The sequence below is a fragment of the Pollicipes pollicipes genome, unplaced genomic scaffold, assembly GCF_011947565.3.
Source record: "Pollicipes pollicipes isolate AB1234 unplaced genomic scaffold, Ppol_2.1 Scaffold_6138;HRSCAF=7277_pilon_pilon_pilon, whole genome shotgun sequence".
In the NCBI taxonomy this organism is placed as follows: domain Eukaryota; kingdom Metazoa; phylum Arthropoda; class Thecostraca; order Pollicipedomorpha; family Pollicipedidae; genus Pollicipes; species Pollicipes pollicipes.
Window position 1 is genome coordinate 24,896,991 of NW_023596818.1, and position 68,295 is coordinate 24,965,285.

General features: G+C 57.0%; 6 protein-coding genes across 7 annotated transcripts in view; 3 read left to right on the forward strand and 3 right to left on the reverse strand.

The window, feature by feature from the left end:
* The first annotated feature begins 13,603 nt into the window (after positions 1-13,603).
* Positions 13,604-18,831, forward strand: LOC119105498 (kinesin heavy chain). The gene is made up of 9 exons (XM_037228964.1): positions 13,604-13,675; positions 14,929-15,071; positions 15,288-15,453; positions 15,982-16,151; positions 16,507-16,741; positions 17,370-17,558; positions 17,885-18,020; positions 18,321-18,482; positions 18,824-18,831. Exons 1-9 carry the CDS (start codon positions 13,604-13,606, stop codon positions 18,829-18,831), a joined length of 1,281 nt encoding a protein of 426 aa, XP_037084859.1.
* A 2,064-nt stretch (positions 18,832-20,895) lies between these two features.
* On the forward strand, positions 20,896-24,578 carry LOC119105859 (ubiquitin-conjugating enzyme E2 G2-like). Its single transcript, XM_037229415.1, has 5 exons — positions 20,896-21,084; positions 22,385-22,466; positions 22,648-22,766; positions 23,548-23,688; positions 24,185-24,578. The coding sequence occupies exons 1-5, from the start codon at positions 21,042-21,044 to the stop codon at positions 24,307-24,309; spliced, it is 510 nt and encodes a 169-aa protein (XP_037085310.1). The 5' UTR covers positions 20,896-21,041; the 3' UTR covers positions 24,310-24,578.
* A 55-nt stretch (positions 24,579-24,633) lies between these two features.
* LOC119105858 (poly [ADP-ribose] polymerase 2) lies at positions 24,634-43,670 on the reverse strand. The gene is made up of 13 exons (XM_037229414.1): positions 43,519-43,670; positions 40,272-40,381; positions 36,515-36,643; positions 35,904-36,257; positions 32,916-33,240; positions 32,361-32,508; positions 30,975-31,092; positions 29,300-29,438; positions 27,578-27,782; positions 27,050-27,274; positions 26,221-26,334; positions 25,682-25,791; positions 24,634-25,254 (listed from the first exon to the last, which is right to left on the reverse strand). Exons 2-13 carry the CDS (start codon positions 40,357-40,359, stop codon positions 25,116-25,118), a joined length of 2,094 nt encoding a protein of 697 aa, XP_037085309.1. The 5' UTR covers positions 40,360-40,381; positions 43,519-43,670; the 3' UTR covers positions 24,634-25,115.
* Positions 43,671-49,783: 6,113 nt separating this feature from the next.
* Positions 49,784-55,765, forward strand: LOC119106253 (uncharacterized). The gene is made up of 9 exons (XM_037229860.1): positions 49,784-50,056; positions 50,220-50,558; positions 50,906-51,003; positions 52,181-52,341; positions 52,798-52,939; positions 53,319-53,478; positions 53,874-54,030; positions 54,368-54,521; positions 55,067-55,765. The coding sequence occupies exons 1-9, from the start codon at positions 49,916-49,918 to the stop codon at positions 55,365-55,367; spliced, it is 1,653 nt and encodes a 550-aa protein (XP_037085755.1). The 5' UTR covers positions 49,784-49,915; the 3' UTR covers positions 55,368-55,765.
* A 3,102-nt stretch (positions 55,766-58,867) lies between these two features.
* LOC119105499 (ceramide transfer protein) lies at positions 58,868-60,520 on the reverse strand. Its single transcript, XM_037228965.1, has 4 exons — positions 60,484-60,520; positions 60,245-60,417; positions 59,924-60,154; positions 58,868-59,632 (listed from the first exon to the last, which is right to left on the reverse strand). The coding sequence occupies exons 1-4, from the start codon at positions 60,518-60,520 to the stop codon at positions 58,871-58,873; spliced, it is 1,203 nt and encodes a 400-aa protein (XP_037084860.1). The 3' UTR covers positions 58,868-58,870.
* An 808-nt stretch (positions 60,521-61,328) lies between these two features.
* The window catches only part of E(z) (histone-lysine N-methyltransferase E(z)), a 15,676-nt gene continuing 8,709 nt past the window's right edge, over positions 61,329-68,295 (reverse strand). For both annotated transcript variants that reach the window (XM_037229837.1, XM_037229838.1), the window contains exons 8-14: positions 67,579-67,750; positions 66,797-67,011; positions 64,742-65,003; positions 64,239-64,363; positions 63,021-63,249; positions 62,294-62,459; positions 61,329-61,829 (exon numbers count right to left, since the gene is read on the reverse strand). In XM_037229837.1, the coding sequence (XP_037085732.1) occupies positions 61,769-61,829; positions 62,294-62,459; positions 63,021-63,249; positions 64,239-64,363; positions 64,742-65,003; positions 66,797-67,011; positions 67,579-67,750 (1,230 nt within the window). In that variant the 3' untranslated portion in view covers positions 61,329-61,768. The remainder of the gene's footprint in view (positions 61,830-62,293; positions 62,460-63,020; positions 63,250-64,238; positions 64,364-64,741; positions 65,004-66,796; positions 67,012-67,578; positions 67,751-68,295) is intronic.

Below are 68,295 nucleotides of genomic sequence, written 5' to 3' on the forward strand. Positions count from 1 at the left end.
ACAGCACGTGACTTGTAAGAGTAATCAGTGAACTCGTCACGCTTGCAAATGTGCTACTGTCGTCACTTGTGGTACTGCCATCACTTGTGCTCCGCCCCGTACCGCAGCTGGCGGCTGCTCCTGTCCTGCCTGTTCAGCACTGTTCCTGGACACCCAGGACAGCGCCAGAGTCCAGTGCAGTGGCGTCGGCTGCGGACGCAGTGTGCGGCGCGCCTGTGCCCCACGTGCGGCGGCGGCCGCGGCCGGCCGTCGGCGCCACCTCTGACCCCTGACCCGTCTGTCGCCAGTGTCCAAGGTCAACCTGGCGGTGCACGAGGACAAGAACCGCGTGCCCTTCGTCAAGGGCGCCACCGAGCGGTTCGTCTCCAGCCCCGAGGAGGTTTTCGAGGTGATCGAGGAGGGCAAGTCCAACCGGCACATAGCCGTGACAAGTGAGTGGGCGGCGCCGCCGGGGGCGATCACCGGATGGGGGCGATGGGTAAAGCCGCAGCCGGGTTTGGGACGTGTGGTCGGCCCGGCGCATTGGTCCCGCGTGATACCCTGTACGACACAGCGGCGACATCTCCCCGATGCCAACACCTCGCCATCCTCCCTGAGCAGGCGAAGAGATACGGCGATGTTCATCGCTGGAGGTGTAAAATGGTGTCGTGGAGGGATACCCTGGCAAGCGAGTGACCGGTGGCGGCCGAGTTGTCTTCCGTCCCTGCAGCGCCCGTGGTGGCTGGTGTCTGACGTCCCCACCGGTCCACCTTCGGCGGGGCCTCTGCCGCCCGGCTGCTCCCGCCCTCTCCTGCTGTCTCTGTCATGCCTGCTGTCGCGGTCGTCCGTGACGGTCCCGTGACCTCGCGCCCGGCGGCGCCATGAACAGCTCGATACGCGGCGGGCCGGCCCCTGCCGCCGACGGCGACCCGGCTCGAGGGCGGCGCCGGGGCGGCCTGGACAGCTGAGCGGTGGAGCCGGAGACGCCCCTGCCGCCGCTCGACGGGGCGCCGGGGGCGGCGGGGGCGGCGCGGGCAGCGCGGGCGGCGGCCTGGTCAGTCAAGGCGAGGAGGGGCTACAGAGGCGGGCACACGGCCGCCGCCGCCGCGTCAGGGGCGGCGAGCTTGTCAGCCGTTTGCGCATGGCATCGTCACCACTGACAGCGCCCAGCGGTGGACGGCGTATGGCGGGGGCACCCGGCCAGCTCGTGTTTCTCTCCTGAGAAGTGGGGGCTTAAGGAGAGTGTTCCATATTCATGCGGGGTTTAGAACCGAAATAGCCATCTTGAAGACCTTTTGGTGCTGGTCACAATTCTGCCCTTCTTAAGACCTGAACCCCTCGAGTTTCCGATCGACACGCGTGCTAAAATGGGCGAAGGTATATCGGGAAGAGTATTTCAAAGCCATCTTGGCGTTAATGACGTCATTATAACGTCATTCAAATCATGCCATCCCACAAGCCATGCGGTGATCAAGGCGAAGAAAGATATGACTGTCGAGGCGTTCATATCTGGTGTGCCCTCCACCGTGCCCTGGACACGGTGGAGGGCACGGGTCCGGGCTGGTGTCCATCGTGAGGTGGAGTTGCCTTCAATGCCCGCCGTCTTGGCTGGCCGCCGCGTGCCGCTGACGCTGGTGGGACTGACCCGAGCCCGTGACCAGGCTGGGGAGAGCTGATGGCTGATCAGCCCCCTGCATTAGGGGGGCCGCCCTCCGCGGTGAAGTAGCGTGTTTTCGCCCACCTCGTCCGCGCCCCGGGGCCGGGAGGCTGAAGTGGGTGGCGCCGTGCCATATTGTGCGACCTTTCCACGATGGCGTCGTTTTCTGCCTCGTTGGAGCCGATGAAAATGTTCCCATCCACTTCGGCTGTGTTTTATGGGGGCGTATTGGTGCCCGTGTTCCCTCGAGAGGTAGCCGGATAGGAAAATTTTTTGGCGCTATCTTTTAGAATTATGCGACGCATCCAGTGCCCCACCACCCCTTACGCGGCTGGTGGGTTGCTCCGTGTGTGGTGTTATGTATTGTTTGCCAGCTGGTTGTGGAAGGATTTATGCAAATTGTGTTGTGGGAGAAAACAGCGTGCTGTATCTGGGCTGGTAACTACAGCGATGCTGCGTGATGTGGTTTATGAGGAAGCCAGGCATTGATTTCCTCCTCTGATGAAGGGATTCCGCCAGGCACATATGGGGCAGCCCTGACCGGCGGCATCCATTGTTGCAGACATGAACGAGCACAGTTCTCGCAGCCACAGTGTCTTCCTCATCAACGTCAAGCAGGAGAACCTGGAGAATGACAAGAAGCTGTCGGGCAAGCTTTACCTCGTCGATCTGGCGGGCAGTGAGAAGGTGGGCACTGCAGCGACGCTGTGTTTCTCGTTTCTTGCTGCGTCTTGAATGTGACAAACATTCCGAACTGAAGAGCCGTATCTGCCGGGCCGTCGATATCAGTGAGTCGCGGGCTTTGTGACGATGCTCCATATCAGCAGCGGCTGTGACGGTCTGCACATTAGCAGAGCATGTGGCCTTTTTACTGCTCTGTTAAATACAGGCTAAAATTGCAAGATTGCAGTTGTCCATTGGATGCAGGCTTTCTGGTTTTGTTATGGACTGGATTGCTCAACAGTGTGATTAAGTCTGACTTAGGATAGTCCCCAGTCGGTGCTGTTCACGGCAGATAGTCTGACATAGGGTAGTCTCCAGTCGGAACTGTTCACGACAGGTTTTCTCACTTAGGATAGTCCCCAGTCGGAACTGTTCACGACAGGTTGTCTCACTTAGGATAGTCCCCAGTCTGAGCCGTTTACGGCAGATGGTCTGACGTGGGATAGTCCCCAGAACTGTTCACGGCAGATAATCTCACTTAGGATAGTCCCCAGTCGGAGCCGTTTACAACAGATAGTCTGACATAGGAAAGTCCCCAGTCGGAGCTATTTACGGTAGATGGTCTGACATAAGATAGTCCCCAGTCGGAGCTGTTTACGGCAGATGGTCTGACATAGGATAGTCCCCAGAACTGTTCACGGTAGATAGTCTGACATGGGATAGTCCCCAGTCGGAACTGTTCATGGCAGATAGTCTGACCGTTTGTTGTAGAGATATTTAGGGGTGACCATTATTTGGCCCCAAGTTCTTTAAAACCTAAGGCCAGTTCACGTGGTGGTTGGTTATATTGGTGTGCCAGGTTAAGTGCGCTTCAGAAGATTGGGCTGCTTGAAATGGGTAAAGTAAGTCTCCACCTCTCGAGAGGTGTAACGGCAGTGGTGGTTGCGTGGTTTTGGATCACATCCACCGGCCGTGAAGCCACCAGCTCCACTCCTGTATGTGCCGCCGCCGACGCAGGGGCTGCTGGACCGCATGCTTCTGCTGCTGCTTTGTGCAGCACGCGTCCCGGCCGTGCTGATCTGCAGCTGTGCCCCGCCACCAGCCGTCATCGGTGTCTGCGGAGGGGACAGTCTCCACTCCCCAGTAGGCGGCGTGTCTGTCGTCCGTTGGCACGCGTGTCGGCGTGCCGGTACCTCCTGACCTTGCCGTGCCGGGGTCGTTACGGCTGGCCCACTCAGGCCGGTCGCCGTACCAAGCCCCGGCGTGTACCGCCCCCCCCCCCCCCCCCTCTCTCCATGCCTGCGGCGCCGGCCCCACCCTCGCCCCCGCCCCCGCCGACCGCTCCGGCCGGGGCCGTCTCGCTCTGCTTGGCGGTTGGACGTGGCATGTCGGAGCGGCGGCTGCGGGCACCGTCGGCTCGATACCGCCCCGGTCCCCGGGCCCTGGCGCGACGCGGGAGCCGATACCGCTGCCGGCGCCGCTGCCGGCGGCGCGCCCGGCCAATGACGGATGGCGCCCGTGCCGCAGCTGAACCGCTCACGCGCGCGGATTGGCTGTGGCGCGCGGCGTGTCAGGCGGCGGCTGCCGGTCACATCCGTGGGTCTGCCGGCCGTGGCGCCATCGCCCGTCGACCCCCCCCCCCCCCCCCCTTCCCCCCGCCGCCTCTCTGCGGGCGGACCTTCTTGTCAGCTCCAGGTTCACTGGGCGGTCCCTAATGAATGGCACGGGTCCTTGCTCATCAATCACGGATATTCTGTGGGGCGAACGACGGCGCGCTCCGCCGCCGTCTCGCCACGTGGCCGCTGGCGGGAGGCGGGCAGGACCCCGCGACACCCAGACACGACTAGGGTACTCTGCGGCATGGACAACGACGCGCTCCGCCGCCGCGTCGTCGCGGGGCCGCTGGCGGGAGGTGGGCAGGACCCCGCGACACCCAGACACGACTAGGGTACTCTGCGGCATGGACAACGACGCGCTCCGCCGCCGTCTCGTCACGTGGCCGCTGGCGGGAGGTGGGCAGGACCCCGCGACACCCAGACACGACTAGGACACTCTGTGGGGCGGACGACGGCGCGTTCCGCCGCCGTCTCGTCACGTGGCCGCTGGCGGGAGGCGGGCAAGGCCCCGCGAGACCCAGACACGGCTAGGGCTGGCTGGCCGGCCGTGCGCACCCGATGCTGGACTGACGGCGTCGTGGCCCGACTTTGGCTCGGGAGACAGACTGGACACTTTTCCCGGCCGGCGGCGGTGTGCAGTGGGCAATCACATCGATTTCTGCGGCCCTCTGTTGATCTGGAACTGGAAGGCGTCGGACGTGGCTGGCCGGCCAGCTGACGCAGACATACCGCCGCTGGCGCGGCCCGAACCCGCGCAGTCGGCGGGCGAGCCCCCGTTTGTCTGGCTGCCTCAGGGTCGGTGTCCAGACCGAACTGACTGGTCTGCGTACATCCGTCCGTCAGTCGTGCCCCGCCCGCTCGGATGGGTACTGTGCCGCAGCTGGAGATGGCGCGATATCGGGAGGTATCTGGGGGTCACAAGCTTTTGTGCCGAAAATAAACGACTTTCGATGTGCTGTGAGATGCGGGTTAAACGAAGATATCAAGCGACGGTTGGAGTATATTGTAGGATACAAGGATGCTTTTCTTCTCAAGACCGTGTGTTCGGCGCCTCAGTCCCCGGGCCGTGGCCCGGGTACGGTCGTGATGTTTCAAGGCACTGTCTTGAAACGTCGAAGCGTCTTGAAAATGATTGCTTGGCGCGTTCGTGCAACCAACACGTCCTGGTGTATTAGGGTCAGTAATTTTCGGCATAAGCACCGATGCATCCGAAAAACGAGGGGCTTTGCCATTCTTGCCTGTATCTGTAATGGGGATCGTGAATTTCATTGCGTCCCGTCAGCTGGGGATGTGTGGGACAGCTGCTCCACTGGTGCGCCGTCTTGTCTCGCCCGCCCGACCAACTCTTACCACGTGTGTCCCTCCCCCAGGTCAGCAAGACGGGCGCCGAGGGTACCGTGCTGGACGAGGCCAAGAACATCAACAAGTCGCTGTCGGCGCTGGGCAACGTTATATCGGCGCTGGCCGACGGCCACGTGAGGTGTCGGGCGCGGCACCGGCCCCTCAGGGAGGCAGATACATGGGATTAGCGCGGCTCCTGGCAGCTGGAGAGGCCGTCCGGCCAGATCAGCGATATTGTGGAGGGAGGGCCAGCGCCAGACGCCTGTCGGCGAGAGCCGAGGGGGGCGACTGTCATTGGTGGAGAGATGGCGGAGCGGCGGGAGAAAGAAGAGCAGACAAGATGCTGTGGGATCTCTCCATCTGTTGCGTCTTCTTCGTCGGGTGAATGTATGCTTTCTTGTACCAGGTGTGGAGGGGGAGGGGATTCCGTTCCGAGACTGTCGACCACGAAATAAACTAAAATGTCCGAAAGAAACTGCCTTATCGTTGTGTCCAAGTCGCGTGAGGACATGCGTTTTGGTGATCTGTGTGACAAAACTGGGGCGAGGTGGTCGTGTCCTAGGAGATTAACTCTGCCCCCGAAACTTAGTTAGCGACATAAAAAACTGCCATGCTTGACTGATCCGTGGGGCGCCTTTTTGTCAAGAGTTGTGTCCCCGCCTTGTTTATGACAAGTTTTGACACCAGGGTGGGCGAGACGGCTGGCGGCCATGCGGAAAGGACACTTCCGCTGTGTCACTGTTTGGTAGTTTGGTGCGAGATGATGCGGCCGGAGACAACTAGTGAACACTTCAATATTTGGGTTGTTTGGGATTTGTTGGGGTGAAAAAGCTATCTTTATCGTCAGAAGCGGGCGCCCGTCGCAGGAAAATTTCGTTAGGACTGTCCGGCAGGTTTAGTCCTAAGAGCTGCTTTGCGAGTTATAGTGGAAAAGACTGTTCTAGACAGCACAATGTCTCTGTCTAGTAAATACTTTCTTCCAATATGTCATTGTTTGATCGCGCCGTCTCACCTGCGCAATATTGATTGAGAGCCAATTGACGGCCGTTATATCTGGAAAACGTGCTTACAAAACGCCAGATATGAAAGACTCGGTAATGACGGTTTCTTGGCCTTGATCGCCGCTTGGCTGATTGACAGGATTTGAATGACGTTATTATGGCATCGTCGATGCCTGGGCGGCATTGAAAAAGTCTCCCCAAAAATAGTTTTGCACATATTTGTGGGCGCATATTTGTGGGTATAGCTCGGAAACTAGATGGGCATAGGTCTTAAAAATGACGAGACTGTGAATTGCGTCCAATGATCTTTAAGATAGCTTTCTCAGTTCAGACCCCTGTATAAATGTGGAACACTTCCTTTAAGCTATTTGTGAGTGTCTCATTTTACATAGTATGGTCAATGCGTAGACACACACGTGGTGGTGTAGCTTCACGTGTACACAATGTCAACGTACTGCTTTTGTTCGTCTGTGGTTGCTGTATAGGTCGGTTGTTTTTGTCGTCGATCCGATCGTCCGTTGAGTATTCAAGTTGGTGTGAGAGGGCGGGGTGGGCTGTTTATTGGAACATCTTTGCGACGGATGCTGTGAGTATTCAGAAGGCAAATAAATGGCTTCTTGTGAGCAGGGAACCCGTTACTTTTTAACATTTTAACTCAGAGTGATAAGGGCTGTTAGCAAAGCGTGGCTTATCTGGCAGAAAACCATTGTCCTTCGCGAGAAGCGTTTGGCTCGCCGTGTGAGTCTGTGCCTGCTGTGGGGGTTGATGTGATTCCGCCGTGTGGGGCTGTCCCTGCTGTGAGGGGCGATGTGACTCCGCCGTGTGAGGCTGTCCCTGCTGTGAGGGGCGATGTGACTCCGTCGTGTGACGCTGTCCCTGCTGTGAAAGGCGATGTGACTCCGCCGTGTGAGGCTGTCCCTGCTGTGGGGGTTGATGTGATTCCGCCGTGTGAGCCTGTCCCTGCTGTGAGGGGCGATGTGACTCCGCCGTGTGAGGCTGTGCCTGCTGTGAGGGGCGATGTGACTCCGCCGTGTGAGGCTGTCCCTGCTGTGAGGGGCGATGTGACTCCGCCGTGTGAGGCTGTCCCTGCTGTGAGGGGCGATGTGACTCCGCCGTGTGAGGCTGTCCCTGCTGTGAGGGGCGATGTGACTCCGCCGTGTGAGGCTGTCCCTGCTGTGAGGGGCGGTGTGATTCCGCCGTGTGAGGCTGTCCCTCTGTGACGGGCGGTATGACTCCGCCGTGTGAGGCTGTCCCCGCTGTGAGGTGCAGTGGGTCTCCGTCGTGTGAGGCTGTCCCTGCTGTGGGGGGCGATGTGACTCCGCCGTGTGAGGCTGTCCCTGCTGTGAGGGGCGGTATGATTCCGCCGTGTGAGGCTGTCCCTCTGTGACGGGCGGTATGACTCCGCCGTGTGAGGCTGTCCCCGCTGTGAGGGGCAGTGGGTCTCCGTCGTGTAAGGCTGTCCCTGCTGTGAGGGGCGGTGGGGCTCCGCCGTTGGAGATTGTCTCTGCCGTGAGGGGCGGCGGGCTGTCCCTGCTGTGAGGGGCGGTGTGACTCCGTCGTGTGAGGCTGTCCCTGCTGCGAGGGGCGGTGTGACTCCGCCGTGTGAGGCTGTCCCTGCTGTGAGGGACGGCGTGGCTCCGCCGTGTGAGGCTGTCCCTGCTGTGAGGGGCGGTGTGGCTCCGTCGTGTGACGCTGTCCCTGCCGTGAGGGGCGGTGGGGCTCCGCAGTGTGAGGCTGCCCCTGCTGTGAGGGGCGGTGGGGCTCCGTCGTGTGACGCTGTCCCTGCCGTGAGGGGCGGTGTGACTCCGCCGTGTGAGGCTGTCCCTGCTGTGAGGGGCGGTGGGGCTCCGCCGTGTGAGGCTGTCCCTGCTGTGAAGGGCGGTGGGGCTCCGCCGTGTGAGGCTCTCCCTGCCGTGAGGGGCGGTGTGACTCCGCAGTGTGAGGCTGTCCCTGCTGTGAGGGGCGGTGGGGGGGCTCCGTCGTGTGAGGCTGTCTCTGCTGTGAGGGGGCTGAGCGGCTTGCGGCGTCACTGGTATCGATCTGGTCTGGCCCAGAAGGCCGCAGAAACGGGCCCGGCGGTCGGCTGCATCGGCCCCACTCAAGACGGCCGTCGCGCTGTTTAACTGCTCCGGGTACATCGATCGGAATCAGAGGCTCGTTTCGACGAAAACAGATGTGGATGACTGGCGTGTTAGTGGTAGCCCTGATGGTTTTGGTAATGGTGTTGTTGCTTGCACATTGTGTTTTGCATGGTAAGCTGCAGCCTTGGAACAATGGCTACATGACAATTCGTCCCTATTAATGCTGCATGTACTGCCCCCTGGTTTCGCACAAGTTGGTCTGTGAGGCATTCCGCCATTTTTTAATCAGAACACTTGCACACAGGCGGCAGATCTTGAGACAGTGGCGTCGGTTGAGAATGAGCCAAGGATACGTCTGCCATGAGCACTTTGTAGCGCTGCTTCTAGTCGTTCTCTAGCAAACCAGGATTGGGCGGGCGAGGCCTGGAAATTGTACCAATAGTCTGCAAATGTGCGAGCTGACCTTTTCGCCCATGGCTGCCGTTGCAGAAATCCACATCCCGTACCGCGACTCGAAGCTGACGAGGATCCTGCAGGAGTCGCTGGGAGGGCAACGCCCGAACCACCATTATCATCTGCTGCTCGCCAGCCTCCTACAACGAGTCGGAGACCAAGTCGACTCTTCGACTTCGGCCGCAGGTACTTCCGTCGTCATGCCTTGCGCCGCTGATCGCTCTAGCATCATCAAGCGGCGGTGCAGCTGTCACGCAGCGCCAGCCCACTGGCGGTGCTGAGAGGCACGCATCTGAACCGAATTGGTACCGGGGGCCGATCATAGTACGATGTACGGTGTCCGGTGTTCGATGACGCGATGTCGGTGTTCTGTAGCCGTCCCCTCCCCGACCTGGTCATTGACTTGCCCTGTTCAGTGTCTGGGTCCTGTTCACGGACCGGATGGTGCAGTGGTGGTCGGGTCTTGGTTGGCGAACCAGCGGCGTGCCGTCTCGAATTCTCGGCTATTCCGCGCTCAGCCGTCGGCACGTGCCTCGCTCGGGGCACCTCCAGCGCTGAGAGCAGTCAAAGCTGTGGAGAACTGGGCTGAGTGCTGGAACGGGGTCGAGATGAGCGCTTGTCCCTGCCGACGGGCGGGCAGCCGCCGTCGAGGAGAGGCGACGTCACGCCCCGGGTTCCCGGTCCCCCGCCCTCGGTCCTGTCGTTTGAGGCGCGTTTCGGCCGACTGGCGGGCAGCCGGCGCCGAGGAGAGGCGACGTCACGCCCCGGGGTCCCGGTCCCGCCCTCGGTCCTGTCGTTTGAGGCGTGCTCCGGCCGACGGGCGGGTAGCCGGCGCCGAGGAGAGGCGACGTCACGCCCCGGGGTCCCGGTCCCACGCCCCCGGTCCTGTCGTTGAGGCATGCTCCGGCCGACGGGCGGTGATCGGCAGGCCCCGACTCCGGCTAACACCGACTGTGCCCGTGATACCGTCGCCGCTGCCGGTGTCCTGGGCGTCCTCGTCTGTCGGGGAACCCGCTGTGTCGCCAGCCGCCGGCCGTAGCTGCTGTCCACCTCGGGTGCTGATGACACCGCCGTCTCAGGACGTGGCTGCTGCCTGTCCTCGGATGATGTGACACCGCTGTCCACTCGCGTTGGGTGCTGTCCGTCTCGGGCGCTGATGACCCCGCCCGTCTCGGGGACGTTGCTGCTGCCTGCCTCGGATGATGTGACACCGCTGTCCACGCGCGTTGGCTGCTGTCCGTCTCGGGCGTCGGGGACCCCCGCCGTCTCAGGACGTGGCTGCTGCCTGCCTCGGATGATGTGACACCGCTGTCCACGTCGCGTTGGCTGCTGTCCGTCTCGGGCGCTGGTGACCCCGCTGTGATGCTGTCCACCTCGGGTGTTGGTGACTCTGCTGTCCACTCGCTGTGGCTGGCCGTCCACTTCGGGTGCTGGTGACCCAGTTGTCTGCCGACCGGCGCTGCTGTCCGTTGGACGCCGGCCGGCAGCGACCCGCAGGTGACCGGGTCCAGTGGATGTCGTAGTCGCCGGCCGCCATTACCTGAACACGCTGCGGCCCGACAGCTAATTACCTGGCCCGGCCGGCACGTTATTGACGAGCGGTGTGTCGTCCTGCCTCGCGGGCGCCTCTGACTGCTAGCCCCCCCCCCCCCGGGGGCGCCGGGCTGACGTGGAGCCCCCCTCCTTGCCGGCGGTGGAGGACTCGCAACGCTGTCCCGGTGCGGCTCGCTGCCGACCACGTCAGGCGGGAGCTGCCACTGGCACATGCGCTTACACTTGTCTTGGGCTGCGAGGTCGGAGTCACTGCCGGCCGCGGCTGGGTAGCGGTCTCTCTGGATTGGGGACTGATATCCCCAGGCCCAGATCCAGACCCCTGATATTGCCCCGAACCCAGTGCGAGGACCCCAGCGAGAGCCGGCAGGCTCTGGGGCTGTCGGTTCCACAGCCGGCTTACCAGCTGGTCAGGAGCTCGCGGCCGCCTGTGGTGCTCCTGGGTGCCTCTGGGTGCTCTGGCTGGGCGCGCGGCCTATCGCCGTCCGGGTCCTATGCCTCGGTCGGATCTCCTTCGCTGTCGGGGGCGGGTGCGGCATCGCCGGCGTCCGCCTCGTCGCCGGCGGCTGGCCGCTCTCGTAAACCATTACAGATTTAAACTAACGGCCGGCCGAGGCTTACTGCTGGTCCGGGTCGGGCCATCTCCATGGGCAAAGTACGCCCGAGCGCTGTGGGTGGCGTGGAAGACAAAGTTGGCCCGGCGCGTGCGGGGTTCTCAGGCTCGTAGCTGATGTATGCCACACCGAAAGTTTCCCCTGGTCGGAAAGTTTCTCATATCGGAACAAATGGCCAGGCTAGAACTCGCCGCGATTGCAAACATATCTCAGCCAGCGCCCAATCACAGGTCGGGGACGCTCCACCTGAACCTGGAATGGGGAGAGCAGCGTCGGAAATATAGATTGGCTCTGGCGCTTCGCTTTGGGGGGGGGGGCATTGTCAAGGCTGCAGGAAAAGCATTGAAAATTTTTAGACGTGCTGGCCGGTGGATGTGAGGGAAAGTTCCCTCCACTCTCACTTTGTCGATAAATGATACGCACATTTCCGTGTATGGTTGAACTTTGAATTACCTGTATTGATATCGCGTATGGTACATTTTGCATTAAATACATATATGTGTATGCTTATATATGTATATATATATATATATATATATATATATATATATATATATATATATATATATATATATATATATATGCCGTGCGTACTTGCGCGCGAAGCTCTTGTACGATCCTTTTTTTAATGTATTTTAAGTTGGCCACGGCCATGTACGTGTGGTTACCGCCGTCCGTCCCTCCGCACTGGCTTGTTGAGCTGAGCGCCCAGTTCTGCGTGCTGACACCAGCCCTGACCTGGATGTTCTGACCCGGACCATGGCGTCCGTCCACCGACCTGAGCCTGCTCGCGCTGACCGGGGCGGCTGCCGACAGGGCCAAGACGGTGAAGAACGTGGTGACGGTGAACGAGGAGCTGACGGCCGAGGAATGGAAGCGGCGGTACGAGCGGGAGCGCGACAAGAACGGCCGGCTGCGCGGTCAGGTGGAGCGGCTGGAGGAGGAGCTGCGCCGGTGGCGCGCCGGCGACACGGTCGGCAAGGACGAACAGGTCAACCTGGCCGACGTCATGGACGTCTCCGCCACCGCCGGTACGTGACGCGACGGCGGCGGGTAGGGTTTGGTTCGGACCCGGGCCCGGACCGAGCCGGACGTCTGGGCCAGGCGCCGCGGGAGGCGTGTGTTGTTGTGTTCATCGCGGTGACTTTGTGTGACTGAGATGCTCATCGCGGTGCGGTTTGAATCTCGTCCCCGTGTTTCAAACAGAGCCAAGTCCTAGCTGTGTGCCGTCGCTAGGCGGCGTGCGTAGCAGGATAGCGATGGAAGCTGAGATGCGTGTTGCAGGTCATCCTCCCATTTCTGAAAAGGTGGAAGCCATGTGTGTTCTCCAGGAAGGAGATCTGGCTGTGGGCCAGCAAGCCCTTCACGTAGTCCACTCCACATTATTCAGTGGTCGCGCACCATACGCGCTCCGTGACATGCCTTGTGTGTTGGCTGCCGGTCGGCCGGAGGTGGCGAGCCAACCTGCGGCTCCGTCGCCCGCTGAGCGCGCGCCTGTGACCGCCGCCTGTCCTGACAGCGCCGGCCAGCACGCTGCCGGCGGCGCTGCCGGCCGCACGCTGCCGCTTCGTCTCATCCCCGGCCAGCCTGTCGGGCGACGAGCGGCTCAGTGGGAGAACGAGGTGGCCAAACTGTACGGCCAGCTGGACGAGAAGGACGACGAGATTAACCAGCAGAGCCAGCTGGTGGAGAAGCTCAAGGAGCAGATGCTGGAGCAGGAGGAGCTGGTCAGTGCAGTGGGCCGCTCCGGAGTGCCGACTGTCGGTGCCGTGCCGGCGCGCGTGGTTAACATCAGTCCGCTTGCTCCGTGAAGCGCTGTCACATGAGTGAACGCGTCAGCTGTTTGCTGACCGTTGTTACCCTTCCGACTTCGTTTCGTCGCTGGTCGCCTGCAGGGTACTGAACGGGGCCACCTGAACGGGGCCACCTGAACGGGGCCACCTGGACGCGTGTTTGCCGCACAACAGCCGACCGCTGTGGGTGTCTGACGACCCCTCGCGGCTCGCCTCCTCATGCGGGCCCATCGGCGGCGGCCGGCGGCGTGCGACCGACGCCAGCCCGGTCGAGGCCGGCGCGCCCCAGCGCCAGCGTGTCCCGTGACCGGTGTGCTGGACGCGGCGCGGTTTTCAGATCGCCTCGACGCGACGCGGACTACGAGCAGGTGCAGGCGGAGATGAGCCGCATCCAGCAGGAGAACGAGTCGGCCAAGGACGAGGTCAAGGAGGTGCTGCAGGCGCTGGAAGAGCTGGCCGTCAACTACGACCAGAAAGAGCCAGGACGTAGAGGCGCGCAGCAAGGAGAACGACAACCTCACGCAGGAGCTATCGCAGAAGCAGGTGCGGACAGCGGCGCCGGTCCGCTCCGATGGTGTTCTGCCGTCTGGCCGAAGCCCGATCAGCTGCCAGGTCCAGCCATAGCCAGCTCATGTAGTCAAAGTCATATGCGGTGGTTCGCAGGACCGTTTCTTTCGTCGAGCGGTTGGACAGTGTGCTGCGTTCCCGTCGTTTTGCCGTTTGATGTGATACACGCTGTTGGTCGCGGTGGCCTGACGCCGGCCCTGCCTCACCAGTCGCTGCTGAACACCACGGAGTCGACCTGCAGCAGCTGAGGGACACGCCACAACCACCTGAAGAAGCGCGCCAGCGAGATGTTGACCAACCTGCTGAAGGACCTGGGCGAGGTCGGCGTGGCTGTGGGCGGCTCGGCCGCAGACATGAAGGTGGGTGTCGCTCGGGCCGGCAGGCGGCTGGCCGCTGCAGTGGTGTGGGCCGACCGCCGGCGGTTGGCGCTGCAGTGGTGCTGGGCCAACCGCCGGCGGCTGGCGCTTGCAGTGGTGCTGGGCCAACCGCCGGCGGCTGGCGCTGCAGTGGTGCAGGGCTGACCGACGGCGGGCTGGCGCTGCAGTGGTGCTGGGCCAACCGCCGGCGGCTGGCGCTGCAGTGTTGCAGGGCTGACCGCCGTGCGCTGGCGCTGCAGTGGTGCTGGCTCGACCGCTGGCGGCTGGCGCTGCAGTGAGTGGCTGGACCAACCGCCGGCGGCTGGCGCTGCAGTGGTGCTGGCTCGACCGCTGGCGGCTGGCGCTGCAGTGGTGCTGGACCAACCGCCGGCGGCTGGCGCTGCAGTGGTTGCAGGGCTGACCGCCGGCGGCTGGCGCTGCAGTGGTGCTGGCTCGACCGCTGGCGGCTGGCGCTGCAGTGGTACTGGGGCCAATCACCGGCGGCCGGCGCTGCAGTGGCGCCGGCTCGACCGCTGGCGCCAGTGGTCCGGAGCACTCGCTCACCTGCCTGTGCTGCTCGGGTCGAGCGTGCCACGGAGCGGGGTTTAGATGGGGAATCCCCTGTGATTACGATCCTGAGTTTTCGACGATGAGCTCTGGTGCCTCCCCCTCCCCTGACTTACCACTGACTTTAATTGTCCCGCTATAATTAACGCGAGGTTGGAAGGCACTACCCCGCGTCGCTCTCCATGACGCACGGCCTGACCTCGTTTGTCATCGATAAAACGAATTATTCATTCACCCAGATGTGTGGAGGCAAAGGACAATGTTCAAAAACTGCCGTGCGTCTTTGTCAAAGCAGGACCCTGACGCACGGGATAGTCTCACCAGAGACTTGTTTGTGACCATTAGATTGACATCAGACGCACAGGACATGCTGGACATCTTGAGAAATCCGAGTTCCGGTCGCTGCGAACTGGCTGGACCGGTGATAGTACGGCCATAGCATCAGCCAAATATCCGCTCGGCATTAATCAACCTGTTATCCCAATAGAAAGTGACTTTCTGTGTTTCACCGACCGGTGGCTCAATCACGTCGTCGCTTTTCCTCCATGTCCACGGCACGGTTGATTGGCAGCGTGTTGACGGCGGGGCACGCGCGTGCGGGCGCGCACGACGAGCTGGCTGGTTTGCGTCCGGCGTGTCCGATGTGTCCGTGCGTCCGGCGGACTGACCGTGCTGTCGACGGCCGGCAGCTGGCGGCTGACGGCAGTGGCAAGATGGAGGAGGAGTTCACCGTGGCGCGGGACTCTACCATCTCCAAGATGAAGTCCGAGATCAAGAACTTGGTCACGCGCTGCTCCTCGTTCGAGACATTCCGAACGACTCCAACAAAAAGGTGGGGCTGCGCTGGTTTCGCAAAGGCGTGGATGCTTGGGACGCGGATGCGTGGTGCTGTTTATCGTATTTGCTCATCACGATATGTAGCTCGCAGCCCTGGCTTATGTAATTATCGCGTCATGCTATCGCCTCCGAACGCTTATACCGTGCGGGTGACGTGTCGGTCTGTGTGCGGCCGTGGACGCAAGTTGAGCTACCCCCGTCCTGCCGACAGATGGGACGATGCTGAGCGTGAGCTGAGCGAAGGCCGCCTGCTGATCCAGCAGCAGAGGCCAAGATCAAGTCGCTACAGGAGTCAGTGCGCGACTCGGAGGCCAAAGCGCCAGCTGGAGGAGTCGCTGGACGCCATTAACGAGGAGTGGCGCGGCTGCGCACGGCTGGTACGCCCCCCCCCCCCCCCCCCAGCCCATGGAGCCTGACTCAACCACGGCCGGAGACCTGACCGGACCGCTGCTTTTTGGTGCACGCTGCCGTCTGCTGTGCCGACCGCCAGAATCACCGACTGTGTGTTAATGTCAAACAGAATGTTCAGCGTGGAGCTGGCAGGTCTGGTTTCGTCATCGCCGGATGTGGTCTGGCACGAGTCCACATTCACTTTGAGCGTACCTGGGCATACCAAGGCAAGGTGGCATGACACAGGACGACCGGCCACTGCGCCGTCACACCCATCTATAGAGCGACTGGACAGCCAACGCCGGAGCGCGGCTCTCAGCCGCGTGTCCCGGGTGTCCTGGTGTCGCGATGGGTCTGCGTCGGCGCGCTGTCGTCCCCGGTGTCCTGATCTGGCGGTAGGTCTGCGTCGGCGCGCTGTCGTCCCGTGTGTTCTGGCCTGGCGGTAGGTCTGCGTCGGCGCGCTGTCGGCGCCGCAGCGCCGGCGACGGCCCGGCTGACTCGTCCGTCTCCCGCAGAGCAAATGGCGTCGCTGTCGTCGGCGGCGCAGAAGGACGCCGAGGACGCGCCAGATGCGCACGCAGCTGGAGGCGCAGATCGAGCAGCATCGCGAGGCTCACCAGAAGCAGGTGTCCGATCTGCGGGACGAGATCGCCGCCAAGCAGACGTTCATCGATCAGCTGAAGGAGTGAGTGCCGCGGCGTTGGCGAGTTCTGGCCGGTGCTGGAGGCTGACTGGCCCCTGCAGAGTCAGCGGCGCCCATTGGACTGCTGAGAGGCGATAGGGTGCTGCTGGGGACCCGAGCCAGCTCACGCGAGGCAATGCGTGGTTCCCGCGCGGGCATTCGTGCTACACCCTAGGTTGTTGTCATCGACATAGTTTCGCCCAAGCGCAGTCACGTAGCAGTCTGCCTATACTGATCACTTTGTGCGCCACCCGTGCTGCCGGGATGTCCGGCGGTGTGTTTTGAGGGTGTCATTGCGGTGTTACGGTGTTGCGGAGTAGGGTACCTGCTGACGCGACCTTCTCGCCCGCCCGCGTAGCCTGAACCAGAAGCTGGCGCTGCAGCAGGACCAGCTGCGCGCCGACCACGACAAGCTGCGCACCGAGAACGATGACAAATCTCAACGGCTGCACCAGCTGCTGCAGCAGGCCGACCGGCGCGAGCAGGCGCGCGAGGACCTCAAGGGCCTGGAGGAGACTGTGGCCAAGGAGCTGCAGACACTGCACAACCTGCGCAAACTGTTCGTGCAGGACCTTCAGAACAGGTTCAAAAAGGTGATGTATGAGCCAGCCTGTGCTATCGTAACAGTCACCGCAGCAATTCATAGCACGAACGTGATGTGACTCACTCTATGTCAAACGAGACAGCGCGAGAGATATCACCCAGAGTGTGCGAAGCCAGGTTTAACTAAATGCGTTTCGATGTTCATGGTCGCATGCGAATGCTGTGTGGTCTCCACTGTTGCACTGCAGAAGTCATAACGCTGGTTGTTGGCGTCGAAAGAGATGCCCCGGAAGTGCTAGCCTGTCCAGCCGCCCGTACCGTCCTCTCCAGCCATAGCAATAGTTTGTTCGCCTGTGCGCTCGGTATCTCCTCACTATCATAACAGCGTGCAGGCCACATGTCTGACTGATTTCCAGCAGATGCTGCACTTGTCAGCTTGCGTCGGATGCAGTATTTGGGATATTCTTCCCGTCATGTTCTTCTCTGTCTGGTCTCCGCGGTATCACACCCTCAGCGTTTACCTCCAGGAGTCGTGTCGTGTTGATTAAGTGTCCCTTGGAATCGCACACTGCCCTGTTCCTGGTCACGTGACGGTGGACGACCGGAGCGGGGTGGCAGAGGTCGCAACGTCGCCTTCGGTGCGCGCCGACTGACGGCTGCCTGTGTGCCGCTGCGCAGTCGGCCATCGGCGAGGAGTCAGACGACGTGGGCGGCTCGCTGGCCCAGAAGCAGAAGATCTCCTTCCTGGAGAACAACCTGGACCAGCTGACCAAGGTGCACAAGCAGCTGGTGCGCGACAACGCCGACCTGCGCTGCGAGCTGCCCAAGCTTGAGAAGCGGCTGCGTGCCACCATGGAGCGGGTCAAGGTCGGTGGGGCCCACCGCGGGCTGCGGCGGCGGCAGGCAGGCTGGGCGAAGGGGCAGTGGGATGCCGCGCAACGGATACGAGTGGTATTGTGTCGGTCAGTACCGGCATCCTTTCCGGTGGTTGTTTCGCCTTTATTTTGTTGGCTTCACGAGATCGACACACTGATTTGTTAATTCTGAAAACTCGAGCGGCGTCATCTGGGCTGGTGACGCGGGCTGTATGTCGTCGCGCCGGAGCCGAAGCTGCCGTGTCAGCGCGGTGTGGTGCAGTGGCGCACGTCGCCGCCCGCGTGAACTGCTTTCCGAGCCGTACTGCGTGTCCGCAGGCCCTGGAGACGGCGCTGAAGGAGGCGAAGGAGGGCGCCATGCGCGACAGGAAGCGCTACCAGTACGAGGTGGACCGCATCAAGGAGGCGGTGCGGCAGAAGAACCTGGCCCGGCGCGGTCACGCCGCTCAGATCGGTGAGCTCGGGGCCGAGCAGGGGTCGGCGGGCGGTCCCGCTCAGCCCGCCTCTTACTGTGACGCCCATCTCTGGACCACGTGTTGTGGTGGCGCGGTGGTTGCTGATCCACGCATTCGCCGGTTGGCGTTGTATATGGATGTCAATGTCAGGCAAAGACTGCAAACGCCCGTGTGAGTATATTACGCTGTGAAAGCCTGTCCTCCACTGGCGTCTGCTGAGCTGCGTTGCGTGGCGTGTGTGGCGGCGGCGGCGACGGTCGCGCTACGGCGGCGCGTGACGGTCGTGTGACGGCCCGCAGCCAAGCCGATCCGGGCGGGCCAGCCGCATCCACCACCCGGCATCCGTCCCGGTCAGCAGCCGTACCCGTCCGGCTTCAGCGGCCGGCCCGTGGCGGCCGGCGACGCCGACATCGCTGCCATGAAGGCGCGCCAGAAGAAGGCCGCCGCCGGCAACAACCGCGGTGAGTGAGCCGGGCGCTGGGCGTACGCACAGCCGCTGGGGGCGCGGGCGGCATCGCGGGCACCGCAGGGGCTGTGGGGGGGTGAGCGACGTGGTGGTGTTTGAATTTTCTCTACTGCAGTCGTTGCGAGAGTTCGCCACGTTAGTAGCTGTAAGCACTGCGTGCTCTGCATACAGATTTGAAGTATACTATGAGTGTTCTAATCGCTGTGAAGCGTTTTCTTCGAGGCTGAGTGGTTCGTCAGCTCTGTTTGACGCTCGCAGCTGTTCGCCAGATGACTCTCCGCGGGTGCCGTGGTCACCTCCGTTGACCGTCCGTTGACCGTTGCCGTCTGGTTGCAGACGACTAAGCTGCTCTGTCTGTCTCTCTGCTGGAGTTGCCGCCCCTCGCCTCCACGCCGGGCTTCAGTGTGCACGTGCCGCGCCGCCGCCGCCTGTGGCCGGCGCCTGGCCACTCCTCGCTTTCGCTTGGCGCGCCGCCCGGGGGGACCGCGAGAGGCGCACGCCGCAGCCATCGCTCGGCCGCCGGTCGGTGCCGCCGGGCCGGACGGCAGCTGCGCTCCCCGGCGGCGGGTGCCGGGGACGGGGCGGGCCGTGTGGAGGCGTCGTGCCACGCGGCCGCGGCCGCCACTCGTCGGGTCGGGGCCGGGCTGCGACGCCGGGTGGTTGCCGCGTGGCGACGGCGGTCTGTGCTGCTCCTTGTTTGTGTGCCGCCGTCTGCGGTCGGGCCGGTCGGCGGCGGCACCGCCCCGCCCCGGTCGCGCCGGCGCACGCGCCGGCGTCAGACAGCAGTATACTCCTGTTGCATCGTATGTATGAGCATTTTAAGTAAGTAGTCAATTAATTGGTGCATGTTTAATTTATGGTTGTGCCTGTGTTGGGTTGACGCTGGGCGTGGGTTTTACGGGCCACGGTGAGTCACCAACGAAATAGTCCTGGCCGTGCAGGGGCCCGGACGGCGGTGATGAAGCTCGCGCGTACGATGTCTGGCGGCAGTTGACCCTCTTGCGTTCGCCGGGTCACTGGATCGGCGCGCAGAGGTCGCCTGGGTGGCAGCAGACCGGACGGTGGTGCTCCTATTTATTTCCCGTTTCCCCGTCCGTCTCCGGCGGCGCTGCCGGACGTTTGCCTGAGTTTTGCGGCCGGACCGCCCGTGCCGGCGCGTGCGTTCTGGGTTGGGCGGGCAGTGTCCAGGGAGGGGCGTGTGTGCGTGTTTGTTCCGGGCCGCTGCCGGCCGGGGCCGGACCTGTTTCCGGGGACCTAGCAACACTGTAGTCGGAGTCAAGCACATCGGCGCTGTAAAAGTTTCTGCTTTAAAGCACGCGAGTGTGATACCTGCTGAAGGCTGGCGGCCTGGATCGACTGTTTTGCAGCCCTGCTTACCCCGGCCACAGATCAGCTGGCAGTGACGTCATAGGCTGTTTCTGCAGGCCGCCTCAGTGCACCGACGGCTTTATTTAGACGATGTTACTTCCAATTATGGTAATAAATATATCATCGAGATGCTGTGTTGATGTGTTGATTGGATGCACATTTTGGTGCAACTGCAAGTACAATCATGTACAGTTAGTACGTTTCGCCCACATGCTGGTCAAGTTGCTTCCCGCTTTCTAATCTTCATGAAGTTTGCAGCTATGTCAGTTGATACAGATTGAGTTAATTTACCTGTGCACCTTACTTATGGGGGCTGCAAAGTTATGCGACACCGTGAAATACAAAGCACTGAGACAGTCGGCGTCAGGTGTTGCCGGTACGCTACGGGATTCCACCCAGAACGACGTGTATTTGGCTAAAAGAAAACGACCGATCTCGTGCTACCTTTGTTGCACATATACACAGCCATTCATGAATTACGTTGCCAACTCCCTGTACCATGGCTAAGCACCGGTTATGCTGGGTAAAAACCATCTCTCCCTCATCTCTGATTATGATGTGTCGAGTGAAACATTCAAAAATGTGTCTTCCATATGTCATGGATTAAGATGCATCACCATACATCCATAACATATGCGATCACACAAAAAGCACGGTTTTCTTTTTGCCGCAGGTAAGTAGCCAGACGACCCTTCGGGCATTTATATTAGGTTGTAACTAAATGACAACAATGAACTAATGACAACATCAGTGTGACTGGGTGCTGCGCAGTGGCATTAGACATTTTGAAGACGGGGGGGAGAGTAATCTACTTCATTACTTCAGCGCAGCAATGCAGTGCCGATGGTGCAGTTGTTTTATAGCATAAATTCCCAGAAAAATGCAACGTTCCGTTACAAGAACAAGACGGTAACCTGAGTCACCAGCGTTTGTAGTCCTATACATCCATTCTCTACAGAGTGAAGACGGGGATGGTAAAGATAGCAGTGAATTAGGGTTCTCAATTGTCCTTGAATTCGATGATGGTACAATTTCAGCGTGGCTGTGACCAAAATGAAAATAAACAGCATAGGAAAATACTGCGATCATGTATTATGACTGCTTACCATTGCGTTCAATTCAAGGCGGATCCAGGGATTGAAGAAACTGGTGGGGTGTCGTAGCATATTATTTATTTATTTTTACAATGGCTGGTAATGCATTGAAACGTCTTATGGCGGAGTATAAGCGTAAGTAATCGACCATAGAGTCGCAATAGTGTTACCCCCGGAATCATATGTTTGTCTATCCTGGCTGTCATTTGCGCGACGTATTCCATGTTATTGCGATGCGCATATGTTAACCAGTTTCTGGGTTGCTGCCTTTATGCAGGTGAAGTTAAAGTCAAGTCACTTCTTCCCTATATTTAGACTTCTTCAATAATTTGTGCTTTAGTCAGTTCTCATTGAATCAGCTTGGTTTTCATCCCTGGAAGATTTTGCATGAGGTGGTGAAAGTCATGTGTGTGTTTAATCTGCGGTGAGTTCGTGGCAGCAGAATTGTGAGGAACAGCTCATGTATCTACTTGCAGCTCTTATGCCTGCTGATCTATTATGAGATGCACATAGAGTGAGCAGGATCTCTGTGATGGAGCATAGTCAGTTAAAAAAAAATATATTTCAGGCCCCAAGGTAGATACTCTTTGTTCCTGTCCATCAAACTAGGCACATTAATATCAGTTTTTTACTTCCAGTACGATAAGGTAACATAAACAATGCATGATTTCAAGGCTGCACTCAACAGATCCTATTTAGGGACTACAGAGTTGTTTCTTACCCAGCATAGCCAGTGCATAATCATGGTGAGGGAATTTGGCAACATAATTTATGGGCAGCTGTGTCTATGTGCAGCATAGACAGCATGATATTGGTTTTTCCCCACATGCATATCATTCTCAAGCTGTCATCTAGTGCATCATCATTTCTGTTGAAAATTGGTAGCAGCAAAATTTGTTAGATGTTAGTAAATTCTAGGTTTGGATTCATGGTATTTCTTCTCAGGGAGGAGAACTGACAACAAGACAACTCATAATTCTGTCATACATGGTCAGAATTGATGTCATGCATTATGAGCTTCACTCAAAATGATTGCACAATTGCAAGATTGGGCACAAGACTGTCAGTCTGTATTTGCCCATCACGTGTAGATTTTGTTGCCATCCTTCTCATAGTTGTTCACTTCATTTGTAAAGGGTCAAGCACAAGTCTGCTGATCAGTTTCTTTCATCCAGTTGCCACATGATATGAATATTTGAGGCCAGAAGACAACAAACTAAGATATTGTGTGATTGTGTGCATGTGTGTGCATGTCTGACCTGTGCTTGACCATAAAATGTTTATAGTCACTTGGCCACTTCAGGATGTGCTGTTGTGAGCATCCACTGGCATCTGTTCCCTAAAATTGCCTGTTACCAACCTGTTACAATTATGGCTGTGAAACCAGTACTAGGATAGATGCAGGCATATAGTCAGTCTGAATTACTTATTTCAGAGCTGACACTGAATCCTCCAGAAGGAATATTGGCTGGACCTATTAACGAGGAAAATTTTTTTGAATGGGAAGCGCTCATCACGTAAGTTGAACCTTTTTGTTTTCTTCTGTAAACTGCTCATTATATGGCATGGTCTTGATATTAACTTGATTTTATGGTGCATGCAGATTTCATGGTTTGACTTCTGGTCGTAGGAATGTCGCTTTCAAGCAGCTCAAGGTCGAAGCTTTTGACGCAACACTCATTAGGTGGCATCTTTCAGTGGTCCCGAAGGTACGTGCTTTGATGGAGGTGTGTTCACGGCCAAGCTCACGTTTCCGCCGGACTACCCTCTGAATCCACCCAAGATGCAGTTTTCCTGCGAGATGTTCCACCCAAATAGTGAGTTCAGACTCAACCTGACGGTCGCCGTACCCCTGCTGGCGATGAGGTGCCTGGCGATGACTCAGTTTGATGTGACCATTGTCTGTTGATATTGACGTTTTGCCTTAAGGAGTGGGATGCCCACTACACATTCGATTATGCCGTCCGCATATGCACGGAGGGACGTTTGTGCGTTCGTGCCTGCATGCGTGAGAAACAATTTGATGTGAAGGTCCTATCATTGGTGCTTGTCCATATGTTCCCAGCCGGTCGGGGGGGGGGGGGGGGGGGGGGGCGCTGCCTGCTGAGCTGTTCCTGCGATGTCAGTGTCCTAGTCGTCTGCTGTGCTGTGCCTGCCCCGTCCCCCTGGCGTGTATTCCTGTGAGCTGCTGTAGGCCTCTCGTCACGCGGACCGTGTCCGGAGTGTGTTGCCTGCTGACCATGTTTTCTGGGGTGTGTTGCCTGCTGCCCATGTTCTCTTGGATCTGTGCTGCCTGCTTACTCGTTTTGTTGGATCTGTGTTACCTGCAGATCGTATTTTCTTGGGTCTGTGTTGCCTGCTGGCCATGCTGCATGGAATCTGTATTGCTGGCTGGCACGCGTCACTTCCGTCTGCCCAGTCAGAAGTCAGTCAGTGTTGGCTATTGATAATCACCGCCGCCCGCCGATCTGTGCCGCTCGTGTCTAGAGACCCGTGGTGTGCTGATCGGACACCGTCCCGTCCCGGGGCCAATGCTGGCCGCTGGTCCGCTCCGCGCGTGTCTGCTGATCCGTCGCTCATCTGCCGCTCCCTCCGCAGTTTACGCGGACGGCCGCGTCTGCATCTCGATCCTGCACGCACCCGGCGACGATCCCATGGGCTACGAGACGTCGGCCGAGCGCTGGAGCCCCGTGCAGAGCGTTGAAAAGATCCTGCTGTCCGTCGTCAGCATGCTGGCTGGTGAGCGGGACGAGGTTGATCGCGTGACACCAGCGTGTCAGTCGTGCCCGGAACCGCACCTCAGTCGGCCTGCCTCACGAGACACCGTGTGCCTGGATGACTCCCTCCCCAGCATAAGCCGGGCAGAGCTGGCGCGTCAGGTGACCAAGTGCGGGCGTGTGTCGGCGCGAAGAGACTGGTCTGAGTTTTGGTGTAAGTCGGCACGGGCCCCGATCGCCACGCGTCAGCCCCGCCCAATTGGTTTCGACAGTCGGCGTGCTAGGCAACGCTCACTTCATTGCCCCGCGCCGTCCCGACGTTTTCGCGAACGCGCGCTCTTACGCTCTGCCTTCCGCGTGCCGCTGCCCGGCGCTGCGGGCGCCCGGACCCGCGCGCCGGCGCGGCGGGCGTCGTGACGGGGACGCGTTGGCGGCGGGTCCCAACACGCCCGTTTTTGTCGCGGCTGTGTGGTCGTGTTCTGTGGCGCGCCGTGACGCGTCTGTCGACTGGCCCGCAGAGCCAAACGACGAGAGTGGCGCCAACGTGGACGCGGCCAAGATGTGGCGCCAGGACCGGGCCCAGTTCCAGAGCATTGCCCAGCGGCTGGTTCGCAAGACGCTAGGTCTGCCGCCCACTGCGTGACTGCGTCACGCCTGGTGACGTCACACCGTACTCAACAGTGACGCCATGCCCGCAGCAGTCACGTGCTGACACCGCGCGTGGTGGCGCGACGTTGTGTGGTTGGTGCCACCTAATGGGCGGTGAGAGGGGTGGCCCGTGGGGCCGTACGCGCGCCTCGCCCCGCCCCGCCGGACGCTGGGTTCGGGCTGTCTCTCGATGTGGACTCGACAGGATCTCTGACGGACTGTAGGCTAGCTACTGCCCGCGCGCGAGTGCTGAGGCTGGTGGGACAAGAATATATAAATACCCAACACGGACAAGACAATATAAGATAACAAGACAAGATAGAGCCAAGGCGTCTAATCGACGCGTCTATTAAGGCGTCTACCAAACACGTCTATCAGGCCGCACGCGAGCAGAGTTGGATAGAGCAGAATGTGTTCATCATGGGCTTTGTGACGGGACAATACTCATATGATGGTAACCACGATCAGACACGTTACACTTCTTCACCAGGTCGGCCCAGCCGGCGCCGAATGACCGGGACAATAGCGATCAAAATCACTAGGAGCAAAATGCACGAAATGCAAACAATACGCCTCCTATCACAACAGTGCTACAGTTGATTCAAGCGTGAAAACACCGCAATTCCACAGCTAAGCGTGGCCCGCTTCCCTGCGCCACCCGCACTGCACAACACTGCCACTACGGTGCGTTAAAGGCGAGACGTCAGTCCGCTGCCAGCCCTGATCTCCGCGCCGCTGCGCGTGCCGCGGCACAATGCTGGGGCGAGCGGTGTGTGGCGCGCGGCGCAGGCCGCCCGCTCGCTAATATTCGAACTGTACCAGCAGAACGTACCGCATGCGCACCTGCGCCACGTTGTACACGATGTACTCGTTGTACTGCAGGCAGTTGTTGCCGGGCACCGGCCGCGCCGGTCCAATCGGCACCACCACCCCGTCCTCCCTGCGGTAACACGGGGTCGGTCCTCATGGAGAAAGCCAAGGCTCGGAACGATCAGAGCACTGAGCTGCGTCTGTGCCCCCCCCCCCCCCCCCCCCCCCCAGCAAAAAGCCAAGGCTCAACGACGACAGCATAGTTACGTCGGTATCCCCCCCCCCCCCTTAAGCAAAAAGGACCAAAACTGCATATGCCACAGGGATGGCGATACAGGAAATAGTAACCCCAGTTCGCTGATTTTAGGGGACAAGGGAATAAAACTGACGAGCACAAGAGGATCACCTAAAAACAATCACAACAAATGTCATTTTCGCCGACGTGTACTGCTGTTGGACGAGAAGGCAGCGCCGCCCAGCAAGGGGTCCCCCACGGAGTAAGACGTGGTTCAGCCGCAACAAGGAAGGAAGGTCGAGGGTGGGCATGCCCCACTCACATTGTGACGAATGTTTTGGGCGCAGGCGCTTCCGTCCCCAGTCCCTTGACAGAGTGCTTGCCGGCCGGCAGCTTGTCGCCTCTGTAGTCCGCCTGCACTTTCTCGTTACACTGGCGACGACAGCACGACGTCACGAGCTGAGCGCCCCACACTCGCCGCGCTACACTCTTCACTACACTACACACGGACCACACTCGCCGCACTGCGCTCTTCACTACACGGGGAGTGCGACGCTGCATGACGTCGCCGCAGTAGTTCGACACCAGGGGCCGACACTGAGCCCTCTGCGCCACACCGCTGGTCCCGAGGGCTCGCCGTACGGCCGGGCTCGCATTTGACGGCCAGGAGTTCCTGCCCTCTGCCCTCTGGCCCTCTGGGGCAGAAATTGCGTCGCCCTTTTCACGCGGATCGTGCAATGTCCCGCACGGCACCGGACAAGCGAGAGACTAACCAGTTGTAACCCGCGAGACCAGCGTGCGTAGCACTCGCCACATAAGTGTTCACGCCGCTGCAAAAACCAGAGACACCAGATCTCTTACCTTGCCCAAGGAGACCTCACTGAGGAGAAGAATGCCACGATTGTTTTGACGCGTCGTTCGGCAGTAGTTTGCCGACTTGCTAGCCATGTCCGCGAAGTAAATACCCTTTCCGAACTGAGGACGAATGGTACGCGAAGTGAATTCGCCGCGAAGACCATTCAACACCGCCGGCTGGCCGACAGATACAGGGTCATTGCCAGTGACATCACTATTGTCACACACCGCTGAACGAGAACACCTTGAGCGCTGGTAATGTGGGCCACCGTGAGCGCCGGCAATGTGGGCGACCGTGAGCGTCAGTAATATGGGTCACGGTGAGCGTCGGTAATATGGGCGACCGTGAGCGACCGTAATATGGGCGACCGTGAGTGCCGGCGTCGGCGGTGCCACACCTTAAGCGCCGGTAATGTGGGCGACCGTGAGCGCCGGTAATGTGGGCGGCCGTGAGCGCCGGTAATGTGGGCGAAGCGCCGGTAATGTGGGCGACCGTGAGCGCCGGCAATATGGGCGACTGTGAGCGCCGGTAATGTGGGCGTCCGTGAGCGTGGGCAATACGGGCGACCGTGAGCGCCGGTAATGTGGGCGACCGTGGGCGCCGGCGCGGGCAGTGCCACACCTCGAGCGCCGGTAATGTGGGCGACCGTGAGCGCCGGTAACGTGGGCGGCGCCACACCGTCATGACGCAGGCCCCATCGCTCGGCTGCTGTCCCGAACACGCTACACTACACCCGGCAGCGGCGGTCAGGCTCAGTCCGCGCGCGCCGCCGCTGTGCTCGCCGGCAGGCGGGCCGGCGGCACCGCGCTCGCTGACGCCGACCGCCGCGCTCACCATGTAGCCGGTGGAGGGCGCCTCGGGCGGCGCGATCTTGAGGCCGGCGCCCAGGATGCCGGCCCAGTTGGACATGCGGCTGCCGTGCCAGAGCAGCATGCGATGGCCCACGTCGCGGAAGCGCGGCCCCTCCGACGGCTTGTTCACCGCGTACACGTCCAGTAACTTCAGCTTGTAGTGGCAGTGCGTCGCGCCGTGCGTGGTGGCCAAGTACTTGCTGATCAGCTGCGGGACGGGTCACGAGGGTCAGGCCGGCTGCGCGCCCCGCGCGTCGGCTCCTCCCCCTATCAGACGGGTCACGCGTACTATACGGGACACGCCTTGTGATGTGGGTGGTGTACCATATGGGACACTTCGTGGTGCGGGTGGTGTATCACGCGGGACATGCCTGGTTGTGCGTATGGTATACCATAAGGAACAGACCTTGTGGTGCGGATGGTGTACTATGCGGGAAACACCTTGCGGTGCGGTTGGTGTATCATACGGGACACGCCCTGCTGTGTGTGTGCTGCACCACAATGGACACACCTTGCGGTGCGGGTGGCTGGGCGCCAGGTGGGTGATCTCGCAGTCGAGCGCGCGGTAGTGGTTGTCGGCCGGATGGCTGCGCGTGCCGCTCTCTTCCTCTTCGCTCATCAGCTTCAGCGCCAGCTGGATGTCTCCCAGCGCCTCAAGCAGGTCCAGCTTCAGTCGCACCTCTTCCGCCGTGCGGATCAGCGTCGGCGGACGCATCCTGACGGCGGCCGCACCCGACCGGCTCAGGCGACAGCGGTACCGACCCGCGGCGGCCCACACCGCCCACACACAGCCGCACACGGGCCCGCCACAGCTCACGCCGACCAGCTCACGCGACAGCGGTACCGACCCGCGGCGGCCCACGCCGTCCACACACAGCCGCACACGGGCCCGCCACAGCTTACACTGTCAAGATCGTACACCGTAACGCGTCTAGAGCTGCATACGCAGCAGGGTTGACACGTGAAGAAATCGTGAGGAAATAAGCTGACAGTGCTCGGCATCCAAAGTTCACAGCAGCATGGTTGCCAGGATCCCACGTGGCGTGCTGCAGGCAGTCGGCTTCCTCCCGAGCGTCGAGATTGCGTCCCGCGAGCAGCATGTACTGCCGAGATACCTCATGCAGTGTCCAGAGCGAACCACGCTGCCCATTGCCGACATCACATGCTCCGAGCAGTGGCCGCCGGGGCGCAGATCCCACGTCACGTGTCCCGGGCTGCTCATGAGCGGACGCCCAACGATACCTGTTTAACGTATCCTATGTGTCCGAGCCCCCATAGCAATGTACACAAGAGGCTGCTCTCGCGTGAGGGGAGGGGGGGGGGGGGGGCTCCAGTCACCAGGCGCCCGACAATACTTCGTTATTGAGTTTTAGGTGCGCGTCAACTGTACTGGTTATTTGCGCTCATTGCCAAACACCATTAAGGCATACATAGTTCTAGAACCCGTCCACGTGCTCAGTGCCGAAACGTGTATCTTTTGGCGAGTTCGGCCGGCAGATAATCTCGCAAAATTCTCCGGAATGTTGGAAAATTCTCCGGGATGGCGTCCGGCACTGCCGTCACGGAAAATTGTCCGATCATTTTTCGTAGCGAGGAAAAATCGCGGAGAATTTCCAAAGCATGGTCAAGGCGGAGAACCTGTTTTCGCTATGCATCGTTATGACCGTTGGCTGTGGATGGCGCAAGAGAGACTAATCTGGGGGATAATTTCCGGACCGGCCGAGTGTAAATGGAGAATCTTCACGGATTATTATCGGGGAGATAATTATTCGTTGAAGAATTTTCTCTTGGCCGACCGTGCCCTATTTTGGCCGTTAGCAATTCATAAGTAGCGGTGACAGTCCATGCAGGGCCCAGGACCGTTAGCAGAACGCCCACTAGTATATCGAGCGGGTGCGGTCGCTGCCCGGCAACGCGATCACAACGGAGAGCGCGCCGGGTGTCGAGCCCGCCCCGGACCCCGCGCCGGACCGGGGGCGGAGGCTCGCGACACGGACCGGTACCAAAGACTCCGGCGCGGGACAACGGCCCAGGTGCTCGCGTACGGTTCCGACGGCAGCTCGCAGCACTGTACCATGCCGGCACAACAGCGCCGTCATGGAGTATTGCCCACTGACGTCGACGTAAAACAAACACGAGCCTGCCACCCAGACCGTTGGAAATCTTCACAAAACTCTCAATGACCGTAGATGGCAGAGAGACAGGTCCCACACATGCTGGGCGCGTGACTGACCCGAAGTTGTGCGGGATGCGGGTATAGAAGGCACTGCACGCCTTCTCCAGCTCGGCGCCTGTCTTCTTGGCGCTGATGAGCTCGTCAATCCGCTTCAGCGCCTCGTAGCCGGCCTTGATCTGATCCTCGGTCAGCTTGCCTGGCAGCCGCGCAGACGACGGGCATCAGGCGCGAATGAGCGTGGCAGCACGAACGGACAACACCGCCCGAGGCCGTAGCGTGGTAGCAAGCGTCGTGCAATAGTCAAGCGATCAGCGAAACAGTCCCGCAGCCCGGTCTCCCGCTGAAAAACGACCAGGAAACGATCAACTTGCACGAATTCTGCATACATTCACGGACCAGCGCAAAATGTTGTCGACCAGCAACTCAGCCATCGGACGGTGAGATCAGGGCTCAAGCAACACACCCGGTTTAGCTTCGACAGCGCTCTCACAAATACAAAAAAAAAACAGAAAAAGATAGGGAAACAAACGCTTTAAAAAATGAGAGCTATTGAACCTTGCAACGGCAATCATCACATTTGTAATCATCACCGACGTTTTCACCATCAATCCTTTCTTACAACCACGGACCCTACCAAACGAATGTTGTGCATCTTGGCTTGTGAATGAACGGCCCGCAGACCTGAGTCATTTACTTTGCGAACTAACCACGTCCCCGGCACTACGGATATACCTGTTCCGGCCACATATCTCCCGTCTCGTCCTTACTTTAGCCACAACTGTTGCCTTACGTACGCCCGCGTTTGCATCCATCATCACAACGGCTGCAGCGGAGTCCCCCCCCCCTCCCCCCCCCCCCACGCACGTCAGCCCATCAGGTACTGTCACACACGGGAACGCCGGCCGCGTCACTGGCTTCTGGTCAGGCTAGCGGCGACCACTGCGCCACGGACACCACACCAGCCCCACACCGGTCAATGCGCTACATTTAATGTGCGCCACGGGCCCCGTACCGGCACCACACCAGCCCATGTCAGGCTCAATGTGTGACGCGGCCACCGCACCGGCACCACACCAGCCCATGTCAGGTTCAATGTGTGACGCGGCCACCGCACCGGCACCACACCAGCCCCCCCCCCCCCCCCCCCCACCGGTCAATGTCTTACGTTTAATGTGCGCCGCGGGCCCCGCACCGGCACCACACCAGCCCATGTCAGGTTCAATGTGTGACGCGGCCACCGCACCGGCACCACACCAGCCCCACACCGGTCAATGTCTTACGTTTAATGTGCGCCACGGGCCCCGCACCGGCACCACACCAGCCCATGTCAGGTTCAATGTGTGACGCAGGCACCGCACCGGCACCACACCAGCCCATGTCAGGTTCAATGTGTGACGCGGCCACCGCACCGGCACCACACCAGCCCCCCACCGGTCAATGTCTTACGTTTAATGTGCGCCGCGGGCCCCGCACCGGTACCCCACCGGCCAATGTGTCAGGTTCAATGTGTGACGCGGGCACTGCATCAGTCAATGTGTCGCGTGAACATGGACATTTGAACTGAAATGGAACTGATCCACGCGACGCGGGCTTTTTCGGTGAACAAATACCGGTGTGATGCCACTCCGTTAGGGCCCTGGCCGAAAAATTCTCCACCTCATGTGGTCACGTGATAGATTCCTTCGAATCACTGACAACAGGTTGGCATTCAAAGACGTCGATGTTTACATACCCAAGGGTGCTTTCTTGGCATCATACTGCATCTCCACGACAGCGTCCTCCATTACTTTAACATTGCATATCAACTCGATCAGGTCTTGTACACGCTTTTCAAGCTTGCAGGGTTCAATCTGGAATGCAAGGTCATCACCACGTGAGGTAGCGACAACAGCTCTGCAACTCTGAACACCACAGAAACTCATAACTGTGAATGCGCCATCGCTACCAAACATTCTCAAGCTTGTTTGTAGCCGCGATTTTTCGTGTGACCGCTACAATGTCCTGTCAATATGAACCAACAAATGGCCGCTGCCAGACAAGATGCGGGTGATATCACCGACCGGATGGAAATAGTGCTGTCCCCTTTGTAAGGATCGGGCCCACCAAACGTGTTTTAGCTTCAAGTTTTTTTTCTAAAAAGGCAAACGATTCCGTCTTCAAAGAGACCGTCTCGAACCATAGTAAATTCAAAAATATATCAAAACTTACACGTTTCGCCCTTGGCCGCGACGCTGCGGACCAAAAACACAACCAACCCTGACCGAATCATTGTATAGTATTCGTCGCAAAAGGGCTCCCTTTAAGGGCAACACTTCGCAGCATTGCTGCAGCGTTAGGACAAGCCATCCGAGATGCAATTTCACCAAATATTCGTTTGTTTCTCACTTGAAAGTGATACCACGGTCAGAAATATCCGCAAGGCACATATCATACCAATGCAACCAAAATCGTAAGTCGTGAATCTTCCAAAAAAAGCAACAAAAACATTTTTGATGATAGAAATAAAGCGCACATCAATTCGTCAAACTACCACGGATATATATTCGCAAACTAAGTGTGAGTGGGTAGGGTGGGGGTGGGGGCTGAGCAGAGATAAATATCTGGACCTAGCCTCAAAATACGCCCCAAAATAGGTTTTTTATAGCATTTGACCTACTTCCTTTACAAAGTTGTTGAAGGGTTGGAGCTCTTCAAAACTGAACAAGTAACTACACCTCTACGTGCGAATATCCATTTTCTCTAGTAAAACTTGATGTAAGTCTCAAAATTATCGACGTGTAATGGATAGCAGATCATCGGCTGCTATCTTGTTGTCAAACCTTTTCGAACCTTTAAACGATATCGAGGAAAAAACTGCAACTTACTTCATGATCAACCTAACTAAATGTTCTTCCGTCAAAACGCTGCCACAAATACATGGCGATTTGTCCACTCACTACGTCCATTTGCAATAATCACAAGAATAAAGGGAGTCCCACTTAAGATTAAGCACTTGACTCAGGTCCACAAAGCACCATGCACTTTGATGTTATCCATGTGAACTGATGTAATTCTTGTCCCAAAATAGCACAGCACACAGACCAAATTCAAAATGTGACGCAGCATCTCTTAGAATTACCTCCTTCTTCGCTTTCGCGGCCTCTGTTCTAATCTTCTTGGCGTCGGGCTCATCCTCGCCATAGTCCATCTTCAGCAAGTCATATTTCCCGGGTACCTTTTTGAAAGCATGTCTGTTGCACCATGCGTTTCTTGTCTTCTCCTGAAACCTACACCGACACATCAACGTAAATCTTTACATGTGCAATGACAAGGTGGCAAACATTCATACACGTCAGAATGAAGCTCATGATGGCCGTACGAAGTTAAGTATTTGTGACGTTTTTGTTGTTAAAATGGCTGGGTTATTTTGCGACACATTCCACCGGGGTCCATGGGGTAGCGATTCCTTACACCGTCTGCAGCGGCAGGCGCGAAACCCTAGAAGGTGAAGAAACCTCAGGTCTTTTAACGGTGGTATGCGCCCCATACTTCCGCCAGCACGTCCTTGTAAGCTTCAGTGGCTCCGCCACCAGCCAAAAGCTGGGTGGAAATCGAGGTCTTTTGATTTGCTTCTTTCCGTGCAACGGCAAAGGGCAAAATTCCGGCCAGCACTTACTACATTAGTCGTACTCACTTCCAAGTGAAGACGCTTTTCGCAGAATCCAAGTTGCCATGGGCTTCGGTCAGGCTGTTTTGTCCCCCGTAGCCCACTCGCCCCCAGCGCATCCACACGGAGAAGCTATGGCCGTCGTCGCTTTCCAGCAGCTGGATGAGGTAGTACTTGTTGTTGTTGCTCTGGATGTTGGTCTGGTTGAGCATGCAGTCCCAGATATCATCACCCTCGCAGTAGACATGGAAGCGCGCCGCTACCGGGCACTGGCTGTCCACCGGGGCGCGCCCCTTGAGGAGGACCGTCTTCATTTCGGAGCCGGAGTCACCGGCCGAAGAGGCGGCCGCATCTGCGGGGGACAGCGGTCAGCACGGGCCACCCCCAGACCCCGCACTGTGGTGCCTGCGGGGGACAGCGGTCAGCACAGGCCACCCCCAGACCCCGCACTGTGGTGCCTGCGGGGGACAGCGGTCAGCACAGGCAACCCCCAGGCCCCGCACTGTGGTGCCTGCGGGGGACAGCGGTCAGCACAGGCCACCCTCAGACCCCGCATGGCAACAGCTGCGGGGGACAGCGGTCTGGTCGCCCCAAAAATAATGAAATAGAGTGACCAAATCATACATTTTACGTAGATTGAAGATGTTCTATGCGCCGAGTCGGCGTGTGCAGCCAATTACGGCGCACAGGTTACAGGAAACCAGGAAAAAGCAATTAAGTAGGTGAAACAAGCTAAGAGGCATAACGCCCTTGGCTGGTTTTGGCCAGGGTTAAAGACACGTATCAAGGGCTGCCGAGTTTATTGCCAAAATCGAATGCCTTCCAGATCAAAGTTATGACCCCAGTTTTGGGGAAACTGGACACTTGATGTTTGAACAGCTACAGGCAAAACCTTGCCAAACACGATAAGAGCAAGAGGATACATTGGATGACAATTCGAGTATTATAATGCGTTATAAACCCAAAGGTACCCCGGAAGCACTTCCGCTGCTTGATCAACCTAGATCGGCCTAGACGATAGCAAATCTGAATGACATGAAACCTTATAAATGAAGTGGTATTTAAGTGCGTTAATGGGCTTTGGGGGGGGGGGGGGGGGGGCAGTACGGCACACTATCAATTACACTTGAAACTCAGAAGCACCCCAAATTACCTCACATGTGATACAACATCGGAGAGTCAATCGAGATCAACGGATGTATACATTAACTTCATTTGATTTTGAACAGGTCACATCGTCGTAGAAAAAAACATCATTTCCGACCTACACCTATAAAAAATCAATATCTTTACCTTCACAACCTGTCGTTGATCCCAGGGGTTTTCACGGTCGCCTCTGCATGCACGCACATAAGATGGAAAAAAGAAACTTGCTGCACCCAATAATTATTTGTTACAACTGGGCAACTCGACCCTTGCGCGGTGAAATTAACGTGCATACATCAGTCCTCAATGTGTGCAAAACAGTTGCATTTTGATGGAATTCCGCAGTATTAAGCACATATATAATGGCCGCCAGTAACATACCAATACGTCACAGCACGCCATCATAATTCATGTAACATCACATGTGGCATGCTGCATGTCACGCTCGGACCAGCAAGGTGTCCCATGTTCACTTTAAGTCTTCCACAGACTTTGCACGACTTTTCCGTGCCCAGAAACGTTATTTAACTGTCCACTGCAGTCGGGACACGTTCATTTTGTTCACTTCACTAGACAAGCCCTCTTTTCAACACGATCCCCAGAATTTAAGTATCGCACAACTTACACAAGCACCTTGATCAGCGACTATAATCACCATCATAGTCGATCAACACGATCCACGCACACACGAGGCCCCGCTATAAAAGTGCACCACTTTCTGAACTTTTCGTGCCACTGACCTGGCGATACCCGCCCACTGACCTGGCGACACCCATCCACTACCTGGCGATACCCACTCACTGACCTGACGACATCCACCCACTGACCTGGCGACGCCCACCCACTGACCTGGCGACACCCACCCACTACCTGGCGATACCCACCCACTGACCTGACGACATCCACCCACTACCTGGCGGCACCCACCCACTGACCTGGCGCGGTCCACCGATGCATAGAGCCTCTGTTCCCCTCGTCACCCGCGCGCCCCCTGTCCTGTTAGTCATGACCCTCCCGTCCCGCGATTAGACACTCGCCACATCCGGATGACGTCACGCCGGGTCCACGTGACGCCCGCAGCAGGACACCAGCATGCAAACATATATAGAGTGGGCGCATGTAAGTGCCCTATAAGTGCCCAAGCTTTTTCGGTGCAGCTGACCAATAATTTAGGCATACTGGGTTGTCTTGAGCGCAAAAACATATGCGCGGAATTAGATGAGAATTGTTGTAGTTCTCCACCTCTCCTTCACTTTTAACTGACTTTTTTTGTCGCAAGGGCTAAGTTACTCTACCAATCTGCATTGTATAAAACGCACTCAAACTTCAGACGCAATCGTTCCTGCGGTGACCGCCATGAGTCGACGAATCCCGCAATCAAGTGACATGCTTGTTCGCATAATGCGATCGCTGTCCCTGAACACACAGCTACACCAACGTAGGTAACATGCGTCGCAGCTTCGAGGTCCTTCTGAAGTCCGTCATCGGTTGACTTCGGAAACAGTTTTCACTGGCAAGATCATGTTGAAGGCATATACCAGCGGCGTTATCGAACGCGTCGTTTATCTTTGCATAGGAAACTTGAGTTAAATAAAATCGACTTGACTTTGTACAAGCGGCGATTTCGAGCGCGATCAGGCCAGCTTTGCGGCTGCACGGCGGTCACCAGGGGCTGTCTTCCGGCCCCGCACGGCGCCGCACGGGCACCTCTGCGCCCGAGGACACAGCTGACGGTGGCCCGACTGCCGTGGCGTACCACGAACACGAGCACACGTCACAATGGCCGCCCGTGCGCCGCGGGGCCGATGCCTAACCTGCGGAAGAGCGATCTAAACCAAGACAATTAGAGCCGCAATGTAGGGTGCTTACCGCTGTCCGCGTCCACCTTCCTTTTCCCCTTCGCGGCCGGCGCAGAGTCCTTCTTCGCCGAGCCATCGTCTTTGCCGGCGGGTGTGGTGTTGCCGCCATTAGCTGAGGCGGCAGGCTTGAGTCCAGAGACGGGTTTGTGCTTGGCGTCGTACGGCTTTCCCTCGCAGCTCACCCGTTGTAAGTCGATGTCGTCACAACCTTTCTTCTTCATCTTCATGTTCTTTAGATCAAATGTCACGGGCGTGCGAGAGACCTTCGCCCTTTTCTTGGCAAAAGCTTCCTCTAGTGCCTGCACGTGTGACATAGGCAAGTACTTTTCGGTCCTCTTTTCTTTTCCACTCCAACTGTAGCTGTCTGGAAACATAAACCGTCGTAGAAGAGTCCCATGCACCGAAACGCCCAGAGTGAGCAGCGTCTTCAACAAGCCCGTGGATCGATCACAATATTTTTTGCGGTCTGAAAATGTCAAGTAATGCCAAAATCATTATCAGGTGACCGTATGTGAAACCAGACGAGTCCCACGATCTTTATCCCACCCCAGTACCTCATAAGCACAGTCATGAAAACGTTCTGATTACACCCCGCTGCGCCTCCAGGACGCGTGTACAAACCTGAACCGGCATTCTTCACACAGCGGATCCTGGCCGCTCGCTTGGCAGCTGAGCTGGCCTGCGTCATGTTCACAAGGTCGATGGTCAGGTCCGCAGAGTCCGACTTTAGCTCTACCTTGTCCTCACCGTCTGCAAAATCATCTGTTGTCAACATCAGTGCGTTTTAAGCTTACCTTACGTTTAGAGACGGATGCACGTAAGCATGCCTGAAAAATCAAACCTTTACATCGTTCAAACCCTGGATCTGAGGCAACTGAAATATGTGAGCACTTGGGTTGCACTTATTCTTAAAGCTGCACATTTTCATCTGGACGCCCCCCACAGCTTAAGTTGGCCATACTAGACCCGAATGTAACTTCCTTTGGAAAGCATCATATTTGAGCGGTCACGGCGCGAACGGCGGGATTCGGTACCGATGAACATTTCGTCAATCCAGTCTTTTCACGATCGGCTGCAACATGATAAGCTGCATTGTTTAAATTCCTCGTTACATATACAGCAAGCAAATGGGAATTCATTGTATTATTTCTGTCAGGAGCCAGCCAAATAGTAGACATAGATGTTAACTTCGAACCTAAGGCTTCAGTTACGGACAGAATTCGTCTTCCGAACTTGCATGACCCAGCCTCAGCTCTCGTCTTCTGAGCTTGCATGCCCCAGCCTCAGCTCTCGTCTTCTGAGCTTGCATGCCCCAGCCTCAGCTCTCATCTTCCGAGCTCGCGTGACCCAGCCTCAACTCACATCTTCCGAGCTTGCATACCCCAGCATCTCGTCTTCCGACCTCGCATGCCCCAGCCTCAGCTCTCGTCTTCCGAGCTCGCATGACCCAGCCTCAGCTCTCGTCTTCCGAGCTCGCATGACCCGGCCTCAGCTCTCGTCTTCCGAGCTCGCATGCCCCAGCCTCAGCTCTCGCCTTCCGAGCTCGCATGACCCAGCCTCAGCTCTCGTCTTCCGAGCTCGCGTGACCCAGCCTCATCTCTTGTTTTCCGAGCTCGCATGCCCCAGCCTCAGCTCTCGTCTTCCGAGCTTGCACGCCCCAGCCTCACCTCTCGTCTTCCGAGCTTGCATGCTCCAGGCTCAGCTCTCGTCTTCCAAACTTCCATGCCCCAGCCTCAGCTCTCTTCTTCCACACTTGCATGCCCCACCGTCAGCCCCCATCTTCCGAGCTCGCATGCCCCAGTCTCATCTCTCGTCTTCCAAACTTGCGTGCCCCAGCCTCAGCTCTCGTCTTCCGAACTTGCACGCCCCAGCCTGAACTCTCGTCTTCTGGGCTTGCATGCCCAGCCCTAGCTCTCGCCTGCCAATGCCGCGACATCTAAGGCCGACATCCAGCTCCGACCCGCCGCCGCGCGTGTCCCAGTCAACTCGTGTCACGGCGCCTTTCTCCGGGCGCTGCCAGGTGGCCGGTCAGTACTCGCGCTGAGACGGTTAATGCGCCATCACGGCCTCGTGCGCCGCGTTCGATTCACGGACACGTGTCTCCCCCCCCCCCCCCCCCATCGTTCACCATCTGCAAGTTGGGCTTAAATCCTATCTTTGGCATCTTTAACGGTGATAACAAACCTTTCGCATTTCCACCGTCGGCATTTTCCTCTGGGAGGGGAGAACCCGCACCGTTCACGGTGAATTATTTCGGGACAGTGGCAACGTAAACTAAGCTGCGACCTCTAACACGCAGCCGTCCTCCGTGAAAGCGATGACAGCTTCAATAAGATTCCGGACCATCATGTCACTGCTTGGAACTGTCGAAGCGGACCATCGCCGGCTGCGGACAAATCCCAGGGCACTCGAACTCCATCCTGCGCAACAAGAGCAATGAGGCGGTGACGGAGATATTCCGGCGGGGGGGGGGGGATGACGCCTCCTAGGCTGCGGCAAACATTACGACGCAGAACGGACAGATGATACCACAAAGGTGCTGAGGCTCTTCAACAAGTGGACGTGCCTAAAGAGGAGCAGCGAGAGACCTTCGGATGAGCAGGCTGTAGTCGAAGAGACGTTCTGAGGAACGTTGGGGGCCCTGTTCGACGTCGCTCTTGTCTACGCCCTCAGGATGACTAACATTGAGGATGACCGTGCATTCCTCTCCGTTCAGCGTGCAAAAGGACGCAAAGGCCCCCTGCTCGTTGCGCGGTTGGAACGAAAACGGCGCGGCGAAAACACGATGATGAGCGGCGCCAGCAACATGAGCACGAGTGGCTCATGCTGGCTGGCGAGACACCACTGAACTCGCGTCCAGCTGGAGTTCGAGCAGCCGTTGCCGCACCGACGATGAGTCGGAGCCAACGTGCTTGTTCACCCCGACCATTCCCAAGCGTCGCGCTACGGATGATGGCCACCAGGCTGTGCCGGAGATTTCGGCGGGCGCTTCCCCGCCGAAAAACAAAAGGCTCTTTGACGCAGAGCTGTGCGCGGTGATAAAGCGGACGAAACCTTCCAACAGAGGGGCAGTTCACGTCGCGCCACGACGCATAGCTTTGCCCGTGCGACCGGCCGAACTCACCCCCAACCGGCGGGCGTTTCGAAAGGCACCGATGAATTTTCGCGTGACGTCGGCAAGAGGCACCAAGATGACCTTCTCCTTCGACTTCCCGGTGACGGTTCATTGAGACGGCAAGATTGTCGAGAACGTGGAAGGCTCACGTGTCGACCGCCCTCCGGTGCTGGTGCCGTGGACCGCGTCGCCAAGCTTCTCGCGGTGCTGAATCTACCCATCGGCACACGACTCGCCGCAGCGACAGCGGTGAAGGAAGCTCTCGAGGACTTGACATCACCGACCACCGCAGGGCGCTCCGCTTCGACACTGCCTCCGATACTGCCTTTGATACAGTGCCGAATAGTAGTTGGGGCGAGACTTCTGTTCGCGCAGCAATTGGACCAGGACGTGCTGCACCTGGCCACCATGTGCTGGAGCTGGTGGTCGCGAAGGCATTTTGGGTTTCCATGGGTTTGTCATCGGGACCACACGTCCAACTGTGCAGGCGTCTCGCAAAACGCTGAGACTTAGTCAACCGGAAGAAGCCGGAGCCCTTCGGCAACGTCACATCCCAGCACCCGGCTGAACTCCGCAACGGCAAGATCGTCTGGTCAAACGCCCTCCTCGACCAGCAGCAGCCCAAGGCGGCTTCCGCGACCTGCTCGAGCTCGGGGCGATCGTGCCTGGGGAAGTGCCGAAGCGGGAGATACTGCTCTTCCGGCCCATCACCCTCTATCGTACGTGCTGGACAGCGAGCGAGCGAGACGGGATCCAGCGCTCCGACATCTTTGGAGTCCCCATGCGCGTCACCGACCGGAATGCGGCGCCCCCCCCCCCCCCTTCCCCCCGTTCCCTCAGGCCCGGAGCCACGAGTCTATTTTAAATTGTTTGTTGTTTAATACAGCCTTGGGAGCAAAACTTTCAGACCTCCCGGCGATCTTTTAACATTGAAATTCCTTGACACAAAACGCAGTCAGGAATACTCTCACACGATGATCAAATGTTCTCATAATTCTAAGGGGCATACCAATACCAGTTTGGAATTTAACTTTTACCTCCGATGTGGTGCGCCAGAAGATACCCATTAAAATGGCATTTGAACACTTTGTCATGGCCTACCAGCAACAATATACAGGTGGCATGTGCCCATATAAGGGCTCAGCATGCCACAAAGTTCCTTTGCAGAAAACCTAGGTCATTGCCATCTCCATCACGTTGAAATCACATCATGTTGCATGCATTATGAAACGAAAGCTAACAGCTTTCGCACCAATTGGGTACCTTCAATGGCCTTCATGAAGCACTGCTGCACAGGGTCATCATATCTATACCACTGCCTTCCGTGTTCCACTTCGAATAGCATGGCCATGATGAAGGGCTGCTCCAGGTACCTGCAAGCACATGATGAAACAGGCGTGTATTCCAATCCAAGATGTGACTACATCTCATGGCAAGATGCTCCAATGGAGAATGGCGATCAAATTTGCTTTTGCTGAAAATATGAAGTAATGATGGAAGCAGACATCAATCAAGTCCAACAAGACCATAACATGCAGCAGTTGAGGCACCTTGTAACCAAAACATAAGGCTAGTTTAATCACACATCTGCAGATGAACACATGCGGCTCTAGTGTTCTCTGCACTTGACAGTGCTTTCTCAATGTATGTTTTGTCCATGGGATTGTGCAGTTGTTCAGAAGTCCGCATTGTGCACGTGTGTGCCAACTAATGAGGTCACTGACAAGCCAGCCCACCTTAAACTAAACGCTGTTTAAAATCGTCAAATCACTAGAATATTACCTTAGTGGTGGGGATTTTAAATCATAGGAACTTGTATAAAGTGCCACCCCATAGTAATACCATGTTTAACTGGAATTCAGGTAAGGAGGGTTAAAGCTTTAAGGAATGTCTTAAACCTCGTCCCGATTCGCCGTTTTTCATAACGCGGACTGATAGGATGTGTCGCATACCCTCAACCATTTCCAAAACTAATAAAGAAGGAGCTTCGCGGATAAAGTCAGTTGATTGGTCCCAACGAGATTTCGCGATTGGTAATCATTTGAATGTTTCCGGTTGAATAATCGACGCCCTCATACCCGGTCGATGTCACAATTTCCGCGAAAATTGTACTTTTTCATCTTTATAAACTAATGCATATCAGACGAGACGTTGTAACGACACAAACCTAAACAAACGGGTATCTTGTGTTAAATTGCGAATACGGTGGTGCATGTTTCAAAAATTTTCAAACATACGTTTATGGTATATGACTGTGCTCAAGTAGCAATGTGGGCCCGTTGCGTGCGTACCGCGGCCTCGTCGGTCACCGCCTTTCGCCCGCACCCGTCACAGATTTCCGCGCAGTGCTCCTCAACACCGCTGCTGCTCGCACACCACACAAGGTGGGCACATGCTTTCGGTGTCAAAACACCTATTGTATTTCCAGGGGGCCCAGCTACCTTCATTTGCATCATCATGCCGACGAATGCATTCATTGAGGGGGCCCAGTGGATTGGACACTAAGGAGACCCATCACCTTTCGTGGTCAGGGACTCACGTAAGTAGAACACTAGGGGGCCTACTGCCTTTCCCGGTCAGGAGTTGAAGACGATTTTCGTTTCATCCAGCCTCTTGGGGTACTTACCGACTACCGTTCTGGAGACAGGGTGGCCGGGGACCCCTGGCCGATCAGGAAGGCCGCAAGGGATGCGTCATGTATCGGTCCCCTCTGTGACGCGGAAAGCCCTCAGACCGGAGCAGTTGATCCCGGATCGACGCAGGGGGCCGCATTGACGTTAAAGGATTGCTTACAGACACAGGGGTCGAACAATTGACAGATGACTCGGTTCGGTTTATCGGGTCTCTGCTCGAAATGGGGTAGAGGTCCGGGGCCACGTTCGTACCTGGGCCCGTGTCTGACACAGGGCCCTTTCACTGCCTCATGACAGACCCTCTGATTATCATTTATCCTATCTCTTTTCATTATCAGTGGGCCTGGTCAACTTAACAGGCTCCCTGACATTCGGGGTCACGTTCCTGTTCCTATTCAGGAAACGAAAACATGGCCAACTTGGGGCCCTTGCCGATAGAGCCCGTTAGATGCACTGTGGCCCCCTGATCAATACATCGGCCCCTCATTGCCCCTGGGACCTTGACCAATCCAATGGGTCCCCTGACTGGCAATCGCAACCCCAGGATGGTCCCGGTTTTGAACGTGGGCCATAGGCCACCACAGGGCAGATTGTTCGGAAGTCGTGGTCGCGGATAGACTGGCAGGTCCTCAGTGCCTCCAGTGGCCCCAATTGGTGCAAGGGGCCCTCCGATGGACATTTGCGGGCCAAGGTCCCTTGACACAGCCTCCAGCCAGCCCTTTGGGTCCCCTAGTCGGGCCTTTGACCATCAGTCCTGAGGAGCCCTTAGGGCCCATCTGGACCAAAAGGAAGATATGTGCACCCCTGGTACCCTTCCCACCTCACCTGCCTCGCCATCAACTTATGATGGGCCTGTCTCGGGTCTGAAAAATCCTATTTCCAGATAAGAAATGCCCAAGTAATTGTAGGCCTCAAAATGACTGATCTCCAATCAGGAAAGGCCAATCATAGACCCAGAAAGGGAAAGATTAGTTTTGAGTTATTTCATTTGATGTAATTTTAAGCTTACAATTTTTTCAGTTTGTTGACTATAAAATTCAGGCAGAAATGATCTTAAAATAGCTTTTGAGTTCTATTCCAGTTAAACAAGGCAAAAATGAAAAATATCAAAGCATGCACTTGTTAACGAATAGGCCATATTCAGTGAATTTGGGGGAGGGCTTTATTTCTATCATGGAGCCTTTTGTCAACTGTGTCCCCCCTTGGTAAGGCCTTGGCTGCATGCTTGTTCTGAAATGTAGAGGTCCATTGGTTTCCAGGGCCCTTCATGAAGCCTTTTCCCCACCTCAAATTTGGATATGCCACACCTGGTTCCTACACCCATGACTACATGTGCTGAAACTGATTTCTCAATGACACTGAAACTGCTACTCTGGACATGTTCAGTATGGTGCATTTCTTGAAATATTGTCTCATGTCATGCCCTCATATCTAGCACCTCACCTCACACCACACCTTGTCACACCTCACAAAGGTTAGGCCCATTAAGTCATGTTTTGTTGCAATTACAACTTTTAGAACTCATTCCAAGTATGCTGGAGTGGTACCAGTGATGTCAAGAACTGCCTGCACATAGGTACAAAATGAAACATCTCATAAAACAGCTGCACCATTTTCCATCTACATGTCCAAGCAACTGCATACAAGTCCAATGTGTACCACCAGAATGCTACAAGCGTCATTATGATATATACCAACATATTGCTGCGCAGAGGACAAAGCATGCATGTACCGACAGGATTTTAAGAAAGATTCATCTTCAAATGGTATCATTCACATATCCTTGGGGAAAAATCGCGCGGTCTTTTTAACACTGACTGTGCTTGCAATCCGGGATCGAGTACCGGGAAAGACGACGTCCAGGTCCAAATACCTACCCGATGCAACGCAGCACAGCGACACGCTACGCTCAAAGTGCAAACAAGACTGCACCACTTCGCTGTCGGAGGTCCGCTCCAAGTGGCCGGTATGCGCAGTACGGCTCAACAAGAACGGTCCTGCCGGCTGCGCCGCCCCGACCACCGCCGATTTCGAGTCGTGTCGGGGCACGCGAAGCCGACGGCGCCGCAGCTGACCTTGGTCAACGTGAACAAATAACGCGGGTATGAAAGACAGTGCTACTTCGCCGCCATCCATAGTCAAGTTCAAACCACGGAACCAATGGTCAGATTTTCTTCAAACCCACACCAATAGAAATTTAGTATGCGGTTTTACTGATCGTGTAGAGACTGGTGACCTTCTGGTCACCATCTGTACCTTCAAAAAACCGCATAAACCACTTAAGGGTACTACAGCAAAGTCCAAACTCGGAGACCGCTCAACCGATCTGTTTGGAACCTTTACCAGAAGATGGAGCGCATGCGATTTTAATGGCTGGACTGAAACTGGTGACCTCATGTCACCATCTTTACCTTCAAAAAGCGCATTAACCACTTAAGGGTATTACAGCCAGGTTCAAACTTGCAAGCCGCTCAGCCGATCTGCTTGAAACCGTTACCAGAAGATAGAGCGTATGCGATTTTATGAGAAATTATGCACCTGTTCACCTCGGGTCACCATCTTCATCTTCAAAAACTGCATAAGCCATCACCATGAGGTAGATATGTGTGTAACGCAGTAACATTCGCAGTTGAGTATGTTCGCAATCAAACAAATGCAAATTGTAATGGCAGTGCCGAATTGTGAACAGAGGGAAGTTCCCGGCGGCACGCGTGCGCGCGGCCGAATATCCGCTTGCAAAACCTAGGCGCACTAATACATCCTTCCGTTTTGGCGTAACAAAAAAGTTGCTCATCGAAATGGCCAGCATGTTTTACATTTTGATAGCCAACGGATGGAAATCTCACAAAGTAACCCACGCATATTCCTAGCTGCTGACAGGCCCTTGAAGTCACTTTTTGTGACACGCCAAGCATTGTTCGTGATTGAAACCTTTTGGGAGGGAAATGGGGATGGAAGTAAAGTGCGTATTTATAACAAGACTAGTCGTGTACCTTGACATATGTGGTTGGGTACTGACGTGACCCATAGGCGTAGACACGTTTCAAAAAGTGTGGGGGGGGGGCAAGCTAGGGGCGTGCTTCAGGAACCTCTTGCTGGAAAACAAGCCCGATGACCGGCAGGGGGGGGGGGGGAGATGGAGGTTACCGCTCTTTGTTCAAATGTAATGACTGCTGTTCTATATATGCATCTAGAGCTGATTCTCACTGGTGCACACTCTTGCCTATACAACTCATCTATGTCATTCGGGAAATAAGGCTATCAAGCTTCCCAGGATTAGTCGTCCATTTCAACGTTGTCTTTCCTGCGGAGGCGAAGTTCCACGAGCAGGTAGGCATTTTGGGTCATTGAGGGGGCATCTGTCTTCACAGGGTAGATGCCAAAATATGGTCTAAGCATAGGCTGATGAGAATTTTGAAAGTGAATCGATGGCTCATAGCACAATAGATTTTGCTTGCGCCTTCATCTCGCTGGCTGCTTTTCAAGGGATAATACTTGTGGCATTTTAGGCAGAAACAAATTTGGAAGCTTGAAACTGCCAAAAATCATGCGACGAAAGTCATACAAGTGGAGATTCTCCCTTGAAAACCAAGCCACATAATGAAGGCCCTTCTGTCATATATTCCTTGTCTGAGCTCTGCTCCCGTCCGCCGTCGGTGGCCACTGTCCTGGCCCGGCTGTCTCCGAATGGCATACCGCGAACTGATGGTGTGGTTGCTTTGTTGCACATTTTTGGATCAGCATTGCTACTAATTGGGATGCAAAATATGTATTGGACGCTTGCAACAGCCCTTTTTCCGAATCATCTTCCTTTACACTACACCACCCCAGAACAATGCCGCCGGGAAGCTGCCTGCTTCAGGTATGAATTGGCGCCCAACGGACATTCAATTGCCCGTCATTCAACGTAGATGACTTGATCTGCTTCTGGGTCCACGCAGGGAGTAGCCAAAGTCATGCCAACAGGAACACAGGGTTGACAAAAGCCCCCTTTATGGTGATACCCCCAACAAAATAGTTTACTCTATGGTTACTGGTTAACAAGGGACACTGTTTTCTTTGTTTCATTCTTTACGCGCTTCACGACCTTTGACACGCGCCCCGGTGGCCGGCTAGATACCCTTCGCTCTGGTGAGGGGCCAATTTGACCTCCCCCCGAGATCTCAGGAACTAAGAGAGCTAGACACACCAAATTCATAGGATGTATTGGCCTGAACGTTAACTAGCGTAGGTCAAATTTTGGGGGCTGTCCTGATCACCATGATCTTCCAAAGGTCAAACAAGATCACTGAACTTAAATGAACACGTGACCTTTTGCTTACAAACAGCTATATAGGTTCTGGGTGCACTTTAGAGACCAACCTGGAGTTTGACCTTGTTTGACCTTATTTGACCCGAAAGTCATGACCTAGGGACCTCAAACTTTGACCGAAGTGAGTTCACGTACAAGTCAACACACCCTGTGAATTTGGTGTCTCTAGCTCTCTTAGGTCCCGAGATCTCAGGGGGGTCAAATTGACCCCCACCCGAGCGAAGGGTATCTAGCCGGCCACCCGGGCGCGTGTTAAAAATGTAAACAGAATTGATTTCACGGTGGCTTCTGGTTTCTGTTCTGGATACAACGTAAAAATGACAATGAAACGAAGAAAACCGTATCCCTTGTTAACAAGCAAACTATATTCGGGGATATCTTTTTGTGGGGGGACCACCATAAAGGGGGCTTTTGTCAACCCTGTGTTTCTCTTAGCAAGGCTCCGGCTACCGCCTGCCTACACACAAAAACAGAACGAGCCATCTCTGTTAAATAATGGGCAATTAAATGTCCGCTGGGCCAATTCATACCTAAAGTAGACAGCTTCCCGGCGCCATTTTTCTGGGGTGGTGTGGTGTTAGGAAAGATAATTCGGAAAAAGGCACTGTTGCAGGTATTCAACACATGTTTTACATCCCAATTTGTAGCAATGCTGATCCAGAAATGTGCAGCAAAGCAGCCAACCATCGGTTCGCGGTCAGTCATTCGGAGACAGCCGGGCCAGGACAGTGGCCACTGATGGCGGACGGAAGCAGAGCTCAGACAAGGAATGTATGACGGAATGGTCTTCATTCTGTGGCTTGGTTTTCAAAGGAGAATTTCCGGTTCTATGACTTTTGTCACATGGCTTTTGACAGTTTTAAGCTTCCGAATTGTTTCCGCCTAAAATGCCGCGACAAGTCTTATCTCTTGAAAAGCAGCTAGCGAAATGAAGGCGCATGCAAAACCCGCTGTATTACGAGCCATCGATTTACTTTCAAAATTCTCACCAGCCTATGCTTAGGCCATATTTTGGCATCTACCCTGTGCAGACAGACGCCTCCAAAATGCCTACCCGCTCGTGGAATTTCGGCTCCCCAGGACAGACAACGTTGAAATGGACGAATTACCTTGAGAAGCTGGAAAGCCTTATTTCTCGAATGACATAGATGAGTTGGATGGGCAAAAGTGTGCACCAGTGAGAAACAGCTCTAGATGCATATTTAGAATAGCAGTCATTACCATAAAGAGCGGTAACCTCCATCTTCCCAAACCCCCCCCCCCTTGTCTTGTTTTCCAGAAAAACTTCCTGAGGTACACCCTGAGCCCGCCCCTGCCCGTCGTCAGCACGGATCACGGCCCAGTATTCGCCCTACGTCACGTCATGTGACCACAAAATCACGTGGCTTGTGACGTCACGCACCGACAGACGAGGATGCCAGGATTCTTTTGTCAGCCCGTCAGCGTGGAGGGAAAGCGCTTGCAGATTACAAAAGTACGTTAGGTGGAGAGGGGGCATTTGGCTCTAAAATTTGGGAGAAATACGGCGTAAGGTAGATAAAGAGAGAATTGAAATGCCAGGAGCAGCCAAGAAAAGGTGTGTGACAGTGGCTGGTGTGATGTGCATTTGCATTCACCAGTACATTGTTAGCGTGGTAAGAAAACATTTAAAATGAGAGGGAAGAAATTGAGATGAATTGGAAATGGGAATAAGCAGTCAACATACTAGTGGGATAGAGGGGAAAGTAAAGTTAAAAGTTTCGTCAGTCCATACATCGAAAGCTCCGTCAGCACGCATGACGTCACGCGTTCCAGCTGACAATCGGGATGACGGGCCGCATTCGATCTGTCTTCAGCACGATTGCCTGCTGGAATGCGTGACGTCACGTGTGCTGACGGAGCGTTCGATTTGTGGGCTGGCGATAGTTTTTTTGTGCTTTATTTCTATTTCTTTCTTTACCTTGTAATTCAGACCATTCACTGACTCCGGCTTATCGGCGACCATGACATACTACGTTACCTAGAAAGTGGTGTTTGGAGGTACGGCTTCTGTTCCGGTAGTACCACCATCTATCCCATCCGTATTTTAGTTCTTCCTATTTCCAGTGCATTTTAACTTCTCCGCTCTTATTTCAAGTGTTAATTAACGCGATTGATTTACTGGGCAACGCAACCAAACACCACACCAATCACTGTCATTCAACTTTTAATTTTTGCTCCCGGCACTTAGATTCCATCCCTGTCTATCTCACGTCGCATTTCCCCCAAAATTAGAGGCAGGTACCCCCATCCCACCAAACGTCACGCCAACGGAAGAGCTACGAAATCAAATTCCGCTTCAGTTAGTGATTTTTCATCTGGTAGCGCTTTCCCTCCATGTTGACCAGCCGACAAAAAAAACACGTCCGTCAAGTTGGCACCACATTCACATTCAGATTCAGGTCCATATTCGGGATTCAGCGGACTCCTCAAATTGCCCTGAAACTTTGCACACAGGTGCAGTTTAACCTCCTGAACACAATGGGCACAAAATCTCGGATCGGTACGCCCTATTACCGGAGATATCAGTATGAGGAGTTTGGAAATAATTGAAGGAGTCCATCTTTTTTATTGGGATTTTTCATCTTGGTCTATCTCCGGTAATAGGGCGTACCGGTCAAAGATTTTATGCTCATTATGCTTAGAAAAATACGTTTCGTGTATTTGGAAAGTTTCAGTCCAATCTACAGAGTCCGGTGAATATGGAATATGAAAATGAGTCAAGGATGAAGAAAATGTGATCCATGCCTCATATACGCCGTACCTAAGCAGCTCCGGCATTTGAAAAGCTATAACTTTTTTGATACAGCGTACCAATCCAAAATTTTGTGTTTGTCGTAATCAGAGGGCTTATATGTACCAACACACGGATTTCGGAAAGGATTGAAGGAGTCCGCATTTTTTATTGTGATCTTTCATATTGTGATATCTCCGGTAATAGGGCGTACCGGTCCGACATTTTGTGCTCACTGTGCTCAGGAGATCCAACTACATCTGCGTGCAAAGTTTCAGGCCAATTTGAGGAGTCCGCTGAATTTCGAATATGAAACTGAGTTAAACATGATAAAATGCAATACGTCCTGCATTCGCGATCCTGACATTATGACAGCTATAACTTTTTTGATACAGCGTACCGGCCCAAGATTTTGTATTTATCGTAATCAGAAGGTCAATATCTACTAGCACGCGGAGTTTAGAACGAATTGATGGAGTCCGCCTTTTTATTGTAATCTTTGATATCGATACATCTCCGGCAATAGGGCGTACCGGTCCGAGATTTTGTGCTCATCGTGTTCAGGTTAAACTGCACCTGTGTGTAAAGTTTCAGGGCAATTTGAGGAGTCCGCTGAATCCCGCATATGGACCTGAATCTGAATGTGAACGGGGTGCCAACTTGACGGACGTAAAAAAACGGGCATCCTCATCAGCCGGCGCATGATGTCACAGGCCACGTGACTTTGGAGTCACGTGACATGACGTAGGGCAGATAATGGGCCGTGATTGGTGCCGATGCACGTGCTGACGACATGTCGAACCCAGACTCCGTCAGCACGCATGCTGTCAGGCAATCCAGCTGACAATCGTGCTGACGCCGGATCGAGCAGGGCATTAGCCTACTGTGGAATTTTCACACGTGCCGAAATAAATACGCGTTCATAGACGCCGCTGAGTGAATCGTGCCTCCAACTCGGAAGCGTGTTTCTGATTTCTCTTTGATGGTGGCATCCACGATTTAATGCACGTGTTTAACTAGCTAAATAACTAAGTCACGCTTCGTGTGGCGTAGCGAGCTCTGCTGTAGAGTGTTATTTATTTGCCGAGTTTACTGTTTGGTCTATTGTGGTGAGTTCATCATGCATAGTGTAGATAAATTTTCTTTGACCAAATTCTGTCCCAAATGGAGGTTCGTTTTGTGATATACTGAGCTTTGATACGGCTAATTCATGACACCCCAGCACGCGGCTGGTGTATCCCTTTTTCTTGGTGCATCCTTTCTTGCCTGGAGCGCGTACACGTCGAAAAAGCAATACGAAAAGCAAAGAGCTCTGTCTGCTCAAATCGCCGAAGTGAGGGAAAGAGAAGAGGTAAATGTGAAAGCTCGTTCCTTCAGAAGCCCAAAGTCCAGCCCTAAAACCGCCACCTTTCTTCGCCTGCGCCCATGATATCCCACCCCCATATTGTTTTGGCTCTTCCGGACCAAAGAGAGAACACGAGACGATGACTGAGCGCGCCCACCGTCACTTTCAGCGATCCCGTCCGCGGGTGCGGTTCGCGCAGTCGGACACCGTGCTGAACCTGCGACGGCGCTCCGTGTCGGCGGAGATCGAGTACCGACAGCGGCTGAGCGTCGTCAGCCCGTCGCTGGTGACGCTACCGGACCGGCACGCCTCGCCGCCGCGGACGGCCGCCGAGATGCCGCTGTCGACCGTCAGCGTGACGTCCGAGTCGTCCAAGGAGCAGGCCGGCCAGGCGACGCCGGCGCGCTGCCTGTCGGCGCCCACGCGGCGTCCGCTCTCGCCCAAGCCGGGCGAGCTCATCGACCACGACCCGTCCGCCATCGTGCACCCCGTCCTGGACCACTCCAAGGTGAAGACCAAGCGGCACCGCCGCTGGCCTGGGCCGCAGACTGGGCCGAGTTTTGTTACGGTTATGGTCGGTTGTGCCGGCTGCTCCTAAACCGTTGCAGACTTGGACAGACGGCAGTAAGGCTAACCCAGTCAGCATCTAGTGCCGTGCCACCGCACTGTGAATCATTAGTCATGAGCAGTTTGCCGTGGTGTCCTTAGCAACCAGTCGTGGGCATGCCCCTCCAAGTCAGTTTTGTTTGTTCGGGTACCCGCTACACGATCGGCAGGTCGTCCCACGCCGTGCTATTGCTGTCGACCGACGGCTAGCACTGTGCGTCAATGACCTGAGACTGACGGCCGGTGCAGGGCGTGGATGAATCGGACGAGACACAGTTCTTCGCCTACACACTGGGCCAAGGCCTGTTCAGAAATGGCCCGAGGGATCCGGACGACGACCCCGACTTGTGCGTATACCGCGCATTCGCGCGTGCCAGTGCTGTCTGCCAGTGCTGTCTGGCTTTGTATACAGTTCATCTGAACTGTGGCTATGTCACGAATGTCGCCATCTCACAGTTGTTGGTACTGTACAGCTCGTGATCACAGGTTGCTGCCATGTATTGCAGCGCATCGTAACGAATAAAGGAACACATAGATTGATGACTGGCGCAAATCGTGAGGGACTCTCATCACGGGGGGGGGGGGGGAATGAACGTGCCGCCGCGCGGCCGCGATGGCGCCTCCGGCCAAGACCAGGGTCGCGTGGCCACCGGGCGTCGGTTGCCGGGCGCTGGCGGGCACGGCGGGGGGCGCAGTCGAGATGGAAGCGCCAGACGGTAGGGGCGTGGACGTGGTCGGAGCTGAAGCGTTTCCCACAGAAAGGAATCTGAAAACAGGTGTCGATATGTTGCTGAGGGTATTTAAGACGTTTTTAGATGGAGATACGCCCTTGGCCCGCGTGCGCTTCGCGGAGCGTGAATGTGGTTCACTGCACGTAGTCTGACCCGAGGAAGGCAGCCAGTGGTCATTAAGTTGAACAAGTAATACGAGTGACGAGTCTGTCGTTTTGAGCCAGCGGGAACTGCCAGTGGCGATGACCGCTGGGTTACGGTCTCGTTGGTGACCGAGGTCTGTGGCCACCCAGAGGATCGTTGGCTGCCGTGACGTGTGACCCAGAGATGCACTGATGACTGTGGTCTGTGGCACAGGGCTCGCTTGTGACCGCGGCCTTTGACCAGAGGCTCGCCGATGATACTGCCCCGTCACGGGTCCGCCAGTGACCGTGACCCGTGACAGTGTCTAGAAGCCTTGATGTCTACCATGACCTATGACCCAGTGTCTCGAGGGGTCTCTCTGGTGATCGAGACCTTTGACCCAGTCTAGAGGTCCCGCTGATGAACGTGAATTGTGGCCCAGTGTCTCAAGGGGTCTCGCTGGTCACCGCGATCCTTTCCACAGCCTCTAGGTATCCTGTTGGTGACCGTGACTTGTAATCCACTGTCTAGGGGTCGCGGTGTTGGTCGTGACCCAGTGTCTCTACGGTTTCCATTGGGAGTGTGACATTGAACCCAATTTCTAGGTTGTGACAGGAACATGCAACCCACTGCCGAGGGGTTCTGCTGGTGACCGCCCCCTGTGCTTCAGGGGCTCGCTGGTGACCTCGCCCTCGATGAGCACTACCACCCAGGGCGTGGGCAGGGGCTTGACCTCCCGCTGGCGCCCGCCGCAGAGGCGCAAAGCCATCACCTTCAAGCGGCAGCAGAAGTTCGGCGTCGACGTGCGACCCATCGACACTTGCAAGTCCGGTAAGAAACTTTTGGTGCGGATCTCTCGCGACCATTAAATGCAGAATGATGGCTTACGAACGTACACACAAATTTTGATACGGCAAATAGCTGAGGCCGGTGCTTATTTTGGGGGAGAGGAGGGTCAAAATTACGAAAACAATGTGTTTTTACGAGCTCTTCTCGAAGAACATCCCCCGCGCAGTCTGATCCGATTCTCGTTAACGTGCTGCGCCTACCTGACCTGACTCGGTTGAACTCGTACCGGGTCCGATATGTTCCGGGAAAAAGTCGCCTCATAACCTCTTCTAGCTTGAAATGACCTGACCTGATCGCACCTGACTTGATCTGACTCGACCGAGCTCGCACGTGGTCCGATGTGTCCCAGCAGATCGTCGCCTATAACCTCTCCTAACCCGATCTGAATCCGCCTGACCTGACCTGACCTGATCTCTCCGACGTGACCTGCCCCGGCAGACTTCTCGTTCGTGCTGCTGTGCACGGATGACGCCCAGATCCCGCTAGCGTGCACGACCGCGCTTAGTCTGAGGAAGGAGGGCACCAGCGCTTCGATCGTCTGCCTGTTGGCCATCCAGGGCGACCTCCCACCACAGCGCAGGTCGAGTTTCAGCCCTCAACACACGTCGCGTTCAGATTTCCCTACCAGAGCTCTCAGACGCTTTTCTTTTTTTTGGGCCAATTCGATGTCTACCGTCGAGTATGTCGATGAACGGCACGGCAGTGTAATCACTTGTCTGCTTTATTTGAAACGTTCTCAGTTCTGTGACGTTGACCACGACGACCGACTCCCCATTTGACGAGCACATATACTCCATTATCGTCGTTCTTGTCGTTGCTAAGGTGAGTCTCTGTGACGCTCTTAACCACACGAAGTGCACCCTCCGGCACTGTTGAAAGTTGCGGAGGGTCGGCGTGCACGTGTGTACCGGCCGCGTGCGGCCACCTGCCGCGCCGCTCACCACGGCCGGCCGGCGCAGGCTGCTGCTGCAGCTGCACATGGACGAGATCATCCAGAGTCGAACGCTGGCGGAGCAGACGCCTCTCCACCAGCTGCTGTCCAGCCGGCCCCAGCTGGCGTTGTTGCTGCTCTGGAAGCTGCCGCGTTGGCGCTGCGTCTACGTCAACAACCACTGTTTGGTGCGTCGCCGGCCGAGGTCTGGCTGCCCACGCGGAGGGAGGGAGGGGGGGGGGGGGGGCGTGCGGAGTGACCGGCTTCAGAACCGGCCGTTGTTTTAACCAGACCGGCGAGGTTGAGGTGGTAGTGAGCATCGTTCCTCTGTGAAAAAACTTCTGCAGACCACGAGATGCGTGTTGGCCTGTGTAATTACTCAAGATAGAAGTGTAGACGCGGCCTCCAACGCCTGACGAGGGGAAGGGGGTGATATCCTTACCTTTGGCTACGGTTTTGTCCCTGATCGCTCCAGAGGGAAAAAGACCGACTGAATTTGGTTGAGTTTGTCCTGTGCCGCGCCCTCCGGTCCCCGTCTTCATGGCTCGATGACAACCAGCGACACGGCCGGCCGCTATCCCAGGCTATCCGCTGCGCCGACACGCTATTCCACACGGGCACCGAGTTCGCCGCCGTGCAGGCGCTGGGCGAGCCGGCGCTCGACGTCTCCGTGTTCAGCGCCAAGCCCTCCAGCCAGACCTTTCTCCGACTGGTGAACATGGCGGTCGCATCCCCCGACGGTCAGTTTGAGGCCTTCACCATCATTGATCTCTGTAGCTTTTACACCAGGCAACGACAAACTGCGGTGCTTTGCTCAAGGCGTCTCTCGCCGGTCATTGAACCCGTGTTCCCTGCCTGCGGTGTCAGCTATACCGGGTAGTCGCGTCTGGAATCGCTTTCTCTGCGGCTTCGCCCGCCGATCAGCGACCCAAGAAGCCTGTGCTCCTCACCAGGGCTCGTCACGCAGCGTGTTTGCCGGCTCAGTCCCAGGGACATGCATTCGCCCCATCTTGAGACGCTGCCGTCGTCGCGCTCCGTGAAAGCCGTCTGCCATCTGGCGTTGCCGGGTCGTTGCAGCGGATGTGGCGACCCTCCTCAACACGTACCTGAGCAGCGCTAGCCACCTGAGCCGCGCTGTGGTGGAGGGCGACGTGCCGGAGCGCTTCTGTCGGCTCTCCGTGCTCTATAACTTTACCCGGCAGCGGCTGGCCCGCGACAGCATACTGCCCAGGTGAGCCGGCAACTGGGGCTGTCGCTTGTCAGGCCCGCGACAGCATACTGCCCAGGTGAGCCGGTAACTGGGACTGTCGCTTGTCAGGCCGCACGGGGTGCCTCAAGAAGAGGAGCGGACGGGTAGAATGGTCCCGGCCGCCGTCTGGCAGCCACACCGCGTAATGCCCACTAGCGTACTTTTAGTCATACACGCAACAAATCTGTCAGGTGCGCACCGATGCCGTCATGCCGTCATGCTGCTCTGACGTCAGCCGTTTCAGCATGCCGCGTTTCCAGGCTGTTTCCGTACTTCCTGTGCCTCGTCATGTCCTCTAACGTCCATACGTCCCAAGAGTCCTGCTGTATACTTCAGCCTGCCGTCTCTCCCAGCTTTGTTCCCCTTTTCCGCCTTTTGGCCCCGCATCTTGCCGTCCCGTTATGTGTTGCATTCATCATTCCCTTCAGTGTTCAACATCCATGCCTCGCATTGACATATCTGCCCTTGCCCCGCCCCACCGCCGCTCCCGTTGCGCCCCATCCTTCCGAACCTGCCATTCGCCTCAGCGTCAAGATCTTCAACTTCTCCTCGTCGCTGCTGGCCTGGCTGGAGTCGGGCGCGCCGGAGGACCTGCCGCCGGTCGTGGCCAAGCTGTTCGCCAAGTGGTCGGTGTTGCACGCTATCATCGACCCGGAGCTGCCCCCAGGCGCCGGTGACGTCACGCGCTCGGCTGGCGCGCACGGAGACGTGACGCGACCTTACGAGAGCGCGCCGTGGGCGCCGACACCGCGCGCCGTCGAGGAGGTCGTGTCGGCCGACCACCGCGCGGAGAAGATCAAGCCCACCACCGAGACGTACGGCTGCTAGCCGGTCTGCCGGACGGTGGGCTGCGGCCGGTACGGGTGGGGGAGTCGAGAGGTGACGATCGCCGGGAGCGAGGGGAGGGTAGCGCGGAGTGGGGAGTGTGGAGTGAGGGTGGAGAGGTCACGTTGTCGACAGTCACGTGAAGAGAGGGAGGGCTGTGCGATTGTCCAGTTTGGCACCGTTATGTCTGTATCCTTGTCGAGTTCATTGGACGGTGGACGTTCCTTTTACTAGAGGGCCCACCGGCAGCTTATAACGTGTGCGGTTGGTGCCGAGCTGCGGACATTCGTAGAACGCATGCGTGGAATGCCTTCGTCTTCGCAAGCTTTCAAAATAAGTGTCGTACTCGCGAGAATGGCAGCTCCTCATCACCGCAAATAATGCAAAGATCAATGAACTGACGCGATTGTAGTTTGGGGGCGATGAGCGCCCTCTGACCGAGGCGGCGGGCAGCCAGTCGCCCCCGGGCTTTTCGTGGAGCGCGCTGTTGGCTGGCGGTGGTGCGGTCCGGTGACGAACGGCCAGCGTTGCCGCGGCAGCTTGGCGGAGCGTGGCGTGCTGCTAGACGGCGGGTGGGGCCGGCTTACCATCGTCACACGGACTGACAGCTGACGAGCTGTAGCCTGCACTGCACCAACGAGGAGTGCTGACGGTACCCGGGGCTTTACACTGCTGTGATGGGGTAGTGCCCATCGTGAACGCCTCCGCATGTGGGTGAGAAATATTTCCTGGTCCCTACTCCAAACACGCTGTGACAAGCACGCTATGGCTGTATGAGATTGCCACACGTCGAGCTTATACAGCCATAGCAGTCTGCTGTTCGGCTTTAGCTTGATAACCGCAGGTGTCGCGTTACGCTCCAGCCCACAACAGTGAGATTACGCAAACATCAGGGGCTATCGCTCACACTACACAGCAGTCTTTCGAATATTGGCGTGCCTTATTGGTGGATGTTTAGCCCACCACAGTGAGATTGCGCAAACATCAGGGGCTATCGCTCACACTACACAGCAGTCTTCAGAATATTGGCGTGCCTTATTGGTGGATGATTTTCTTCTCATTTCTGGCCCGCGACTCTGAATCTGCGTGCTCACAGATATGCCGTGCATCGGCTCAAGGCTATGGGAAGGTCAAAGTAAGGGAGACGTATATCCCGTTTGAGGTGTTATCTCTACGGTTGCAGTTAGCACCACTACTGTGGGTAACCAATAACCACATCGCAGTGCAAAGATGACACGAGGAAGATGTCGCTGGAGCTGGTGCTGCAGCATGCGCGTGGCTGCGGGCAGGCTTCGTCTATAGCTGTCTCTCCGTGCAATGTGTGCCCACTTCAGCTGGGGTTCACGGACGCCAGATAGCGTCCTGGGCAGATCATGTCACAGACCTGCCCCGCTGTGGTGTCGTCCCGCCGTTAACCGCCGTGTGCGAACCCCGGCCGACACGGTGACGGCCTGTGGGTTCGGATGGCGCGGGACTTCATCGCATCCGGAAGTGGACGGGTGAGTCAAAACATGACTCGATTAATGGGAAAGAGAGCGGATCCAACTGGGAAGGAGGTGCCCTAGACTGAAGGGAGCAGGGTCGCTCGACGTTATGTGTACCTTCAGAAAATGGAGCACCTGATGTGTGCGTCATTTTGACTTTTGAATAAGTCCAACCTTCGCCGGCCTCGCCCCCCCCCCCCCTATTCCATTAACATGGAAAGGAAAACATCCCCCGAGTCGCAACAATGCGAGGCTAGCCATAATAATAATAGATATAGACGTGAAACCAATGTACCGCGTAGCGGATGTACCCGACACAGCTCACAAATACACAAAACTGTTCTACCTAAAGGCGTGCTATGTAGCCGAAAAGAAAGCGGTCAGTGTCACGTTCGAAAACCATATCAAATGCAATGTATGTCGTTTGTACGTACTTCCAACTCATTGATGGAACCCGTCATTGTCGGTTGCCAAAGGCGACTGGTTCCATGAGCGGTGACACCCCATGCATGGGTGTAACTACTGACAGTTGTCGCATCAGTTATCCCGCTCGCCCCGCACCGCACGAAGGGCCTTCATGGTCATCAGAGTTAACCATGTGTGCCACTGCATTATGCATTTTACATTTCTGTCATGCTCTGGGAACGAACGTCTGGGCCCTGAGCATTTATGGAGCATATACTGCATTAAAGGAAATGTCCAACATCCAAAGATATTGAGGCAAGCATTGAGGCAGATATGATGAAAAAGCTCACTTATAATCATTGCCATATTTCTAAGTAGAACAGACTACTCTAGACAACCAGGCTTCTCTGTTTCGTGATCATACTTCCAAATACGCCATTATTTGATTACACCATCATACATTACACAACATTGATGGGAAACGAATCGACGGCCGTCATGTTCGTAAATCGTGCTTACGAACGCCAGACATGCACGACTCGAAAATTACATTTGCCTTAGACTTGAACGCTGCATGGGTAATGGAATGGCAGGACTGGAATGACGTTATTATAACGCCATGGATACCTGAGTGGCCTTCAGATAGTCTCCCCGAAATAGACTGCACACCTGCGCGGGCGTGTAGCGCAGAAACTGGAGGGGTTTAGTTAGGTCTTGAGGAGGGCAAGATCGTAAACTGCACCGAATGACCTTCAAGATGACTGTTTCAGTTCAAAATCCTATTCAAGTGTGGAACACTCCCTGTCTTTACACTAACGTCTTCTTTTCTGATTTATTCCTGCGAAGTGCACGTGTGACGTCATCTGCAAACTTTTTGCGGGTATGACTGTGGGTGGCTGGGAGTCACTAATGCCCGGTAAGGCACGGCAGGTCCTACCATGCTACTTACCACGATTTCCACACGCACAAACCTTAAAGTCACTGGCAGCAACTGGAGGGCTTCATAACAGCACACGGCCCGGCACACGGCACTCGTCAGGCATCGAGTCACGACGTCGACGCCTCGGACTGAGCAGAGGGCCAGGCATGAATCGCAGTCTCTTCGATATCCACACGAACATCGTAATGTAGTTTGTAACGTGTGACGTCCGCTTGTTTAGCAGGGGCTCCTGATTCATAGATGTTCAATCGACGGAACTTTCAGTCGTCGCTCCTCAGGGTTATTGGAGGCGCTCAGTCAATCGTGCAGTCGATCTTTATTCCTCTCTGCACCGCACTCTCGCTATTTTTCATTCGCTTTACATGCTGGACTGTGTCTGTCACCGGACCCATCCTTTATAATCACCGGCTCTACGTTCCATTCGCTCCATGAAGCCCACATTTACTCTTTCGCCACTGACCTACCCACTAACGACAATTAACTGACCTACTGCACTGACTTTTCACCACCATCCAGCCCCTCACATGGACACGGGATCCCCCCACCCCCACCCCCACACTCATCAGCGAGATCGACTCATATCGTACGCCAATGATGGCACAGAACTTGAGACGCCTCCTCGTCCCCGGCGGATGACGCCTGAGGAGGACGCCCCCCCCCCCCCCTCTCCCGTCGCGTCACCACTCAATAGGGGCGTCGCTACTCTTGAGCACCACATACGAGGTGAAGCGCTGAAGGAAGCGAGGGTACTCCCGCTTGTAGACGAGCCGGAGCGCGACTGTCGGCGCCCAGCCGCCCGGGTTCACCATCGAGCTGTAGGCCACGTGCGTGCGCAGCTGGGCGCGGCTGTCGGCCGCCGCCGCCTCGTCCTGGCCGGCCAGGCACGCCGTCATCGTGGCGCGCACGCAGCCGGCGGCGGCGCGTGGCGCGCCCGGCAACGCCTCTGCCGAGTGGTTAACCACCACAGACCAGGGCCGGCCGGCCACCGAGCGGCGGCACAGGTGCGACCAGAAGACGGTGTCGCGCTGCTGCGCCGGCCACACGCGGCAGTGCACCTGGTGGCAGAGAACGGTGCTGGGGTCGGGCCGCGCCAGCACCTGGATGCGGTCCACAGTCGTCTCCCAGTCGAGCCGCGTCTCGGGCCGCCAGTACTCGCGGCACAACTCGCGCGCAGTGACGCCACGCACCTCGTGTACTGCCTTCAACGGGTCCACTGACCGGTTGTCGGCGGCCACCTCTAGCCGGTACATGCGCATCTCGCCCTGCTCCGCGAACAGCGACCAGCCGTCGGCAACGTCGGCGCTGGCCAGCGCCAGCTGCTCGCTCACGACGCGGTCGATCTCGGCGGCCAGTGGGTGGCCGAGCGCGCGACACTGGCCGAGGCACTGGCCCGCCGCCGGACCAGGCGCGCGACACAGAGGCGCGGCGGAGTCGTCGGCCTGGGCGGCGGCCGGCGGCGCGGCGCTGGGGTCGCCGGTCGCTGCCGGCGTCGGCTGGCACACCGGGCCCGTCGCGTCGGCGGTGGTGGAAGTAGCCGCCGCCGCCGTGGCGGCGTTTGTCTCAGCCGTTTGCGGTTGTTCGTCAGTTTCCTCTGTTTGGGCACGGCCTGACAGATTCTTGTTCTCGTGCTCCTGGACACCGTGCGACGTGTCGCCGCTTGTCTGCTCTCGAATGGTTCTTCCCTGGTCTGCATTCTCCTGCTCCTCTTCACCGCGGGGCTGAGTGACTACCTCCTGTCTCTCATCACTCGGTGACCAGCTGCCTGTCTCCTCCTCAGTGCTCTGACGCCGTTCGCCTTTCTCCTGTTCCCGCCGCTCCCTCTCGCAGCGCTCCACTCTCTTAAGATCCTCGGTCTCCAGGTGTAGCAGGCTGGCGGCTAGCGCGTCGCAGAACTCGTCGTCACTGAGCGCGCAGCCCGGACCCTCCTCCAGTGACACCGTGCTCAGCCGCGCCGAGCGCGCCTGAAGCGAAAGTAGTCGCTGCGGCCGCGGAGGACCGGCCGACAGCACGGACGCCACCCGCGCCTCCAGCGCCTCCACGACCGCGCGCACGGCGGCCAGCTCGGACCGCATCGCCGTCACCACGGCGACCAGCTCCCGCAGATCAGCGCCCTCGGCCGACGCGCAGTCCCCTGTGGAGTCCTGCTTCGACGGAGCAGGCGCCAGCGCACTCGTGCCTCTCACCTCCCTCTGGACGTGACCGTTGACGGCGTCGGCGCGGGGCGCTGGCGTTGGAGGCGCCCCGGCGGCGGTGGCGGGCGGCGCGCCACCGCCGGCGCGGCGACCTTTACCGCGCAGCGAGCGACGCAGCCGACGCATGAGACCCATGGCGCGGCTCTGCGGCCGCCGGCGGAGCGTGGCCGGGACGCCGGAGCACCTGATAGCTTATCGGCCGGCCAGCGGCTCGGCGGTCGGTCACGGGGCGTCCGGCGCGAGTATGGCACGGCCCGCCGTTGGCACGGGAAGAGGTGGTGCTTATCGGGCCTGGCCCGCGCGGGCTGAGCTGTCGAGAGATTGCAGACGGTATCGTGCTGCTGGTCTATGATAAGTTGCGACAGGTCGTCGACGGTTTTTTTTAATCTTTGCACTCTAAATGAAAGCTCAAAGCTCGTGCACCGTGGTGCCAGGAATCTTGAGACGTACATATTGAGCGTACACTCGTGGACCGCTTGTGTGAAATTATAAAAACTAGGCAAGCCACGATGGAGAGGGATACAAGCGAGTAACCACACGGCATAAAAACGTCGATACGCCAAGATGGTGGCTAGTCAAACGTCAACGCAAAAGCAGATTCCATTTTGATGAGATGTCAACGGCTGAATGGATATTTATTTTTTTCGGTACGCCGAGCACCCATGGCTCGTGAGTGCGGGACATAGCGTTAGGATGGCCCAACACGACGTGTGCAGGTTCACGGGCAGGTTCTCTGAGTCCAGCACACGTGTGGCATCCCAGATATCCTCCCTTGACAGCGACTTTACTGAAAAAATACCTCATACGGCACTTTTCAACTTTCAACTTTTCCTTGTCATTCTACCGATGCTAAATAAACATCAAGCCCTCGTGAGTCACGGTGCGGCAGACTTTCGAGGAAGTAAGCCACCTGTGCCCTGCAGTGGTGCTTACAAAAACCGGGTGCGGCGTCCGTGGTGTATTTTTCTGAAGCATCTCGATGGAGACGTGTACATCGATGAGTGACAGAGGCAAGAGCTAAACCTGTCTTTCGACACGACAGTAAACAAAGTCTGGGCGCTGATCACCCATGTCACGATATGCGATACCATGCATTGTGAGGGACGGCGCTGGCGCAGCCATTGCCTCCAACGGCTTGCCTTAGCGCCTAGGGAAACAGACTGCGGACATGACCACGCAGCCCGCCGCGCCCCACCGTCTCCGGCGAGACAGCCAGACAAACAGACAGACAGAGGGACAGACAGTGCAAAGAGCCGGTCCGGCGCCACAGGCCAGCCATCTGGGCGCCTCCGATGGCGCGACCTCGGACCCGGGAGTCAGGCAAACCGCGGCCCGTCGCGGCCAGCGCCGTGGGGGAGGGGGTCGGCGCAGCGCCAGCCGGCCTCACAGAAACTCCATCTCGCGTTCGATGCCTACAAACTTGAGCTGCTCCGTGGGTCCGTATCTGCAAACCAGAGAGCGGCCGTGATAATGACGACATTGGGCGCTTTGATAAGGCGACTAAACACTGGTGATAATACCCAGTAGTGCTCGGCGAGACAAGTATTGTAAGTAAATACAGCGTAGTACTCGGGTGGCATTGCAGTGGTTTATGATCCTCTCAGAAACAGCAAGATGGTCACCTCAAACTTAAAGCGCCTGTCCAACAATCTGCAGCCCTACATACATTCCGACCTTTTAGTTCCTACTGTCAACTGCGGTTATGAGAAGGAGCATCCGGGCCGAACATACTGGTAACATCAGCGGCACGCGTCCACAAACATGTGCCGACAGATTGCAGTCGGTGAAAACACGAAGCGCCGCTAAGACCACAGACCGTGGCCTGACTGGAAGCCCGCTCTGGCCCATATCAGGCCAAGAACAGCAACCGACTCCGGCGCCCGGGTCGGTCGAGTCGCCATCGCCCACCTGTAGTCAAAAAATAGCTCGTCACCAGGCTGGATCGGTCGCTTGGCGAAGATGCCGATCCTGTGGTCGCCGTTGACCATCATCACCTTGGCGTAGCAGTTGGGGTTGATGGAATGGTTGGCGAAACGGATTTTGTTGCCCTTCCTGGTAGCGTCCACCACAAAATCTGAAACGGTCGTGCGCTGTGTCATGAACAGAAGCGGAACGGGTTGCCACCCACAATGCACGCGATTTCCGCTTGCTTGTCCCTGCATTTCAGGCCCAGACTAATCACGCGGGATCAGTGTTGAAATGGGCCTGATCAGCTCCACGATCCCGCAGTTGGCAAAACACAGCGACGATACCCGCACACTTCGGCACATCACTCGCCCACACCCATCGCAGCGAGTACGACGAGGACTGCGGATGTCTGAGGCATGCTGTGACACCATCACAGATGTCTGGGAGGGGGAGGAGGTGACACAACACCATTACACATTCTGGGGCATGACACAACGCGCACAGTTGTCTGGGACATGACACAACACCATCCCAGATTCTGGGGTGACACAACGCGCCACACATGTCTGGAGCATGGCACAACACCATCACAGATGTCTGGAGCATGGCACAACACCATCACAGATGTCTGGGGCATGGCACCACACCATCACGTCACGCTCTTCGCGACATGCAGTGAAGAGTTTGCAGCCCGTCGGGGCGCTTTCCCGTCGAACCCAAGCCTCACCGTTATTGAGATTGAACAGGAACGAGCACATGTACTTGTCGTAGACCTTGCCGCGCCGGTCGGCCTCGTCCTGCGTGATGACCTCGCCGCAGTACTCCGAGATGAACTCGTTCTTCTGCGCCGAGTCCTCCAGGAAGATGCCCCAGCCGGCCACGTCCGACGGCGCCATCAGCAGGTGCTTGTGCAGGCCGCGCTGCACGCTCACGTTCTTACACTGGATCTTGTCCACCTGCCGAGCGGCACGGAGGTGAGGCAGGCCCAAAGGCGAACGGCACAGGCTGGGCTGCGCGCGCCGAGGCGGGGAGAATCCGGGCCGGACTGCCCGAGTCGATGGCACACGGCACGCCGAGGACATCTGTTGTCAATGATTGGCCATCGATACATAATAGGCTCTGCGGCCGCCAGCGTCGTTAACCGTCACGTAAACAGGGAGCGGTGACAGACCTTGTGATGGACATCGAACTCACATTTTCCATCAGTTGCACCACAAGAACATGTACTTATCACAAGCGAGCACCAGGACCCGATGAAGCTGAAGTGTTGAACAGCTTTTTCAGCGGGCTATTCGGAAGCGCGCGACAAGCATACTTTATCGTCAAATGTCCATTTGTACTGGCCGACAGACGGTCGCATTAGACTTGGCGACAACCGGCGACAAATTTCAAACACAACAGGTGATCTATGGCGCCGGCGCCGACACCATGACATGACCCACCGCACGCCCCAAACGACGACGAGCCAGAGCTGACCCAGGTCTCTCCCATCTACCTCGCACGGATCTGAACCGAGCCTTGGGGCAGGAGGACGACCTGACCTTAACCTGATCCTTATGACCGCTTCGTGCCGAGTCGCCATCCCGTCCCCGGGCTCTCCTGACCTCAACTGGTCCTGATCTCACCCAGTCTCCCTGGCGGTCCCCATCCCAGTCTGAACTGACCCAGGTTCCCCGCCCCATTCATCAGCCAGGACTCCTTGACCACTCCCACTCTGACGCAACCCCTGCCTCTCCCGTCGACTTCCGTCCTGATCGGGCCCTGGTTTCTCTGACCCAACCCAGTTCTATACGACCGCCCTCGCGTTGACCTGACCACGACATCGCGGTCACGTCCGTCCTACCTGAAATGACACCTCTCCCCCCCCCCCCCGCTCCTGTGCTGACCCATCCCCACGCCCGGGGTCCCGTGCCGGGGCCTCCCCTCCCCGCGCCGTCGCGCTGACCTGCAGGTGGTGGGCACCGCAGCTGCGGCACAGGTCCGGGTCGCACTCGCGCACAGCCAGGAAACACGGGCACTGCTTCGTGTTGCACTGCGCCTTGCACCGGCAGCCCGGGAACCGGTTTTGACCTGCGACACGAACTCCGGGTCAGGGCGACGCCGGGCCGCGACATAACGCACCAAGTGTGGGGCGCCACTCGGTAGCTTCTCAGAGCTTCCGTCTTGGGAGAAAACCTTATGCTGCGTTGTGAAGCGATGGAAAACGCATGTGGTTCCGTCCGTGACGGAGCGCCGCTCGGCGAAAAGCGCAGGCGGGATGCTGCCCGGCGGAGCGGGACGGCAGCCCTCGCGCAGCGTTCCGCCGCGCCGGTGAGCACGGCATGCCGTGTCGGACACCGTGTCGATTGGCCAGCCCGTAGAGCCGTCTACATCAGAGAGGCGCGTCGGGAGCACACCGTGTCGGCGGAGCGCTCGAGCACGTGTCGGGCATGCCGGCCCGGCACTCACAGTCGAGCGAGCACTGGCAGAACTTCTCGCAGAAGTTCTGCGCGCCGACGCACGAGCAGGTCTCGTCACACGGCTGGCCCGGGTGGTTGCAGGGCGTGTAGTTGTACACGTGGTTGCTGGACGTGTCCTTCTTGAGCTGAATCTTGCGGCAATGCACCGACCAGAGGCGCAGCTTCTTCTTCTTCTTGCGTGGCGGCGTGCTGTCTTTGACGTGCTCCTCGGCGGGCAGGTTCGACGCCTCTTCCTGGGCGAACCGGTACACCTGACGGACAGAAGGAATAGGCCATTAAGCATTCCGTATCTGCGAAACACGGCCCGATTTTGCATTGGAGAGAAGGTATATTCTCGACCACGAAATGCGAGCTGAATACGAGACCGAAACGCACAAAAGTGGCATTGGGTAGAGTGCATTTTTTTAGCCCTTGCACAAGCGTTGCCAGCAAATTATGGTGTGAACGTAAAGCTAAGGAAGGATTTCTCGTTCTCAATTGGACAGGCCCATGATTACCAACTGAAATATTAAGGCAAGATTTTTGAAATCTGCTTTCGGTTTCATCTATATTTGGCCAAAATTAACGACTTTTCTTCAAGAAAATCATTAGAAGCCCATCTCTAACCGATAAATCACTCACAGCGGTTCTACCATTAAAGACTGCTCCCCTGTGCGGCCAATTAACACATTTACGAGAATCATTAGGAGCCTAAACAAGCAATATCAAACCAGATTATCAACTGGCAGCAGCTATGTTGTTAAAGACTGCTCCTCTATGCGCGTCATTTCTATAGCATTATGAGTTCCGACGTTTATTTCGAGCCATTTCGGGCAGTGGCGGTGGGATTGGTTGACAACATGAATGCTACTTATAAATTTAGCGCAGCGTCATACACTGAGGATAGTATTGAAGCAGACTCAACGTCGGTGAGTTGATGTAGCAGATGCTTACTATTTCTGACTGGTTTGCTTTCCCCGATCACTTGGCAGCAGTATTCTGACGTCCCAGACGGGTCTAGTTTTGTGTGTAAGTTTGGGAAGGAGCAGATAAAATCGTTGGAACCAGATAAATGGCTAAAGCACTGCTTTCTCCCTTGGGTGTTACCCAGTTTCTTCTCAAAGCTGGTGTGTGTGGGGGGGGGGAGGGGGGAGGCCATTTGCATCTAACTGAATAGGAAACGACATTCCTGGTCCATATTAAATATACCTAGGTTATAGGAAGCCTAGGTGGGTATCGCGTCGTCCCAGCATCCGCCCCTGACCGTGAGAAAGACACTACCTCGGCTGGTACTTCGCTGCACTAACTACCATGTGCCAAATGTTCCAAGCATACTGTGGTGGCTTGCATGAGATTTCACTAATGGCTATTGTAGGTGGCTTGCATAACATTCCACTAGTGGCTTCTGTGGTGGCTTGCATGAAAGTCCACTAGTGGCTTCCGTAGTGGCTCGCATACTATTTCTTTTGTCCAAAATGGCTGCGGCTGTTGACGCGCCCCCAAGCCCAAAAAACAGCAGCATGACATTTCAATCATGAAGTTGTCAGGACGTGCCCTGGGGAACTAGGCAACAGGTGTATAACATCTGAGGCGTTGGCTTCATCAACCCTAATCGAGACTCAGCTTTCATAATAAAACTGGCAATGCCACCAGCTTTCTATGTGCCCCACAGGTTAAACGCACAGTACGCGTAGGCATACACTTAGGAAGGAAGCAATTACTCGGGAAACTAGAAACTCTCAGAACTACAAACTGCCAATCTTCAACCGTCTTTGGCAATCACCGAGACCAGCTAGTGAATGGCATTCACTGTAAACTACTGCTAAAGAATGTACCAGTTGTGTACTCAGTGCAAATTCATCTCGGCTATTTGTTTTCACCACAAGCCACGATTTTAAAAGCTTTGTTCTCGCACACCGAGAGCCAAAACTAAATTTAATGTACTGCCCGGAACGCACGCGAGCGCCAAAAACAACCCGTACACCAAAGCGATACCCCAACAGGCAAGCACGGCCACCACAACAGGCGAGCTGGACTTCCCCCGAACCTGCCGTCCCCACCGCACCTGCTGGCACGTCTTGGAGATCATGGCCTGCGCGACAGCGCAGTAGTTATTGAGGAAGATCGGGTGCAGCGTGCGGAAGAGCGACTGGTCGGCGCCGGTCCACGCCTCGTCGTCGGCGGCCGGGTCGGCTGCGTCGGCGCCGGCCGCCGAGCCCTCGCCGGAGCCGGTGCGCCGCCGGTGCCGGTCCATGCTGGTCACCACGCCCTGCAGCGCGCCTGTGGCACGCCGGCACGCGCGCACTGTGTGAGGAGACGTCACACGAGTCCCGCGCGGTGTTGCGGCGCGCGGGCGCGGGTGCAGCACCGCACGGCCACCACGTGGCTTCCGTAGACACGGGCTGTACTCCGTGCGGTACACAGGCAGTGCGACTCACGGCCCAAGCCGGGGTCGTGCGGCACAGCGGTGCCGACTCGTACAGCGGTCTGAACGGGGCGTCGAACCCCACGCACGCATGCACGCACGCACCCACGCACTCACTTAGTCACTCAGTCAGTCATTCACGCAGTCAGTCACGCAGTCAGTCACGCAGTCAGTCACTCACTCAGTCATTCACTCACTCAGTCATTCACTCACTCAGTCATTCACTCACTCAGTCACTCACTCAGCCACCCACTCTGACTCCAGTCACTCCCTCCCTCCCTCCCTCCCGGGGCTGGGGCGGGGCTGGGGCGGGGGCGGGGCTGGGGCTGGGGCGGGGCTGGGGCGGGGCTGGGGCGGGGCTGACCAGTGAGACCCGACTTGGTCTCCGGATGGACGCTGTCGTTTTACGTGCCGCCACTGACCAGTGAGAGCCGACTTGGTGGTCTCCGGATGGACGCTGTCGTTGCTGTCCTCGGAGCTGGCTTCGTTGCCGGAGTCGACAGACCAGGGCTTGAGCGTCTTGCGCGGCCGCGAGTCGCTCGAGTCCTCGTCGGGCGGCTGGAGACGCGCCACGATTTTGTCCCGTTCACCGTCCTGTCGGGGCGAGGGCGCGGGTGTCAGATCGGCGCGGCGAGGGCGCGGGGTGCCAGATCGGCGCGACGAGGGCGCGGGGTGTCAGATCGGCGCGGCGAGGGTGCGGGGCGTCAGATCGGCGCGGCGAGGGCGCGGGGGTGTTAGATCGGCGCGGCGAGGGCGCGGAGGTGTCAGATTGGCGCGGCGAGGGTGCGGGGCGTCAGATCGGCGCGGCGAGGGTGCGGGGCGTCAGATCGGCGCGGCGAGGGCGCGGGGGTGTTAGATCGGCGCGGCGAGGGCGCTGGGCGTCAGATCGGTGCGGCGAGGGCGCGGCGCTGTCGGCGACGGCCGGAGTACCGGGTACCCAGGCTCGGATGGTGATGACGGCTATGTGAGGTGGCTTCAGAGGTCAACAGTTTCGTCGTAGCTGGTGCTGTGACGTCGAGATGTTCGGTGCTCATTAGGATCACTTGGATGGATATGATGACGTCAGATGCAAGCAGTGTCGTGGAACGTGACCCCAGCGTATATTCTTCGGTGCCGCTTCGGGGGTGGAACATTTGTAT

Bases quoted from the DNA above. Each gene is read 5' to 3' on its own strand.
- LOC119106253 (XM_037229860.1), top strand. From the start codon at position 49,916: ATGACACCCCAGCACGCGGCTGGTGTATCCCTTTTTCTTGGTGCATCC. The intron at 50,057-50,219 runs GTAAATGTGAAA...CGTCACTTTCAG, and splicing joins AAGTGAGGGAAAGAGAAGAG to CGATCCCGTCCGCGGGTGCG. The intron at 53,479-53,873 runs GTGCGTCGCCGG...CCGCTATCCCAG, and splicing joins ACGTCAACAACCACTGTTTG to GCTATCCGCTGCGCCGACAC.
- LOC119105498 (XM_037228964.1), top strand. From the start codon at position 13,604: ATGTTGACCAACCTGCTGAAGGACCTGGGCGAGGTCGGCGTGGCTGTG. The intron at 13,676-14,928 runs GTGGGTGTCGCT...GACGGCCGGCAG, and splicing joins GCTCGGCCGCAGACATGAAG to CTGGCGGCTGACGGCAGTGG. The intron at 15,454-15,981 runs GTACGCCCCCCC...CGTCTCCCGCAG, and splicing joins GGCGCGGCTGCGCACGGCTG to AGCAAATGGCGTCGCTGTCG.
- LOC119105499 (XM_037228965.1), bottom strand. From the start codon at position 60,520: ATGGGTCTCATGCGTCGGCTGCGTCGCTCGCTGCGCG. The intron at 60,155-60,244 runs GTGCGCGCGGTC...CTTTCGCTTCAG, and splicing joins TGCGGTCCGAGCTGGCCGCC to GCGCGCTCGGCGCGGCTGAG. The intron at 59,633-59,923 runs GTAGTCACTCAG...GCCGCCGCCCAG, and splicing joins CGAGTGATGAGAGACAGGAG to GCCGACGACTCCGCCGCGCC.
- LOC119105858 (XM_037229414.1), bottom strand. From the start codon at position 40,359: ATGGCCATGCTATTCGAAGTGGAACACGGAAGGCAGTGGTATAGATAT. The intron at 33,241-35,903 runs GTAAGCACCCTA...TGTCCCCCGCAG, and splicing joins GAAGGTGGACGCGGACAGCG to ATGCGGCCGCCTCTTCGGCC. The intron at 29,439-30,974 runs GTATGTAAACAT...CGCGGCTGCCAG, and splicing joins TGCCAAGAAAGCACCCTTGG to GCAAGCTGACCGAGGATCAG.
- LOC119105859 (XM_037229415.1), top strand. From the start codon at position 21,042: ATGGCTGGTAATGCATTGAAACGTCTTATGGCGGAGTATAAGC. The intron at 21,085-22,384 runs GTAAGTAATCGA...TACTTATTTCAG, and splicing joins TCTTATGGCGGAGTATAAGC to AGCTGACACTGAATCCTCCA. The intron at 22,767-23,547 runs GTGAGTTCAGAC...CTCCCTCCGCAG, and splicing joins CGAGATGTTCCACCCAAATA to TTTACGCGGACGGCCGCGTC.